The 72,089-nt window shown below is 44.7% G+C and overlaps 3 protein-coding genes across 4 annotated transcripts in view; all 3 read right to left on the bottom strand.

The window, feature by feature from the left end:
• Positions 1 to 6,468: 6,468 nt before the first annotated feature.
• LOC146177031 (uncharacterized) lies at positions 6,469 to 11,569 on the bottom strand. The gene is made up of 3 exons (XM_084581076.1): positions 11,471 to 11,569; positions 10,445 to 10,740; positions 6,469 to 6,793 (listed from the first exon to the last, which is right to left on the bottom strand). Exons 1-3 carry the CDS (start codon positions 11,553 to 11,555, stop codon positions 6,548 to 6,550), a joined length of 627 nt encoding a protein of 208 aa, XP_084437202.1. The 5' UTR covers positions 11,556 to 11,569; the 3' UTR covers positions 6,469 to 6,547.
• Positions 11,570 to 24,830: 13,261 nt separating this feature from the next.
• LOC146177030 (uncharacterized) lies at positions 24,831 to 51,319 on the bottom strand. Its single transcript, XM_084583064.1, has 3 exons — positions 51,184 to 51,319; positions 28,598 to 28,884; positions 24,831 to 25,160 (listed from the first exon to the last, which is right to left on the bottom strand). The coding sequence occupies exons 1-3, from the start codon at positions 51,266 to 51,268 to the stop codon at positions 24,921 to 24,923; spliced, it is 612 nt and encodes a 203-aa protein (XP_084439190.1). The 5' UTR covers positions 51,269 to 51,319; the 3' UTR covers positions 24,831 to 24,920.
• An 11,863-nt stretch (positions 51,320 to 63,182) lies between these two features.
• The window catches only part of LOC146177029 (uncharacterized), a 15,062-nt gene continuing 6,155 nt past the window's right edge, over positions 63,183 to 72,089 (bottom strand). For both annotated transcript variants that reach the window (XM_084583062.1, XM_084583063.1), the window contains exons 3-4: positions 66,526 to 66,812; positions 63,183 to 63,640 (exon numbers count right to left, since the gene is read on the bottom strand). In XM_084583062.1, the coding sequence (XP_084439188.1) occupies positions 63,389 to 63,640; positions 66,526 to 66,812 (539 nt within the window). In that variant the 3' untranslated portion in view covers positions 63,183 to 63,388. The remainder of the gene's footprint in view (positions 63,641 to 66,525; positions 66,813 to 72,089) is intronic.

The following is a 72,089-nucleotide window of genomic DNA, read 5'->3' as shown; positions in this document are numbered from 1 at the left end:
TCTGTATCGTGAATCGACCTTTGTCTATGAGCGCGTTGGAGGCCTTTGTTGAAATTAAATTCGTTATTATATCCGAGCTTATTTTTACAGCCCTACTCTCTTCTACAAGCCGGAAGCAGAGTTACGTTCCCTCTATTTTGCTCCTATCAGGTTTGCGGGATGATTGCTCGTTGAAATAGTCTATTCAGGGCAGCAGCTGTTCCTTTGAGCATATATCCGCAAAGGGGAAGGTTGAATTGTGAAGCGCAAAAACTTCGTTTTTCATCTCACCGCCGGTGTTCGCAACTACTGAGCACGCAGAGAGATATATGAATACGGTGACATATAAAGCAGAAGCAGATATATTGTCATTTAGCGCGTTAGATATTCGGCTGAGGTGATGGTGCAGCGGATCATAACGGTCATTTTTCAAAAAAGTCCTTGCTGGAAGCAGAGCACCCGCCCTCAGCCGATGCCTTACAACATCCGGAATTGCTTTACAGTTATCCTCAAAGAGTTTCTACCGACAATATCGCTGTTAATAGAAGCTTCAGCAGTGAAGCTGCATGGTGCTCCTCGTGACTACACGCCGCCAATTTACAAGTAACCACGCATGAGTTATATATGAGGGGCCCCGGATCACCGTTCCCTCTGTTATGATTCTTGTGAAACGAGGCACTCTACAGGGCGTGCTCGTATCCTCCGCATAGGCCTGTGTGCTTTTGCCGTAATGACCCCTGCCCTCGGAATGGCGAACGGTAAGATGAGATCGTCTTTCACCTCTTCAGTCTCATCCAAGTCGGACATATCAAGGAGATGGTGCAGAGAAGGGGCAACGCCACTTGCTATAGAAGATGACGGTGAGCGACACTTGAGATAGGAGAAGACGGGGAAGAAGTGAGCCTGTGCTGACTAAGGCTCATGCTAGCACCACTGGCGGGCGTTGTTCATCGGTTCCAGATAACCTTCTGATTAACAGTTCGTTGCAATATCTTCTAAGAACATGCGCACGTTCTATTTCTGACGCTATCTGCAAGAGTATTGCACAGCCTCTGCTCGCTCCCTGCGGTCAGCACTTGAGAAAGTGGCCTTTAAGTAACGGCAGAAACCTTCCCAGGATGGAATTGAAGCCTCACGGTTCTCGAAACATGTCCGCTCCAACTCTTCAAGAGCGAAATAAACGTTGATCAGCTTGCGTTCATTGATTCAGCCGTTCTAAAGAGGGACACGCTCAAAGGTCTGCAGCCAGTCCTCGACATCCTCGAAAAGTTCGCCAAGAAAATACGGTGTTGTTCACGGCTGATTGCACGAGATCTGCACTGAGAGCTTGCTCTCAGACGTCAAGGAGCTGGTTCAATGGACGTCCGAGGCTGCGTCGTCCTGGTACCGGCCGGAAGGGGTCGGAATTCAGGGCGCCCTCCATGCAAGCGGTGACCAAAGCGCTAGTGGACCAGAGTAAGCTCCAGGGTGAGAGGTAGCCTACGCTGGATTGGGGTCGCACCCAGCACGCCCACCATATTTGTAACAAAATGTTACAAAGAAGGAAATCAGGAGCCGAGGAACTACAGCGGCTAGTCAAGCGAACACGATCCGGTGAACAGCCTCACCTCTTGCTCGTCTTTCCCTATAGCACGCGTCAGTCTCGTCATCTTCTATGGTATGTGGCACCATACATACTATCATGAAGGCTGAGCGGCTGAAGTGTCACCGGTAGCTCCCTCGTGCATTCATTTCAGATATTGGACCTTCATGAAAGTTTGTATATTGACGCCTAAGTAAGGCCCTGGATGCTTTCATTGGTGATACAGTAGATGGAGGAAAAGCAAAAAATATTCGCTATATTATACGGCCCTCTTAGTGAAACCGATGCGCCGCGATAAATTTCTGCTACATCTGAAGTAGTGGGACCAGGCTTCGATCTCTTGTTTTTGCATTAACTTGTATCAATGGTATTTCCTATTTTGGAATACCCTTAACTGAAAAGAAGACAAGTTTGCTTTGTCATTGTGTATTGAAAATTATAAAAGTCAACCAGGGGCACAATATTCTGCTGTGCCTCGGTCAGTATTCCTAGGTGATATGCAACATTGATGCAGCAGTGATGTTCAGCTTGAACGAAGGAATCCTAAGGGGCCCCTATGACTATCACATCTTGCACTTTAAGGCGAAGCTTTGGCGTCCCCAAATATTGACAGTTTTGGCCACGTTTAGAAAACGTTATCCAGTAGAGTAACACGGTATAAAGACAGAGAAATGCCAGAATAATTGTATTTGAACTGCGACTTAAGCGTTCAGTAACCCAGCGCTAATAAATACTTTGTGCCTTAAAACCGTCGAGAAGTAGCGCGATGATTTGCGCCGCTGTGTTCTGTTTTTCTCAACATTCTCCGATTGTCAGTAACTGTGGTCAAACGGAAGTCGCGTGAACAGCACTCGTATTCGTCTTTATTAAAATTGACTAGATTGGCTGATAGCTGACGCTGCTCTACGCAAAGGCAGAGAGAAATATTTCATTGTGTTCAACCATAGGAGTGGGCGTAATTTTAGCCAAGCTAATTAACGGGCTGGGTCCAAGAAGCAAGGATACGTTGCTAAAGGTTTTGGAAACATACATCACAAGAAACAATATTCCGGTCAGCTGGTCACTGAGCAGGATGAATTTTATCTATAAAAGAAAAGGAGATAGGAAGAACTCAAAATAATTTATACTGATTATGATAAAGACAGTTACACACAGTCTAGTAATGTAGGCAGTGAAAATGAAAATGCAGGCACCGATAGAAACTAGAAAGTAATATTGTACTGGGCGAACTGCCGAACGGGTTCAGGAATGGTTGGCTCCAAGATGATAGCATTTTATAAAAAGCCTGTGAGTAGAAATAGCCAGCGCGGAAAACAGACCGCTGTATTCAGCTCTTCTGGACATAGGCGGTGCTTACGACAACGTAAACAGGGAACTTCTGTGGAACGTACTCGAATCTGAAGGCATCGGTAAAGTATTATGAATTACTAAAGAAAATATACGGAGATAATAAAGTTGAGATTGCATGGGAGTGGTTATAAGTGCACCTGCTGTCAAGGTATGCAAAGGGCTAAGACAAAGGGTGCACGCTTTCACCGCTGTTCATGATTTATATGAAGAATACAGGCTGACCAACACCCTAGCGTTTGCCGCATACGGCATGTTGCCAGGGCTTGAAACGCGTAGATATGTCTAATGACATCGGAGACAGTGTGAAGGTTGTCTTTGGCGATTAAGAAATTGTACGCGTCCGCCGCGATACCCTTGAAAATGTGGTGGCGTCTGTATTCCTAAATTTGTGGTGTAAATTTCAGCGGATAATTGAGCTATTTTAGCAATCATCTGCTCAGCCCGCTTTTGCTGGGAACGGAGTCGCCACAGCGCTGCTTTAACTTTGTGGCAAACCTTTCAGAAGTCGTCAAGTTATCCTCGTCGTTCTCAAACTAGATCATTGCGTATGAATTAGAAAGAAATCATTGATTGGTAGGTTGACATGATAACAGCGGTTGTAATGACTATTTTATATTGAGTTATATATTTCTTGACATCCTCACCCTCTTCTCCTGCAAACGACCAGGGTTTCTGATAAGGCTGAGACGGAACAGGGCTAGCGGGGACAGGAATATCGCCCGCCTGGCTTTCAGCGTCGTGGCGTGCACGGTTGGAGCCGGCTGCGTGCTCTATGATGATCAGAAGCGGTTGCAGTCCAGGAAGGCGGTGACTACGGCGGAGCTCCAGTTGCTCTTGCAGCACCGCTGGTAGTGGAAAAGGTGTGGAACCGAGCAGGTTCCACCAATTTGTTACGAACAAACGACAGAGGGGTGTTTAATTACAGTACCGATGAGAGCCGGGCAAGCTGAGGCCTACTAGCTCCAGACCACCACCACTTCTTTCTTCTCTACTAGCAATCAATACCTCATTGTGTTCAGTAATATTGTAATATGACACGAGCCGGCAAGAAAGCAACCATGCTTTGGATATCTCGTGTAAGGTAGTGGAATGGATGCAGAAAAATGCTTCAGGATTAATCTACGCAGACTATTGGTCTCATAGCCAATAGCCAGGGAGATTTATAAGCATTAGATAGTATACTGTGAACGCGATGGATATGCAGTCGGCTTTACCGTTAGGGCAATTAAGTTGCGTCAAACGGTAACCAACGATATCAGAGATTAAAAGCTTGAAAATTAAGAGAGTGAGATACCAATATTGGCACAGTATAAAAATCTCGGATTTAGATAAACAACAGACAGTTATTAATGAAAAAACAAACAAAAAATCCACCAGTGCGAAGGGGAAAATGGATGGCGCGGTAAGAAGCACAGTACAGTATGGGGCACAACAGATATGAAATACATAAAAGTATTTGGAAAGGAATTAGGGCACCGGGCTTACCTCCGGGAACGTGGTTTTGTTCTTAAGGGCAGAAGTTTAGTCGTGGTTAGAAATAAGTCAAAGATATGTTTGAAGGTTAGGACTTCGAGCCCATGGCAAAACAACAAACGAAGCAATAAAGGAAGACATTCGTCGGGCCTATTTCGAGGCACGAGAGGCTCAGAGCGACATATTATACGATCAACACCTCAGAAAAATTAAGGACAATAATTGGGCAGGTAAACATTAAAATAGTTATCAAAAGGGCATTGACTCACAGTAGCGAAAAATGACCAGAAAACTATCCAGTAACCCTGTAGGAAAGAAGGACGGAGAAATAAAGGACAATAAACGCTGGTAAAGAACACAGAGCAGGTAAGAACACATATATAGAAAATTAAAAACTCGGATTAAGAAGAAAAGCATTTATGACAACTGAAGAGGCAGCTGCCTTCTCTTTGTAGGTAGATCAGGATATCTTAGAACCCGAATCTAAAGAAGGAAGTTTCATTAAGAAGATGAAACTTATGCTATGCGCAGTAGAGGTCGAGAAACAATTGAACACCTTATACTGGAGTGTGGCAGTATCTATCCAGATATTGATGCGGACATATTCCCTCTAGCCGAAGCCCTGGGGTTCAGAGGTAACAAATGAAGCGGGAATGAAGCGACGATAGAGGTTCGCAAGAGACGTTTAGAAGATTGGTGGATAAATAGCAGGGAGCTGACGCATGGAAGATAAATCGAAATTAAACAAGGGTAGTTCAAGACAACCTATACCTGAAATTTATTAATATTGAAAGGTTATCTAAGTGAAAAGCACAAAAAGGTTTAGAATGTTGATGACTATCACCACTCTCTTTCAAACGGGACGCTCTTAACATGCGTCCATCCGTCTTTCTACCCGTCCGTCCGCCCGTCCGTCCGTCCGTCCGTCCGTCCGTCCATCCATCCATCCATCCATCCATCCATCCATCCATCCATCCATCCATCCATCCATCCATCCATCCATCCATCCATCCATCCATCCATCCATCCGTCCGTCCGTCCGTCCGTCCGTCCGTCTTCTACTTTGTGTTTAACTATCTTTCCCCTAAATAGATTACATTACTAATCTCTGTGATTATCCAAGTAAACATTAAAAATAAAGACATGAAGTACCATCCCCAACGCTTTCCTTGGCCTCGCCGACTGTTGGCTTCTTTCCTTCATGTATTAAAACGGGCACCCTCATTTCCCATTATATATATATATATATATATATATATATATATATATTGTTTTTATTGTTATGTTGTTATTATAATATACTGTTTATATTGTATATTGGTGAAACATTAGGCTTTCTTTTTGTGACTCGAATTTGTGTTGGTGTGAAATCGAATTACGAAACTAAAGTCGTTCTCAGGGTAAATAATATAATTTCCTGGAAAAGCTATTTAATGCCCTATTAGATACCTTTGGTGCAGGTGTATGGCAAAACCTACTGGAGGGAATGAAGGGCGAGGAAAATTTCCCCACTTTACTCAAGTGTAATTTACGTAGGCAAAAATGTCTGCTATAGGAAGGCAAAAGATGGTGATAGGAAAAAGGTATGAGTCTCTCATTTTACTTTGCTTGCTAAAAGGTTAGTAAAATGCAATAAATGTTATAGTACATCTTTCCAGGAGCGCATCCAATATAGGTTTTTGGGTAGTTGAGCCATTTGTTACGTGCATTGCGTGCTCTGCTATTTCTTGGTAATTCTACAACAAAGGTTTCACTACGCTTTGAAACTCAGCTTTAGAACCGAGAGGAATTTTTATCCAGTCATCTAAATAGGTCCCAAAATGCAGTGTAAGACAACTGTGGGGTAAAAAACCATGTACTAGCGTGCACAGGTGGTTGACATCTGTGCAAATTTAGCTTGAGGTCCAGATGTGCACACATACCACCTCTTTTTTTTGTCATCGCAGTTTTAGCTTAAGTACCTACAGAAAAATGTGAAAGACAAAAAACTTTGTATGAGCCTCAGGACTAAGACTATAGCTCACAGAGAGGAAAAGCCGCCATTTTTTGTCAGTCTAGTTGAATACACACAACAGTATTTCAGGAACAAAGTTTTATTTTCTAAAACTGTTTAAGCGTTCGAGGTCTACATGTCACAGGTAATATCGTAATTTAGACATTTTCCTAATGACGACCTGAGGCGAGATATCGGCCATCCAGGCGGAAAATGACATTCCAGATCTTCTCCACATGGTACTGCATCAAGAATCCGACGTGGCTAACAATTGAACGAAGACCTTCAGGAGCTCCGGTCAAGTACAGCTCGGCGTCTTCAATCCTGTCAGCATGGATCTTGGACAGTTCTATGTGAGGTGCATCCCCGGGTGCCGAAAGGACTCTGAAGATCAACCGTAGCTGCCTGGCTTTTGCCTTGGGAAGAAAAGAAGAGGCAAAGTGAACTCATGATAGTATAGATTTGTAACCGACTTTTTCTAATTGACGAAGAAAAGTACGAGTAGACCTATATTGCTGTCATCACAAGTGAAGAAGAATGTTTGATTAAAATGCATTCAAAACCCACCCGTCAAGAACTGAGGTGAATCACTTATCATAGAAGCTTCTTTCTGATACCATTTCTCATCATGCAATACAGGTTTACCGAAAATATAATTCCAAAGTTCCTTGCGTATTTTGCGCTTATAGGGCATGTCTATTGCTATGAATTATGATACCTGATGAAGGAGTGCTTTTCTCCTTTTCTGACAGAGACTGAATATTTAGGTTACAGGTTAAGTCTGTGCATTCTTTACTATTATTTGTTTCGTAATCAAGCTGCTGTGGATGCTTCAGACTTCTATAAAAATTATCAATTTCATGCACACAATATGTCACTGGCTATGTATAACGATATATTGGGAAGTCTAAGACATCAACATTATTGCGCGCATTTGAAAATATTTCATACCCAGCCGCAGCGTGAAGAAAGGAATGGTTACCGAGAAAGAAGTGGTAGAGACAAGGAGAAACATAAGCAGGACAAATGTTCCTTGAGGCGGGGATTGCGTTCATGGCTAATTGGAAAGGACGAATTGGCGTTGAGAACAAATGTGGCAGATTTAATTTAATATACCAGTTAGGTCCATGTAAAGCAAGTAAAGCACCACGGACTGAGACCTGCCGGGCTGTCTGGGAACAAAATACAGGAAGTCGACAGGCTTTCACGCAACTTTTAGCTGTCTGAGGAATTTCCCAGAGCTACTCATAACACGATCATAGCAGAGAACTGATAGCTGCGGAACGTCACCACTGGCTCATGACCTAAATAGTGTGCGGTAGGCTTAGCGACAAAACATCTGAAACTAAACTAGTTTCGAAGCAGAATCTCTCAATTAGTATCAATAAAAAGTTCAGGGTGTCGGAGTAGCTGCTATAGCTGCATTGACCCAGTTGCAGAGGCGACGTAGCGGTGTATATAGGGAGCTAGCACGAAGCGCTGCATGCTGGGTAATCCACCATGATGTTGTCGCTCGCAGCAGACGACGCACACGCTAGCAGACGACACGACGCACTCGCCGCATCTGCAACACAGCCGAGTCTGCATTGTCGCGTCACGATCGCAAACGATACTGCCTTGATGGTGAAGTACGCTCTAGTGGGCTGTGAAAATCAAAACAACGCGTGGAAACTAAAGACCGGACAGGCCGACTGCATGCATTTCAGACTTCCAAGAATACGCCTGCGCGAGTGCGAGAAGACAAAGCAGCTTGACGCCGGTGCGAATGGTTCGCACGAATTAACAGACGCGAGATTGACGTTAATCCGGACAAGTACCATATTTGTTTACGCCGTGTCATTTGCGTGAAACGATCAGCGAGATACGATCTAGTTTGATAGTACTTCACCAATGCGTTCGTAGTACTGCGCTTTGCAGGGCATAGGTGCCTGCTGCGACGTGCCTACGTAGGTTTTTTTCTTTTTTCTCAGTACTCGAACCTCGAATATGCTTGAAAATTAGAAACGGCTGATAAAGCTAAGCATATTTCAATTTGCGCGCGCCCATTTTTAGGTCGTCCTTCAAAACTTTTCGACGATTGCAATCTCTACCGGACTGCATCGGTGCACCTGAGTAAAAAACCCCGCGTCAAAGGGATTATAGTGACAAGCGTAAAAACAAAAACAGCAAAAAGCTTGTATCTCTTTAAGTCTGTTTTCAGGATGACGGTGTCAGCAGTAACAGGTTCCATACATGGCTTCCATCTACTTGTAAGAACTTTGTGTCCTTCTACAGATTTCCTGGGCTTTAGTTGCTGCCGAGTAACGAAACTAGTCTTCAGGGCTAAAACTTTGTGAATGTCGGCAATGTCGACGAGCGACAATAAGTCTATAGGTCAGTCGTCCGCGCGTAGCGGAAACGGGTCAACTTTATACTGCTCCTTTTCATGATGGCGCACCCGATCTCTTAGGCACAGCTTTGAAGCGTACGTTTCCGAGGACTCCGCCGACGTTTTTCACGCACTTAGCGGCAGCGAACGAAAAACAGCGTGTTTACTATGTGGAAGGTAGAAAACGGTAGCCATTATGTCATTTCCCTGCAGCCTGAGAGCAGTGCGTTGTCTGCTGCGAGCGGCAACGGCGACACCATCATGGCGGATTACCAAGCATGCATCGCTTCGTGCAAGCTCCCAATAGGCAACGCCACCATACACAGCTGATGCTGTTCAGCATGATTAGCACCCACTGTTTGACGCTGAAGCAAGCCCCGGAGGTTCGGAGTAGTGTGTAAGTCTTACTGCCAAAAGTGGAATGGATATAGAGCTACAACAATTCATGATTGTCAGCGCATTTAACAGGGCGGTTAAGGATACAATTAATCACAGTATCTTGAAATGTTATAAAGATTGAAGTGCGGGCTATTTGTATGTTCATGTTAGATGAAAACAGGGCGAAGGATGAGGACAAAGATAGAAGAGCACATATAGATGACAACAAAAATTATGGGGACACTTAAGGTTCTTCTTTAAGAGGAGTGTCACACGATAGTGCAGGCCACTATTCCATATATAAAGCCCCGCTTTATTTCAGCCGTATGAACGTGCTTTTACGGCCTATGAGTAGATTGCCTGTCTGAGCGTCCAAGAGCATTGGAATGTTTATTCTTGCTTATACTCCCAACCTAAAGTGAGCAACCCGAATCGGCAGCTTCTCTGAACATTCAGACTGTCAAGTGGTATCGTTAAGCCACACAATCCACCGAAGAAAGAGTGCCCGGTTATGCCAGCTACCTGCCACAGGCTACCACCTGCCAGCCCTATGCCTGTGATTTTTTTGCACACAACACCAAAACCGGATTTTCTTACTACCATGGTCTTTAACTCTTTCTTGTAAAAGTTCTAAAGTATTTAAAGCATAAATAACGCGTGCAGAAGATTCCAAAAGTCTTGCATATATGAATGTTGAATTTGTCGTTGAATTTCGTCATCAGTAAGCAACGATGCTTGCAGCTAGATCGCGGTACTTGACGCCGCTCTCCCAAACAGTGCAGCACAAGTGCCGCGCGCTGGTTCAAACGGGACGCAAAGAGCGTCTATAAATTTATGCCACCACATAACGTCGAAAAATACTCAACTAAAGAAGGAACGGAGTGGAGGCTGCCAGAGGTTATTTCCAGTGTCCTGTCCGGACTCGTGCATCAGTTTTGGACAATATGTGACCTAAAAGATTACTTCTACTTTCTCTCGTCTCTTCTTTCATTACACAATAATGTGGTATATTTCAAAAGAAGTGGCCATTTCGCTTGCCCGTTTTTATTGTCTCAACACAAATTTACAAACACCTAGAAAATTACGATGTACTTTGTACTATATAACGGTGTAAAATGCGATCGAATGGCATTGTTCTATACTAAAGGCCAGATCGTTTTCATCTAAACAACAAAATGTTGTTAAATAGTTAGGACGTCGGAACACGCTCAAGAATCCATAAATTTGATAGTGAAAACTATCATTGCTGGGTTTAGGTTACGCACAACGTGGATGTCCAATGAACGGTCTATAATTGAAAGTGAAGCCTTAGAATACTCACCTTTGTTCCCAATATTCCGGACACTCCAGTGCAGCTCTTCCAATTCATTTCGGCAACCAGGGGTTCATGGGCGAAAGCAGTTACCAATACAAAACTTTCCTTTTCACTGCAATAGGGGTAGTAAGGCTTGAACGTCCACAACGTGCCAAGCCCCGTAAGCACTGCCGGTTCGATGTCCACGCCCATCACACTATCCTCCACAAAAATGGAAGGAAGGGTGATGTTGTTTGACATCGTCCGCAGGTAGGTCTTTATGCTGTCGGTCAAGTCGACGTCTGGGGTGCCCGGGCATAGTCCTGCAATAAAAGTTTGACTTTTCTGTTAGACATACGCTTGAGAGAAGAATAGAGAATATCCCCTGCCTACGCACCCCCTCTCCTAAACGGCGTTAAAAAACTGAACTCCTGGGGTCCATTTCTTTGAATAAAATTCTTTCTCACTATGAGAGAACACATTGGCGTCCCCGGCCTGCATGAACGGCCGAGGTGCTTTTCAACAATTAAAAAAAAAAGGAAAAATTTTTATCGCACAGAGTTGTGTAGATTTAAGATTACCCAGACAGCAGCTCATTCAATACATCTCCTTTTTCATTTTTTTTTGTTACGTGTATGCAGCCGGCAGCAATTTTTCCCCGCCTTCAGAGGGCGGCTTTTAATGTGGGGTGAAAAATTTGTCCCAGAGCAGTTGTTCGATATGCATGGTTGTAAATGACGTGAAATCGACAAGTTTGTTCAAAATGTTATCCTAAACGTATAAAACCCTACAAATAATAAAAGAGCACTTTTTGTGATGCTATCTTTATAGCTTTGCATACAGGTCGGCTCAGACGTTTACAGCTACAAAATTATTTCAAGCGTCAGTTATTCAGTTTGTCGCACTGCTATTCAAAGTGTGGTAGTTTCGTGCAGCACCACTAGAAGCTTTGACCTTCTCCCAATAATATCATCAATTAATCTGAAGAACCTAAGCCATGGAGGAGCAGTAATATAATATACTCAAAAGCGTCCATTCGGTAGAGATACTGACCTGCTGAGAGAGTAAACGTGCTCTCCTGAGCGGAACCGATATGCAGCAAGACGAGCGCCATGAAAATGGATATTAGGGTGGCCATTTCGGGAAGCTGAGTAGGCAACCTCTGTTCAAAAAAGACTGAAGAAAGCGACAAGTAATCCAACATTAGGGACGGAAGCAGCTCCATATAATTGCGCGATAAGCAACGAGTAATTGGCGAGAAAAGTAAAAAGGAAGTATTCCTTGTTCAGAGAAAAACTTTGACTTTCCGCGACAATTGCTCGTCGGACACAGTGACGGATGCCCTTTGTTGGTCGATCCGAAATAATGCCTTAAGATTGAAAACAAACTGTTTAATATTTCTCTCATAAGGATCAGTCCTTAAGTCAGCGCAAAATGTGTGGCACAAGAGAGGCAACTTTTGCTTTTGCTCGCCCAAATGCCACCCATTCTTGAGAAAAAATCGTTAATTCACTGGACCATGAAGAAAATGTTGTTTTGTACCATATTTATTTATATATTTATACAAAATGCTTGCTTAGCCTGAAGGCATTATATATGCAGGGGGTGGGGTAGATAAATGTATTCATGAGGATGAAAAGGGAAATAAGAAATGAAGAAAATAGCGCAACAGTGGGAGAAGAAATTGCAGAAATTAACAAGCATAAAATAACGAACGCACCACGTAAGCTGCTACACATCTGTCGCCAAAGTTCAAAACATTGCAGAGTGGCAACCAATTTTCGTTCGACATTGATTCCATTCGCTGACAGTTTAGGGAAAAATCAATAATGAAATACGTTGGTCCTACAATTAAATGCCTTCACTTCGAGGCAATCCTCGCACATATTATACTAATAATCAGGAGGCCAAGCATAACATTTCCTATGTGGTACAACAATGCCGAAACACTGCAGGTGGAAGTTAACGCACTAATATTTCTCCACGGCCTGCGAATGACTTCTACGACCGAAATTCGCCCGCTGTTGTCTGAGTATGTCATTAATAAAGTCATAGTATATACAAATACCAGTGCATTCCTTGGTTGTACCTACAAGCGTAGGCAACAATTGCAGTCAAGTCCAACAGGCTTACCTGAACTGGTTTTGCAATGGAACTTCAGAGACGAGTGGCTGCCGAGGGTGTCTTGATGTCAGCTGGCTCCGCACGCCTTTTAAAGACCTTACCGCTGACTCGGCTCTTCTCACTGTGCTAATCATTGCACCTAAAAAAATACGTGGTTAGATTAACTGGGATGACGTCTGTGATACATGAAAATGGACACCAAGATGTGCAATACTATTTTCGTAGCTATCCTTGGCAGATAGCTTGGTAGCTATTCCTTTCCTGATATGATAAACCAAAGCCGTTGTACTTGGCCGCAGTATGCTCGCCTTTTCAACCCCCGCTATGGAAATAGCGCTAAGTTGATTCGTCCTTGGGTTAGTCCTTGCATCCGCCTGCCTCAAACAGCTTGGCTTAGTAGGTCAGTAACACGAGCGCAGTCGTGATAACAAATATCTCTCGTCTGGACTAGAGCTTGCGACGGTGGCGGTTCTCTACTGCAACGCACAATTCGCAGCAAATACTACGTAAGGGGTGAAACGTGTTTGTACATGCGCAGTTACTACTTGTATATAAGACGAAAAGGCGTCAGCGGAAAGTAGTTTTGTCAGAAAACTTGCTTGTTCTTAGCCGAGGCAGGCACATTCATTCAGCTTGCTTAAAGACGAGCTTTATATTTTTGGCAGGGTTTATATGGTGACGGGTGCATGCACGGTGACGGGTGCGGGAACACCCAGCGCCTGTTGTACTTCCTCACGGATGATATCGGAAACTGTGGCAACCTGTGGCTGTGGAGGAATCCGCAGGTATTTGGCCACCTCTTCCCGGACTATCGCCCGGATCGTATCACGCAGCGATTCTGACGAAAACTGTCCGGCTTCACCTGCACTCGCGGCGTTCATAGACACTGTAGTGCGCTGGTATTGCCGGGCGCGCATGTCAAGTGCCTTCTCGATGGTAGACGCCTCACTTATGAATTCGGCGACAGTTGTTGGTGGACTTCGCACCAGGCCTGCAAATAACTGCTCTTTAACACCTTGCATCAAAAAGCGCACTTTTTTTCTCTTCCGACATGGTTGGGTCCGCGCGTCGAAAGAGTCGCTTCATCTCTTCGGCGTAGGCCGTAACAGTTTCATTCGGATGTTGTATACGGCTATTTAAAAGCAATTGCGCTTTTTCCTTGCGAAGCGTGTTGGTAAACATACGCAAGAATTCTGCCTTGAATGTATCCCACGTTCGGAGTCCGGCTTCTTGATTTTCGAACCATGTCCGCGCAGAATCCTCCAGTGCGAAGTAGACATGGCGAAGCTTCGAGTCAGCGTTCCAGGCGTTGAAGGCAGCCACCCGGTCGAACTGCTCCAGCCAGTCTTCAGCATCCTCATGTGGCAGGCCGTGGAAATGTGGTGGATCCCGCTGGTGGTTGAGCAGGACAGGAGTTGTCAATACCGGGGGATTCATCGCGCTGAGAGAAACGCTCCTTGTTGGTCTGTGGTCAGGGAGAGGACCACACTCGGGAGGCAGACCTTGCAGTCGGCGGCTGCTCTGGTGTACTGGGGTCTCCACCTTAGGGGTGCGTCCTGGGCTTGTAGGGGGCGTCCGGCTCATGAAAATCGTACCCCGCACCTCCACCAGATGTCGCGTAAACGGCGACCTTTACAGTTGCGTCCGAGGTCCAAAGCGTGGCAAAGGTTCTACGAACAGCGTCAGAGTTCAGGCTCGAGGTTAGCACACTTCTTCCTCTCACACTTCTGCGCTTCTTTGTCGTCAACGCATGCTACAATATAATGTGACCGGTTAATATGTATGCTGATTATTATAAGCGGGATAATACAGTGAAAGGTTCAGCTGGGAGCATTCAATAAACAAATAAATAAAATAAATGACTTCAAACTTTTCCGCTGCCTGAAATAGTAATGTTCAAGAGAGCAGCCAATGCATGTCCCCGGAAGCAGATTATCAAGGAGAGCAAGAAAAAGAAAGGGAGTAACGCTGTCGCTTCAAAACCTTGACGTCCAAACGTTAGCTTGCAACAGAGTTTTTTTTCTGTCCAATCTCTTTTCAGCTTCTTATTATCCCAAACAATACTTAAAATAATCTACGCTTCCAAAACAATATGCCACGCTTTAACCACATATACGGCTTATGTGAGTGAGTGGTATTTGAGCATAGCATAAAATATTGTGTCTGTTCGAAAGCGGGAGCTGAAGGTAAATCTCTTATTTTTCCCAAGAAATGCGTCACTAATAACAAAAAGCAATTATTTTAATATTTGAAGCGTAACTATTTTGTTCATAGCCCCGCGCCATAGCCAGCACTGCAAATTTGTGAAACAGTTCATTCACTGTGTGTTATCCCGATTGCCAGAGTCTACCTACACTGTGATGCGATGCAGACTGCGTTCACTGAGAGTGCACCTTGTTTGAGATCAGAACATTGTGATCGGTTGAATCAGGGCAGGTACGATATGTCTTTAATGTGCTTTTAGAAACTACTATAATGATATGAAGAACATTGGAATAAAAATACCTTTATTTAACATGATCAAGGATATGTTAAAGGATGTTAGAGGCTTATCCATCAAGCCATGGACTGGCTTGACAGAGGGACGCACCCCTACTTAAAGGATAAGCGACAGCAACAGAGCACGAGTGGAACAAAAAGAAAAACATAACAATTTCAAATGAATTAGTCATAGCTAAGCATTAGCAGAAAAATATACCTTGCAAGAAAAATACAAAAGGGATAACTTAAAACATTGACGTATAGACACGCAATAAGTACAGAACACATTGATGAAAGTTTAAAGGAAGTAAAAACAATGAAAATTACTTCAAATTTCATAACGCGATTAAGATGAATCTTAATTATAAGCTGGGATTTTTTACGGCTGTAGTTTGTACGAAGCGATGGTGCATACCATTCACGCTTTTTACATGTTGAATAATTAACGCTTTTGGAGTGTTCATTATCTTGGAGAGGTCTTCTAGTGATATATTTCTTTATGAGGCGAAAAGTGGTTGAGTGTGAGCCTTAAGCGAGATTTTGGCAATGATAGGAACGTCTGTATTTTCTGCAACTTTTATGTGTTTGACCATGGTGTAGTGCCCCACATCAACTGACTGTAGGAAACGTTTCATAGAAATAGTACTTTATAAATTATAAGCATGACACTACGAGGTAATGGAAAACAAAATTTGCATAACGTGCCTGCGCCGCTCTACACGTTTCTGGCAACATTATGGATCTGCAAGTCCCGAGACAAGTACCAGTCGAGCAGGACTCCTAGACATTTTACTTAAGAAGGTATTTCAATGCGTTTGGAACCTTGTTTAGGTATGGGTAATGTAAGGAGAGGTTTCTTTATGGTCTAAAAAACGCGGGTTTAGTTTTAACCGCGTTGATTTTTAACGAGGATTCTGAGCTCCATGCAACTAATGTGTGCAAGGCTTCATGAGCTTTAAATGTCAATTTGCACAACGTATTAGCCGTAAAAGATGCTCATATTATCTGCATTCATAAAATATTTAGCGCTACTCTTAAAAGGACACTGCGTCACTTTTTGCATACATCGACCTTTCAGCAGAAAATCCCTGCTTGTAACGCTGAAAACGCCAATATGCGATTCTAATTAGGCAGATAAATGCAGAATAGCCTTTTTTCGGCGCAAATACTCAGCCCGCACGACGGGGCTCACCGCGGGTCGCGCCATCGCCTGTGGTTGGCCGAGACTTCTCCTGACGACATTTTGATATTCTGTTAAAACAGTGCTAGAAAAACGGACAGATAACAAGACAAACAGGGATTTCTATCTGTCCTTGTTTATAGCGCTCTTTTAATATATTGTCCAACCAACTCGCCTAACAATCTGCTTTGACATTTTGAGGAGTGGGCAAGCTGACGTTTCCGCTCTGTCGTTGCGCTGCTTGCTGATCGCAACTCTCTGCGGCTTCGTGAAAATCATTATGGCACGCTGTTTCCACTCGAATGACCATCGTGTTCTCACCTCATGTTTTCGTACCAGACGCGCCCACAATAGATGCAGCACTTTTTTTGTGGGGAGCGCATGCTTTGCTTGAAATCTTGGAGTAGTTAGAGTAAGATATTTTGAAAAGTAGTTTGTGTGTTATTATCAATAATACATACATGGTCGTCAGCGAAACGTCGGCGCGCATGTTCGTGGGAAGGGCAGCGAACAATGTACTAGCCGACTAACTCCGCCTTAGGACTTCCGCTCTGCCATGAAAGTTATTGGTGAAGAAAAACGGGCCCAAGGTGCGGTGTACCTAATCGTGCTTTTTGTGCCAGGCTTCATACCTTGGGGAAACGAAGACGTTTATTGAAAGGGTCAAGCAGTACACAGCTGCCACCAACCAAATGAATAGTAAGCGAAGCGTTGTTGCCGAGCTCTGCTATGCATCCGCGGTGTTGTTTTAACCTTTATGCTGGAGACCATGTCAAACATGCGCAGAATGTCGCTTGAGTCATGGGGCATTTAGCAGACGTAGGAACTACTACCTTTTATCGTACGTTCACAATATAGGTTTAGTGAATTGACATTTGACGTATGTTGACAGACAAGCTTAAGGGCCACTTCACCGATCCCTTAATGAGAAAGCCATGTTTTGAAAGGTGTTTTCCTTCAAGAGCCCCGTCGGTTTCAATTCTAGTTTCTTTTGCATCCACAATCAAGATAGAACTAGGTAAAATGACGAAGCAGCAACGGGTGCAAAATCACGAAGCTATCCATGAACAACTTCGATGATCGCTTGCTTGGACGCATCAAAATATACCTCGTTCAGTACGCTCTATACCCGAATGTGAGCATACTCAGCTGAGCGGTACACGCCGTGTCTTCTAATAACGCGCTCCCGTAGGGGTTCCACGAACACATCAAGCACGTGCACTACTGGAAAGGGTCTCGCAAAACCATCACAACCAAGCTGCGACACAACGATGGGCTGCTAATCATCTGCTCGTTCGAAAAAGGATCATCAGCGTGTGCGGCTGATGAGTTGTCTGATGTTTAGCAAAGAAGCAGTTGCGCGTAGCTTTGCTAAAACAAAAACGAGACATACAAGTACAGCCACGCGCCGATAATGTGTACCCAACCCATCGCGAGGTTGCAATGAACGCTGAACGCGACGGGTCACATAGAAATGAGACCTGAATATTCAGAAAATAAGGATATAATGCATGAAGTTCAAGCCATACCTCCCTCTTCTTCCTTCAATAAACGCGGTTACTGGCACGACACTATTGTGCGAGGAAATTGAAGGAACCGCGTAATGGTTGAGCCATGGATGTTTGACAAAGACCTATAGAAATCGCATTAGAAACAAACTGTATGTAGTCGCAGTCACAAAATTGCTTCGAGTAGCATTTTTCCTTTCTTAGACTTGCATTTATTTATCTTCTCATCAGCGTCCCATTGCACCGCGAGATTCTGACTTTGGAAGAAACGACGGAAGACGACCTCGTCGCGGCCACAGCTACTCGTGCATCCGAAAGCATGCAGAGCGGTGTTGTTTCGGTTGCACAAAAATAAGTTGACATGTTTTGTACGTACGCAACGCGTACAAGACAAGGGGCACCGCACGCCGAAATCTCCTGGGCTGGGTCTTAATGACTCCGGATCCTCTAAGGGACGTCGCAATGGACAGAGAAGCGAGGTTTTTCTCTCTCCTTTCCTCCTATGCAGCAGTCGCGCTGGACGGGAGATTTGAATTTCGTGTTTTAGTCGGCGATTTGGCAAGTGTTTTAGCATAATAGAAAAAAATAACATCACAAACATTGGCAACAAATGATTTCTTCAAACATATTTGAAAAACGCCGCAATGTCATTTTAATGTAAAAGGCTAAACAGTGTTGGCCCAAGAATACTGTTTGTAGTACACTATATTATATGGATTCTAGGGCGATAAATAGTTTTGAATTACACCAGTTGTTAGCGGGGCTGTAAATAAGCCTTGATCAGCTGCAGGAAATTCCTGCGAGTACCATAAGTCTTAAATTTCAGGATTAGATTCTTATGATTTATGAAATCAAAAGCTTTTCAGAAATCTACAAAAACACCTAGGGTGAATTTATTTCTACAAAAGATTGTAAAACAATTCCCTTCATAGTTAGCAGCACCGATTTGGTGGATTTCCCTTTGATAAAACCAAACTGCGGATCAGATAGAACTTTCCGTTTGTTGATAAAGCTATTGATGCGATCCTGCGGAGCTTTTCAAAACATTTTGAGGAAACTGTCAGGATATATTTATAAAAAAGGTTGGTAGTTAGAGAGGTTATCCTCGTCACCACCTTTAAATACTAATGTAATTTTAGCAACCTGTTGACTTTTGGGGAAGTTCCTGAGGAAAATGACAGGTTTATAATATGTTCTCGTATTTGTGCTAGTATGTTCGGTGTGTAATTTCCAGAGTTATTTGAAGGCTATCGGTGTCTTTACTTCTACTGTTTTTCATAGTCTATAGTACCGAGAGAAAGCCTCTGGTGGTAACATGCAAGGATAACAAATGCGCTTTCGCTAACCTTTCGACTTATAATGTTTAAACATTGGCTTTAATATGCACTTGCTGCAACAGATACTGAAAATTTATTTTAAAAATCTTCCAGTTTACAATCCGTCGGTGAGCGCCATCTACTGTTATCGCATTTAATACAGGCTTCTGCTTTAAGTTCAGCACAGTGTTTATTTTCTTTCAGAGAATATCGGAGTGATTTATTACCTCAAAATTAAATACGTTACTCATATAATTTCGTTTGGTTCACCACTTTATGCGGTTTGCTTTATCTCTCGCACCCTTTAACTTATCTATATCCACTGAACCTTGAGTTTTCAAAAAGCGCTTAAAGAGTATGTGTTTTATTCCTATCGCTTTTAAGCATTTCCCTGTGATGCACGGTTGCGCGCCTTTAAAGCTCGCGTCTTTGTCTTGGATGGAAAGCGCTAAAAATAAAGCTGTTTATATCTGAAAATAAAAATGCTGTATGCTCCACCTGCAACATTTGCCCCATAGACGCTGCTCCAGTTTATATGTATATTCCTGTAGCTCGCTCTGTTTAATGTCTTGATTCTTGAATAAGCATAGAATCCAGCGTTCTCGCTGGTTTACTATGGATGGCTGAGAGTTTCGGAAACAAATAATCTAGAGATGATTACTAAGATAGATCAGCTACCAGTGCACCGAATGCTGTCGTCTCATCACATGCATTAGTGATGAAAGTGTCCATTAGCGTTGCAGTTGCACTCCTAATGCTTGTTGGTTGCCTTATAACAGTAATAAATAATACTCTGGACTTTATTATAATATCTACTTTACGCTCGAGAGGTCACAATTGGAGTAAGTTGATGTTTAACTTCCCACCCAAAGTAAGTGCCTATTGATGATCATTTACCCCTGCTGAAATACTTGTCCATAAGGGAGAGATATTTGCAACAGTTGCCTTTCGATGACCGGTATGACGATAAAAAGTGAGGAATTGGATTGAACAGTGAGCACTTTCTTGGTCATCGGGTATAACGCAAAAACTGTCAAGTAATTCGCATTTTAAATATGTTCTGGCCAGTATCGCAACTCCCTGCTGTAAGGCACAGATCCGATGCCAAGAGAAACTAGAGGAATATGTAGGCATTACTGAGCAACAATGCATAGTAGTGGTCACTATTGTTGCTTGTTTAGTTTATACCGGGTATTATATAACTGTTTACATAATTTTATTATAAACCATGTAAAAGATATGCCGATGCGGTCTGTGTAGGATGATTGTACTCAAGGCGGACCATATGTACGTGATAAAGCTTAGTGTTTATAGGTATAATTTACTAAATCTAGGTTATGATTTTTTAATTTTGAAACTTTCACAATACCGGCTATAATAATCATAGGCTGACTTCATTCTTTGGCTTGGAACCTACCCTCTTGTGCCCTCTGCAAAACTTTCATCTACAAAGAAATAATGGTTTCATTTCTTCTTCAAACACAGGAGGTTTCAGGCTCCCTTTTGCTTCCCCGAAATAAAAGCATGGTCTGCTTTCCAGCAGGTCTGCATACAGCTGATAGTTCTGTCTTAAATACCATAATGCGCTTCATCTACTCAGTTTACCAGCTTCTGTTGAGAGAGAAACAAAAACTTGTACTGTCAAGTTCAGGCATTTTTGTATTTTCTCAAAGGTCAGGTTCATAACAAGCTGTCATAACAAGCTGCACAACTTGGTAGAGCCTAGAATCTGTTTGATTATTCCTTTGCAGTTCGTAATTGCGCCCTTCGTAGCACCCACGCATAAGCTGTACCAGGAGTGGCTATTTCCACAGCCTAGACGTGAATGAACTATTCTACCATTCAAGTCACTTTTGTTGAACATAGTCTGATGTGAGGAAACAGACACAACATTGGATCGCATCTATTGCAGTATATATCGGCAAACGATGGTCCCAACGGACATAATTTCTAAAACAAAACAACGCTTAACCTTCAAATCACATTGACAGCTTCGGTTTTGGGTTTTGCCGATCTTGAATCGGACGCCAGCAGACCATTCTGTGAAGGAATTTGTCCAGAAGTTGACGCACTAGTTTATGTTATTTTTTTTAGTGCGCCTGCAATTGCGCCTTTTCGACACGTTGGAACAGTAACGAAGCGGTCGGAGACACGCTTCTGAGAAAACTCGTAGTGGGCGCCAGAAGTTGTTTCCACAGCATACCGTCACATCATATATACCGAGTGTCGTCTAAAGCCTGGGGCAATAGTCCTTTAATCTGTCGCGTTGGCTGGATTCGGAAGAGAAACCAAATTTATCGTATCAGGACACAACTGAGTTGTGCATATTGGGGAGGCTTGCGTCGCCATAGGCGTCCCCTCCGCAAAAAAAGAATGAACGTTTACAGGGGAAACACTGCACTCCTTTTCCTGGAATCGCGCGCATTTTTAAGTGCAAGAGGGGCATTCAGATTCAAGGCCTCTCGTTTTGACATTTTTACAAAACAAGGTTGAAATCGCCTAAGGAGTGGATTTGTAACAATTGCGCTCACGTCAGCCGCTGCGTCATTTTTTTTTTAGAATAGCCTTAGGCAACGGGGTACCTACGCCAAGCTTTAGCGTTCTTACTTTAAACATGAATTGCGCACGAAGGCTAAAGAAACAAAACTCTAATTTAGAAACATGAAAGCGCAGCACAACTGTATTTCATAGCGAAAAAGTGGTAGAACCGCATGAAACACTACGGTTCATAGAGAATTCTCATGTAACATAATTTGACTTCCAGTATTCTCGCACATAGCAGCATGTGTGAAACAACGAGGTCGTCAGCGGTGATTACGGCCGCACTCGCAACGTTTCCGAGATTTTGCAGGCTTGACGCTTTAGGCAAGCTCCGTCTTAAAGAGTGCTAAAGGCGCGCCACAGAAAAAAATATTTGCCACTCTTCCTAATATGGCATGGTCGCAGCACTTTCAGACTTCGTATCGCAGCTTTTAACCAAAATATTTATGGCAGAAGCCGGGGTTCATACCACAGAATTGGAAGTAATGCTGAGACAAATGCGCCCTTTATTTTTTCTCTAGCTAGCGTATTATTCCGCAAAGAGTCCTTAATAAAACACCCCATTTAGCTCACGTGGGCCTTTTCGCAAGTAAAAGGAATTACACTACCCGGCTAGGGCATTCATACTCACACCGTACATGACAGCATACACTTTGAATTTCGATCGAAAGTCAATGTCATTTGTGTGAAATATCTTCTTGGTCTCTCTTGCATGGAGACGCGCGCAAGCAAGTAACCATTGGAGAGTATATTATGTATATGCTACACGACCTAAGAAAATTCGATTTCTAATCTACAAGATCTTGCTTGCAAATCATGTTAGAAATTTGAATCTTGCGATTCGGTGCCGAGAGTTTAATTTTCGCATTTGAGAATCATAAGTATTGTAAACACCGAACCGTCCTGTATGATACAAGCAACGGGAGCGGACATTGTAAATAGCTTTACAGAAATAACCACTCGACCAGTCATAGTTATACATTCGATCAAGACACTGTAAAAGACAATAAATAGTACCTTCTGTGCCTCACGCCTCCACTTTCTAAGCAGTTCATAATTGTTCCAGTTGAAAAACATGTGCAGTGTATACGATGCACGGCTTCTTCTTTTACGTTTGGCTAGGTCTGAAGCATGCTTGCAGACAGAAGTGGTCATAGTTGTCATATCGTTGCTTACAAGAACGCGCATAATTGTTTCCTAAATGAGGAATGATTAAACAAACCAGAAAAGCTGGTGTTAGGATAACAATATAGCAAGATATCTGGACCGCGGAAATATTCGTGCAGAAATGTTACAACAGATTGCGATTTCCGGCGAAGTAAGTAACGTAAAATCTCCACTAAACACTAACGTGTGCCGCGCTGTTTATATGTCCAAAATTTTAAAAAAGCCTAACATGACACCGCCTTAAGTGATTGAGTGGCAGCTGTGCAAAAAGGTACTTAGTGGCCAAGTAGAAATTAGTCTGGCCTTGATAAGAGCTCAGCTTGAAAAGCGGGACTGAAGCTAATTGTGTTCGCATGTTGCCATGTTTGAAACTATGTGTTAAATCGGAGCTTGTGTCGAAGGCATATTGAATGTGCTTAACGTTCGATTAAAGTATTGAACAGAGAGTCCGCCCTTTTTCGTCATTTGGTTTCTTGCGTCAGTCGAAATATCCTTTCCCAAATTAACAAATACCCTACTGCTGTGCTCAAAAGCACAGTGCAAAAGTTTCAAACTGAATCTGTAGAAATGGTGGTAGAGTTTTGTCCATGATAGATGGGGTTTGCAAACTCGAATTTGTGGACACCATATATAGTTATTGCAACTCTATGGAGACGACTATTTAAACGCCGTTTACATGGCTTGCAGAGGAAATATTGACGATTACACTAACCAAGATTCACATATCATTTCCACACTATACCTTAGAAGAGAAAATAATAATGTAGTGAAAACATGAACTGCATAACAGGGGTTATATATATCGGAGGGATGCCGACAGCCATCATTCTCTGTAGCACGCTGTCGACGGTAGCACTCTTCAGGCATATCCGGGGTGCCATTTGTGTTATATCTATTTAAAGTCGTTTTTAGAGCAGACCAGGGAAAATTGTACAATGAATGCATGTGCAGTTTATAGACATAGATGAACCTATAGGCTGCATTAGTTTGAAAATAATAAAGCTATCTGCCGTTATAATGTCATGGCATAATCACGAAACGTACTGTAGTCGTTGGAGCCAGCTACTATGCTAGAAGCAGTGAGACAACAGACCATTCGCCACTGCCTGCCCAAAGCTGAGTTTCAAATAAAATATATATTTTTTAACTTAACTGCGAATTATGCCATAATTACTCCCGTCCAAGTGCTAAAATATACGGAAATATGGAACTATTTTATAGTCATCACCGGATGTACACAGTCTCTTCAGATATTATTTTAAGAAAATTTAAGTATAAACGCAAATTTTGGCTACAGTTTTGAGTCTGGATAGAAATTTAAGATAATATGCGAGTCACTGGTGTTTTTCCTCACTAATGACCATTGGTATGCATGTGGGCATTCTTGACACAAACGGCAGTAGGGCACGTGCAAGTGTTGTCGAACCTTAAAATGAACAAAGTGTGAACTTGAAGAATATCATCAAAATATGGTTCTTTTCTTTGAAATTTAATGAGAATCGAAGCAGTGTATGCGACCTGTAAGTAGATGGCACAGCTAGGAGCACTGCTTTTCAGCGTTCTGCATGTGGGTTAACATTGAATGCTTCAGAGATGTTGAAAAATTACGCAGTCTATTTGCAGCTAAAAGTACCATGCATAGATAAGTCAAAACGCATACTTATTGTGATGTCTGCTGTGGGTAGGAAACAGTTGCGAATTTCGGGAAGATTGAACACTGTTACAACATTGCAACATTGCACACTGCTCAAAAAGAATAATATGGTGGGATAGTTATTTTTTTATAGCACACTCTTCGCTTAATAGCTCTTTGCGATATTCATACAATTGTTGCTCTAATGCAAACATGGTATAAAAAGTTGAAAGTCTAAGACAGAACATGATTTCTGTCTTTCAGGGTAAGGTTTTATGAAAAAAACGCGCCCATCAGACGCAGATGATTTTGGTCCTCTGCTCAACCGCAAGTGCAATGCAGTATAATTTTACTGATTACCATGGAAATCGGAATGCACAGTATAGTGTAGGTATTGAGCAAGCTTAGAGAGAAAAGGGAAAGGACAAGGATACATGACCATAAATACAAAGGCAACGCCACAGTGATTTCAAAAAATTCTTTTTAGCCTTGTCAACGCGTTCATCGATACCAGAATAGCATCTGCAGTGGTTTTGGCTTATTAAATGCTGTTCTAAAAATTGAGGAAGTACGGGATGTCCACTCTAATGAATCGCCTCCAGAAAAGCTCAATGTGCGGCATGGCCACAACGCTGATGACGTCCACGAATTCACGCAATCCACTTGGCGCTCCTTCAATGAACAGTCGCGCTTCTTCGAGGCTGTCCCCTCCCAGGTTGTACAGAATAACTCTTGACGGTTCCTCTGGTGTTGGCTTTGAAATAAAGTGCAGCCGCAGCTTTTCAGCAGCAATCTCGAAAAAACAACGAAAACGTGTGCGTGAGTAAGAAGCCTGACTGATAGCCTACAAATCAGAGTAAAACAAAGATAGATCAGAGACGCTTCGTCACAATATTTGCCTGGCGTCGGGAGACAAGCTGGCTTTAATATTTTAAGCTTGTAAACAAAGACCGCTTTTCATCAGTGGCTGAAGAACTCACAGTAACAGCTAAAGTACGTTCTACGATACGAGTGGTTTTTCTACGCTGTTAAAACCCAACGTCAGTACCCAAAATTTCCCTCTGCTTGTGTGGCGAAGGTACCAAAGCACGGTGACGTGTATTTCGGTACTACTGTAATACCCCTTGATGATCAAGTGTGAGGTTACATTTGGTTCGTACGCAATGATGCAGTAATACGAGAATGGACGGGCCAGGTACTGCTTAAATTTGAACAGAGGTGCCTTTCTAAGCACATGAGTAAAATTAAGGCATTAGAACCCATTTTTTTTTTATATCGGGGCTAGACCCCTTTATCCACAATGACACCTTTCCTATAGTTCCAACCCAGTCGAACATGAAGCTGACATGGCAGCTTATCACAATTCCATACAAACTGAACCTTATTTGGTTATTGCAGTGCTTGATTCTTTATGTGCGTCATATTTTAGGGCAGACAGCAAAAACAAAATTTATTCGCCAGACATAGGCTTAAGATCTGTCAAATCAAATCAACGGAAATGTGTTTTATAAGTACTATTTATAAAACATCAATTGAATTCAGTGAGGAAGCTCATATTACACGTTTATCCATGTAATATGGTCCCTATTGCAAATATATATGGCACACTAAACGTACGTTATAGCGACTGCAAGCTGCCCGGCAAGCTTTAAGTATTGCTTACAAATATGGAACCAGCAAGGCATACGCAGGGCATAAAAGAAGATCTCCAGCTGAGTATGTGTTAAGCATTACGAACCAACGTGTGCAGCAATTCACGCCATTGAGCTTAGAGCAACATCGGCTACGTTTTACTAGGCAAATATTTTGCTTCATATGGCAACATTGCTTTCATTGGCTGAGACTGAACCAATGTTACGTAAAGCTGAAATGATTGTTCATAAACCACTTATATCCTTCTGAACAATAGATCTCCCATTTGTCAACGACATCCGAGGAATGGGGGAGTAGGAGATGCGCGAAGAGGATCTCGCTCACAGCCCTGCTGCTCTCACGTGCGCCATGAGAGCACAGTCTGTTGTTGCTCATTCACTGTGGACACGGAGAGACGATATGACTCTATTTCGGTGTCAGTTATCAGTTGATTTACTTTTAACGCGTATCAGCACTCACGCGCCGAGTGTTTGTGAAGAATATATGTGTGAGGGGTGAAATATCAACCGTCAGACGAAGAAGGAGAACACGTTCTGAGAAAGAAGAAAGAAGAGAAAAATGTGAAGGTTGGCTCGAGGAGCGCGAAGCACGAAGAACAGGCGAGCAGGGAACTCGATCTGGTGTCCACGGAGCTCGGAATGGTGCGTCTTCTGCCAGGCCTGACCCGGGGATCCAGACCTGGGGCCTGCCGGCCCGATCCTGTCCTGTTCCTCCTGCTCTCCCAGGTGATCGGACCCGGGACCATCACAACTTCAGCTCATCGCCGCTGCTGTAACGGCAGCTTTTCACTGGCACGAGCGTTCGGCGCCGTGCTGGACCCATATATGTCGGGGAGACCTGACGCATCGGCCGTATTACGAAAACCCGAGGCCTCAAGCCTCCACTGGGCCCCGTACGGTGGCCTAGCTAGCCTTTCGCTAGGCCTGCCGAGGCCCTATTTCAGCGACCTTATAAGGCTTGACCAACCGGAGCATCTACACCAACTTGACTTTCCTTCCTACCCAACGAACTGGCAACTGTCTTTTCTCAGAGCAAAGACAGTTGCTTTTTCCCCACTCACACACATGTTGTTCACAGTGTTGTCTAGGCGATGAAGTGAGGTTGGTGTTTATTCGAGGCCAATCGCTTCAGCGCCCCTCCTAACAATGGTGCGGCTATAAGCTTTAGTGCCCAAGACTAAAGGAGGTATCTGATCCAACAATGGCTTTCACAGACTTCGGTTAGATCTATTAAGCTTATTCGCATTCGCATGAAGAAGACGAAGGTATGAAGAAAACGTTTGGGCGTTTTGCCCTTCTTTGCCAAAAGATGCGAAATAAAATGCAGAGGAAAAGTAATACAGAACACTTTAGCTCCACTTTCAAGTCATTTCGCAATAGCGTTCAGCGACTAAGCTGCCACCTTATCCACCTACCAGTAGTAGTCCACAACTTAGGTCTAACATGCCGGCATTCGACCCTACTGAAAGCTTGAGTGTTATCCCACCTTCCCATCTGAAAGGAGCAAAACGAGTTGGTAGTTCCCCTAACTTTCTGGTATTATGTGCTTTCGGTAGCAAGCACAAACCCTTGAAGAATCAGTGTCCGGCTATGTCAGCTGCCGGCTAGCAACTGCATTGGTAATGGCGCTGACTTTTTTCTAGAATGCCGACGCTAGCACCGACGTTTTTTGCGTAGCGTATACCCTTTAATGGAAGAGATGAAATGTGGACTTTACTTCTCCTCACTAAGATTACATTTTCATGGTGTACCGTTCACAGGCCCTGTTTTGCCAAATGTACAAACGCAACCCACTTGTGTTTACTTTGGGAGGTTGTAATTCTATTTGAGCAACTCGAGATCAACGGCAGATTCTTGAAGGTAATTCATGTATTCGCCCGATGGCCATTTTTATATGCCGCGCATTGCATATAGGCACGAATAAATCTGATCATTAAGATTTTATCTTGCGCTCACACAAAAGGCATCAAGGCTAGAGTGAAGTTTGAATTCTGGTGAGTATTCAAATGAAAAGACTTTGGCCACTGTTATCCCGCCTGCTCAAGACATATACAAGACATTCTGCGAGAGTGGTCTGCGTCCTTTCATACGACACAGCGATAGTAGAATAGACGTAAGCACCAATGTCACTTAACGCTATTTTAATTTCATTTTTAACTTGTCCAATGAGAGTAAAATAATTTAAGGCATTAGTGGTGGTGAGGAGGCCGCTTAAACAGCACTGCGGGTAAGCTGTGGGAGCAGTATAAGTTCCTCGGCGATGAAAAACTAGGCCACTTAGAGTTGTCTGATCCTTGAAACGTAAAAAGAAAAGTGCGGCTTTTTGTTTTTCCTTTCTATAGGCCTGGCCTTTTTGCGGTACTCCACCGACATGATAGTTTGAGCCGCAAAAATAGTGCGCTATGAATACTAGAAGCGGTGCTCGTCGCAGCGTTGCTCTTCGCTGTTACACTGGCAGCAACAATCTCTCTGCGGAAGGCATTTATTCAACTCCTGACACAGCGAGGTATTGCTACGTATTTAAATTCGATATTTTTCTCTCTAGCAATGGTGTTAGCGTTAAAAAAGGACTGCATACCTTGGTTCCCAGTCTTCCTCTACTGCCAGTGCAGCTCTTCCAATTCACGCTCAGGATCAAGGGTTCGTCGGCGAACACAGTCGTTTCAATGAATGTCTGATTGTCGACGCAGAATGTGTTGTAGGGTCGGTAGGCCCACAGGCTCCCAAGCCCGGTCAACGTCGGCCGGGAAATTCTGAAGCCCATGATTTCCTTGGTCTGGTAAGGTGGCTCGGTTATGTTATTTGGCATCTTCCGCAGGTAAGCGTTGATGCTTTCGGTGTAGTCAACATCGGAGGCACAAGGAACTAGACAGGTAAAAAACAAGCGCATGTAAACATCGCTCGACACCTTGCCCAGCTTGCCTTCTATCATCGTAGAGACGATCACTATTGCAGGAAATAATGTACAGTGGATACGATGAAAACTCAGACGATCAATAATACATTGGAAGGCGTATTTGTTGGGCGGATAAAGTATGTAGCCAGTTTATTTATTTAGAAAGACAACGATGCAGCTATCTTAAACGAATTTCTACAGCAATATTTTTTATTTTGAACTTGATTGAATAGAGTTTTACTCTAATGATAGGTGCACGAAGGAAGTATTTGCGACATGAATATCATATCTGGGCATAGACAAAAAGCTACCGAATTATTTTCAATCCTAACTTACTTTGGCAAGTCCGAACGGTAGCTAGTGTTTACTTTATTCAGATTTGTCTAAAGCTGATTAGTCGCGTTATGGCAGAATAATTTTTCCAGAAGCAGTTCTGATAAGTGGGTCACGTATTTTGCGGTTCGAAATCACGTTCTGGGAGCAGAGCAATTTATTAGTGTTATCGTAGATAAAGAGGCTATTGTCCGGATTCTCATTTTGCGAGCCTAAAATCTGTTTGCTATAAGGTCATTTGATTCTTAGCATTTAAGACTACAAAAGTGACATTCGCCAGTTCTTGTGTGAAAAATTGCGCTTGCTGGCAATTGTGAATATAGGTTTTCTTTTTGAAGTATCTTTCTCTATAAACATTTTTGATGACGTAAGCGGTCTATGAAATTTTAGCGAAGTAAGAAGGCCTTCAAAGAAAAAAAAATAAATCATACTTTAAACAAGGTGCAATAAGAAATAATGTTTTGGAATACTTAGTTCGTTCGTGCTCCTAATAAATGGAAATATTGTTACAAGACAACGAGGACGAAGTGTTTCCTGCCCTTGCCTCGCGGAATGATGAGACGACGAAGTGGGTCTGATTCCGTGGTGCTGCGGGCTGCTATGCCAGTTCTAACTGTGTTGTGAATTTACTGTAAAGATAACTACTTTTTACGTAACAAATTTGTGGAGGTGCGGCCGTTGATCCCTGCGTCTGCATCCGCACGATGGAACTCTGCAGCGGACACCTCATTTCCTGCACGACGAACCCTCAGGATGCCGTCCCTGCACCAACGAGTTCCATACCATCGGTCAACCTCACCCACCTGCGTGGTTCTGTTTGCTTTAATGATACCGACACTGCGGACGTGGAAGAATGGACACGCAAGTACGAACGTGTCAGTACTTATAATTACTGGGACCCCACCCTCTGCTTGGCAATGTTCTTTTCTACCTCGAGGACCCCTACCTAGCCTAGCACATGACCCATAAAGATCAACTGACAAGCTAGGATACTTGTAAAGAGAAGCTTCGTTGCTCGTCAGCATACCACAAAGAAAACACTGGAGACTCATCTCCACACATCTACCGAACCATTTGTGGCCTAAATTTAGGATGTGCTCGTCTTTTGCCACAAAAAGAATCCCAAAATATCGAAGTCCGATAAGATTGGTCATGTCTTCAAGAATATCGCTGAAAATGCATTCAATTTGTTGTGTACAAAGACTGCCACACAGTAATAAAATCATAAGAGATTGCCGCCGTTTTGAAGACGCCAAAACGCAGTCGCATCGCACCGTCCTTTGGCCGCCTTCCTAATACTGCTCCGACATCGTCGTGGCAAGATTTTCCGCCCCAACGCCAGCTAACATCAACCGAAAATGTTATTCGTATCGTCCGCCGCGAACTCGAGGCCGCCTCTCCCGGTATCCTACCGCCAAATTTCCGCCACGGCTGCTTCCCGGACGCTCCCCTAATTCAGGCCGTTGTCTGTCAAGAGCTCTCCACCTTAGGCCTCAACTCCGTTGCTGCCGTCATGCCAGCCGCTCCCGTCGACGCTCGCGTCCTTTATCCTGCTCGACCTGCTTACGACACCGCCTTTCGCACAGTTTATCCTGACCAGCCTGCCTATTTCGCCACGCTTCGACGTCCAGATGTCCGGCGCACATCTGATAACCGGCCTTTTTGTTTTGATTGCTCGCCAGTATCATCATTTTTGCGCCGATATTTTCGTCGCAATTTGATCACCTCACCCGTATTCTCAGTGAATTCTCTACAGCCGGCATCGAGCTAAATTGTTCACAATGCCAGTTTGGTCGCCGCCAAATCACCGTTCTTGGACACATGGTTGTTGCCTCCGGAGTACGACTTGATCCGGCTAAAATTCAAGCCATGAACTTTTCATGTCCCCAGTATTCGGAGGATATGTGCAGCATTGTTGGCCTCTGCTCTTTCTTTCGCCGCTTTATCAAAGATTTTCCCCGTATCGCTCATCCTCTCACCGGCCTACTAAAGACCGACACCGCATTCACGCTGCGCGCTTTATATATAGCTTACTGATGTCTTCCCCCTTCTTCGCTCATTTCGATCCCTCAGTTTCCACTAAATTTCGAACAAACGCTTGCGGACATGGGAGCCGCCTTCTCTCCTACGCCGAATGCGATTACTGAGCGCGAGTGTCTCGCACTCGTATGAGAGCTGTCGCTAAATTTCGACCTTACTTATTCGGCCGTTTTTTTCTCACTTGTCACTGATCATCACGCACTTTTTTGACTCTCATCCCAGGGTGATCCATCCTGCCGTCTTGGTCGCTGGGCCCTACACCTTCAAGAATACTCCTACATCGTGGTGTTCAAGTCTGGCCGCCTTTATCAAGATGGTGATTGTTTAACTATCGTGTTAGAGCTCGGGATCTCGGTGACACAGAGGGTATTCCGTGCATCTTCTACCTCTCCAATCTCACGAACAAAGGAAAGGAACAGCTAAACAATCCATCTTTAAGATCCAGTATTGAAGGACTGACATCTGTAAGATCAGATTCTTCTCTGCCGCTTTTTGTTGTGCAGGATGGTGCCCTCTACAGCCGTAATTTTTGTAATGACGGTTATTCCTTTATATTGGTAATTCCCTACCAGCTTCGTTGCTATGCTATTAAAGAACTGCACTACCTGCCTATAGCTGGCCACCTTGTATGCATGTCTCGCCTGATCACCATGACTAAGAGCTCGCGCTGCCATGTGTGACATTTGCTTACAATTCTTCTAGCGCGACACGTCAGGTTATTCACCCCTCTGCCTGGCCCTTGACAGGAGTCGCGCTTTTCCTTTAGACACGCTGGTCCCGCCTGCTGGCCGCCCCATAACCAACACGCATGTGACGTCGTTGTTCAAAGTGCTGAGGCGCTCCAAGTAGCCCGTAGAAGGCTCCTCCCCTCGCAGACTTCTCAGAAGTATGCTTACATTTGGCGACTTCGTTACGTATTTTATGACCCTGCGTGCTTTGTGCTTCTATGGTCTCCTGCACTCCACGTTCGCCTCTTGAAGAAACATTTGCCTCCTTACAGTGGCCCTTTTCATGTGGTGCACCAAGTCACCGATTTGACTATGAACTTTCCCTTTTGTGCCCGCGTCCGCCTTCTCGCGCCCCGCTACTGACCTTGTCCATGTTTCCCGCCTGAAGCCCTACGACCTCATGCCTTGTTTGCCAGTTTAACGCAGGGACGGCGCTTAAAGCACTGGGGGTCATGTTACAAGGTGACGAGAACGAAACGTTTCCTGCCCTTGCCTCGCAGAAGGTAGAGAACTACGAAATGGGACTGGTTACGTGGCGCTGCTCGTTGCTATGCCAGTTATAACTGTGCTGTAAATATACTGTATACACAACTAGTCTTCACGTAACAATATACATGAATCCCTAGCAGTTTCTCGGGGAACAAAAACGTAAAATTAATTGGCACGATAGGAAATCTTTAGGATTGACCTAGATAATGGTTAGGCTGGAATACTTTTCTAATGTTTTCGCAGGTTGGCACAGTTAATGTTAAAAAGCTCGAAGCTTGTTAAACATAGCGGTGTTTAAGATCATATGCTCCAAAAGCTGCAAAAAGTACCAGCTTCCTTATACTCAGGCCTGCATTGTTAACGAACAGCTATCACAGATAAAAACACTTCAAATGGCTGATACTTCGCATTACCACTTATATTAACGTCCAGAAAACTATATGATCGGACATGTTATTTTGCCAAGTTCATGATCAGTGACAGCGGCAGGCACAGTATAAATGTTGCTTCAATTACAGTCCTATTCTATTTGTTATCAAAAGCGATCAGCTTTCGCAACGCATGCTTTGCACGGTATAGCATCACTTGAACGCCATTTTGCCCACTGCCAGCTGTGCTGAAGTGGCCTGTAACATTCGAAACTCAGCTGGCTGTGCTCTTTAAGTGACAAAAATGTGGCTATCGTGACCTGCCAATCACGTCGACATGCGTTCCGACCGGCCGTGAATACTACAGAGCACAAGCTTTCGAACCTATCGGCCAGCACATATAGAACTCGGTGACTGCCGCCAGACGTCGCAGCTGCAATGTGGAGCGTCCTTCGGACCCCTCCAGACAAGTGTAATCGAGTCTATATAAGTTCTACTGACTAATATTCGAAAGTTTCAGTTGAAGATTTTTGCGGCCAGCGGAGCGGGTGAGCACTGACGCCACTGCGCATATGCAGAGTGCTGAGACGGCCAGTGAGTATACGGGGCAATACTTATGCTCGCTTCGAAGGCCTCTCTAGCGGAGCCATACATAGCATGTGAGCGTGCACAAGCGTGCTCAGGCACGTCTGGGATATCGAAGCAAAGGACCCCGATCTTATCCATTCGGGCCGACGACATATCCGCCGAGCTATAACTCCTTTCTAACACTACGCTCCACTGTGTATCCGCTGGCCCTACAAAAGTGCAGTAATGTCTGTATTATGCTCCGCATACACACATGTGCCCTTCACGAAGCTAAGGTTAGACTGTGTGCTGCACATATGAATGCAAAAGTATCAGAACAGTAATATTTTCTTCGGTATATCAGTTCAGGGATCGACACGCTCACTGATATCAGCAAAAAATCGGTTTGAAACTTATTGTTTTTAATTCTGCTTGAAGCGAAGGCACAATTCATCTTGCATTTCACAGCATAATTATTATCGTGCAATAAATGGTTTGCAATTACTTATACGAGGCGATACACCCAATAAAATTAATTTTTGGCACGCTTCTCACTCTCAATTTACATTTGTTGATCTTTCTATGGACAAAATTTCAATACTTGAGTCGTTAGTGTGATAAGATATAAGGCCATCTAGGCACTCATGCGCGTTTATTAAACGGACTTGCTTACATGTTGCAGTACTATAGGATTTCAGCATAAAGTGTTGTAAATATAAGGGGTTCGAAGTGGATGAACTACGATTCCAAATAGAAAATTTCGAAAGTAGTTCAATTTGTTTCTTCTATTTTAAATTTTGGTGTCATATTAAAATAATTCTCATTGTTATTTATGTTTCAGGCTAATGCCTTCTTTACCTTTGTTTGGTTGCCACACCTTTTCAGTGCGCCACGGACAGCATTCAGTGCACTTTGCGTTGAAGGTATGAAAAAAATATTTTGAGCCAGTAAATTATGGTTACTCTCATGACAGAAGATCAGTCATTCATTTGTGGTTTCGTATTGCGGAGAACACTCGTGAATAAAATAATCAACCTCCTTTTACTACAGGCAGACCTTGTTTCCCAAAGGCCGCGAATATTCACCTCTAGTATATGAACCTACTCAACGTACAAATTGTTTTAAAGCATCGGGAATGTACGTTCTCTGTGGCCATCTGTAATTGTCGACTGCTGACTTATACAACTGGCCTCAGGCCGAATATGCGAACAATAATACTGCGCGGTCAAGTACGTCTTTTGCAGCGAGGTCGAATTTTGTATTGCCAGCCACTGCTGCTGGTTATAGGTGTTTTCTCAATTCTCCCACTTATTAGCAAAACATCGTGTTGAATAAATGGTACGGGGTTTGTCTGCATAATGAGCTTTGTCAAGCGTTTTTGGCTGCGGGCCTTCTATTTCCGATATAGCCCTGAATATCAAGAATAAGTAAAATATTGCAGTCGCAATCTGGGTGTCACAAAAATAGACAAAATTGTATAAACCTGTTTCTTTCGACAAGTTTGAAACAATTATTAACTACAGCAACCTGATTGTTTCGACTACAGTAATAAGGTTAACTTTAAAAGAGTAGGTATTATGCATGTCTAACGACCACCCTATGTCTATGGTATTGTATTTTAAGCCACAATATTTATAGGCAAATAAGCAAATAAATACTCCAGAGAATAAAGTGCGTAAAATTTGCAATACAATTTCATTTATGAATACAGCTCAGGGTATAACGGAGAGAAATATTTAAAGGCAATATCACACGCGGCATCTTGCCTCGTATTCGATTTAAAATTCTTTTCTGCAACAAAATTTCTATTCTCACAGCTTCAAAAAATGCCTAAGTAAAAAAATCACATATTGGTCTTGAAAAATTCTTTGCGGAAAGACGCTTTGCACAATTGCCGACACACTCTCTCACTTCACCCTTTTTCACAAGAATTGGCGGTGATTGCGTTCATAGTCGGGGCGTTTGTCATGGAACAATTCCAGCGATGACCTTCAGTAAGTTGAGATGCGTCGGTAAAAAATTCACAGCTGGTGTAAAGGATATATATATATATATATATATATATATATATATATATATATATATATATATATATATATATATATATTGTCACGCTAATGACGACGATGAGGGATAGTGATGGTGAGACAGAAGAAGTAGACGAAGCGTTGGTGCCTGGGGCTAGTAGGCTTCACCTTATCCCACTGCCATATCACTGTAAATAAACACCCCTTTGCTATTTCATCGTAACAACTTGGTGGAAGGTGCTCCGTTCGATCCCCAAGTACGGCGCAGCAAGAACCACTGGAGTTTCGACGTAGTCGCCGCCTTGCTGGACTGCCACCGCTTCCAAACATCATGGACCACAGCGATTCTAACCGCGCCGGCCGCGACGCTGCAAGCCAGGCTGGTGACAGGTCTGCCCCCTCCAGCTCTATTCCCTGCCAGCCTTACCGGGAACCACGACCGTTTGCAGGAGAGGAAGGTGAGGACGTTGAGAAGTGGCTACTTCATTATGAATGAGTTAGTCGGTACAACCGGTGGGACCCTATCACCATGCTCACAAATGTCGTCTTCTTTCTAACTCACACGGCGATGACATGGTTCGAGAATAACGAGGACAATTTGACAACTTGGGAACGGTTTGCCACCGAGATCAAACAGCGTTTTGGTGACTCTGTACCGAGCAAAAAACGGGCTGAGCAGACCCTTGCCCAAAGAGCTCAGTTGCCGGATGAAACTTGTACCACTTATACAGAAGAGATCCTCCGATTGTGCAGATGTGTCAATTACAACATGCCCGAAGAAGACAAAGTCGGCCACATTTTGAAGGGTATCGCGGCTGACGTGTACAACTTTTTAATCGCCAAAGACAGCCTTGAAACCGTCTCCGATGTCATTAAACACATCCGCGCTTTTCAAGCTCTGAAAACGCGTCGTATTGTGCCAAAATTTGGGCGGCTGGCCAACGTGCCTACCGTGGCCAGCCTTGATGACCACGCCCAACTAGATCTTCCGTCGACGATCCGGCAAATCGTGCGGGAAGAACTCCTGCGGCTCAACCCACTTCCCCTGCACGAATCTGCTGAGGTCTCTGTCCAGAGGGTATCTAGACGGCCGGCTTCACCACCACAAGCGATTACCGTTCAGCCTTTCCCACAAGCTCCTGAAGTTGCAGCTTCCATTGACTATCCTCCTATGCATTTCGCCAACCGGAATGCGTCGGTGCCTGACGCCCCAAGGTATGACGTCGCCTCAAGTGCCCATAGATCTTCCATTCGATCTACCAGGATTCCTGAGCAGTATGAGCATTCAGACAGACCTACGACGCACCCAGCTGTTCCCTGCTCTTATTCGCAACAGCATTTTCTACCTTCTCCGCCGATATGCTACCGCTGCGGCGTCGAAGGTCACATCGCCAGATACTGCCGCAGTAGGTTCCCACCTCGCTATAACCGTCCGGCGCTTCCAACAGTACCCAACAATCGGCAATACAATCCCGTTTTTCAACAATCAAATACTCATCGTGGGTATTACCGCAACATCCATAACCAGAATATCCGCGACCACTCCCCTGCATCTGATAGAAGTGTTACTCCACCACCCGCCTTCCGTGCGCGTCGTTCTCCATCACCACGACGGCGCCCCATGTCGCCTCAGCATCCTCAGCAGGAAAACTAACCAGCGCGACCAATGGGGGTGAGGCCGCTGGAAATGTGCTGTGTGCCAACATCCCTCCAACTATAATGCTCAAAAACAAAATTCGTGTGTTTATTGATGGTGTGTATACATTAGCTTTGGTGGATACGGGTGCGACTGTGTCTGTGATGAGTAATCAGTTTAGGCGCTTGTTGGGACGCAAAGTGATGTTTGAATATGACCGTGCTTCAACGTTTTGTGGTGTGAGTGGAGAGGCGTTGCGGCCACTGGGTGTGTGTAGTGCGCAAGTGTCTGTGGGTGGTGCAATTTTTCAAGCCGAATTCGTAGTCTTACCCCACTCTACGCATGACATCATTTTAGGAATGGACTTCTTGAAGTTTTGTGGCGTTACCGTGGACTGCCGAAGTCAAGAGGTTCATTTTGATGGCTCGCATCTGCCGACACTTTTTGAAAGTGGCCGTGATGAAGAAACAGTTTTTAGTATTACCGAAGACACAGTAGTTCCACCCTTGTCTGCCATGTTCGTCCCCGTGTCCGTTCCACTTCTTGAGAAGGTTTCATTCCAGGCCATCGTGCACCCAGTTCACCCAGCATGCCTGAAGAAAAATGTAATTATCCCTCACTGTATGATATCCGTGCATCATGGTAGTGCCTCGTTATGGACCATCAACCCATCGTCCGAGCCCGCAGTTTTACCAACGGGATTGAAGCTTGCCTCCTGTGGACCCGATGCGCCCCACGTCGTTGCTTTGGTCACAGATGCTACGAGTGCCACCGTACCTTTGCCTGCTGATGAAACTTCAAGAGGACCGGGGTTCAAATCCCGGTGCCGCGCAATTCTCCACCGGATGACAAAAAAAAAAAAAAATCCGCGTGTCGATGGAATTGCATATACAGGTTTGGGATGCGACCTGATGCCGGTGAACACCTCCGGCAACGCACACCCTCACCAGAACAGGAGTTGGCCACCCTGGTGCAGTAATTGGCCACAACCTCCTATGATAAGCTCCATAAAACCTCGGCCCTCAGTCACCAGCGGCTGCGGAACAACTGACCACGGCGGCGGTCAGACCTGTGACGCAGCAGGGGGTGCTAAGAAAGCCTGGCTCCGCTGGACAGGCCGCCATTGGAAACTGACCCTGGCAACGTTTAATGCTAGAACCCTAGCTAGTGAAGCTAGTTTAGCAGTGCTGTTAGAGGAACTAGAGGGCATGAAATGGGATGTCATAGGGCTTAGTGAGGTTAGGAGGCCGAATGAGGCATATACTGTACTGAAGGATGGGCATGTAATGTGTTATCGAGGTTTACCAGAGAGGCGACAACTAGGAGTAGGTTTCCTTGTCAATAAGTATATTGCGGGTAATATAGATGAATTCTATAGTATTAATGAGAGGGTTGCAGGCATCGTAATTAGGCTTAATAAGCGGTATAAACTGAAGGTTGTACAGGCCTATGCACCTACATGTAGTTATGATGACCAGGCAGTTGAAAGCTTCTATGAAGATGTAGAATCGTCAATGCGAAAAGTAAAGACGCAGTATACTGTACTAATGGGTGACTTCAATGCCAAGGTAGGGAAAAAACAGGCAGGAGGCAAGGCAGTAGGTGACTATGGCATTGGTTCTAGGAATAGCAGGGGGGAGTTACTAGTTGAGTTTGCAGAGCTCAATAACTTACGAATCATGAATACCTTCTTTAGCAAACGGAAGAACCGAAAATGGACATGGAAAAGTCCTAACGGAGAGACTAAAAATGAAATCGACTTCATAATGTGTTCAACCCCCGCCATTGTGCAGGATGTAGAGGTAATCGGGAAAGTTCGATGTAGTGACCACAGGATGGTGAGGTCCCGAATTAGCCTAAATCTGAAGAAGGAACGCAATAGATTAGTAAGAAAGAAACCCATCAACGAATTAGCGGTGAGGGGGAGGGCAGAAGAGTTCAGGATCTCGCTACAGAATAGGTATTCAGCTCTAACTGAGGATGGCGACATTACCCTAGAGGCAAGGAACAATAATTTCAGAGATATCATTACTGAGTGTGCGGTAGAAGTAGGCGGTAGGATAGTTAGAGAGGATACCGGTAAGCTGTCTAAGGAGACGAAAGATTTGATTAAGAAACGGCAGAGTATGAAAGCTTCCAATCCAACAGACCAGATCGAATTGGCCGAGATATCAAAGCTAATCAATAAGCGCAAAGTGGCCGATATAAGGAAGTATAACATGGAGAAAATTGAGCATGCTGTAAAGAACGGGGGAAGCCTTAAAGCGGTAAAGAAGAAATTGGGCATAGGCAAAAACCAGATGTATGCGATAAAGGACAAGGCGGGCAACGTCATCACTAATATGGACAAGATAGTCAAAGTAGCCGAGGAGTTCTATACAGATCTCTACAGCAGCCAAAGTAGTCAGGACCGTAATGAGATTGGCGGTAGGGAAAAACAGTCAGACGTTCCACCAGTGACGAAGGACGAGGTCAAGAAAGCACTAGAAACTATGAAAAGGGGGAAATCAGCTGGAGAGGATCAGATAACTACAGATTTGCTGAAGGACGGGGGGGATATCGTGCTAGAAAAACTGGCCACCCTATATACGCAGTGCCTGGTGTCATCGACGGTACCGGAAGCATGGAAGAATGCAAACATTATCCTCATTCACAAGAAAGGGGACTCTAAGGACCTTAAAAATTACAGACCAATCAGCTTACTGTCTGTTACGTATAAGGTATTTACTAAGGTAATCGCTAATAGAATCAGGACAACCTTAGACTGCAATCAAGCAAAGGATCAAGCAGGGTTTCGGAAACGGTACTCTACTATCGATCATATCCATACCATCAATCAGGTGATAGAAAAATGCGCGGAATATAACCAGCCCTTATACATAGCATTCATTGATTACGAAAAAGCATTTGACTCAGTTGAAACCTCGGCGGTGATGCAGGCATTGCGAAATCAGGGGGTAGACGAGCCGTACGTGAAAGTGCTGGAAGATATATATAGTGGCTGCACAGCAACCATAGTTCTGCATAAAGAAAGTAACAAAATTCCCATAAAGAAAGGTGTTAGGCAAGGAGACACAATCTCCCCAGTACTATTCACAGCTTGTTTAGAGGAAGTATTCAGAGACTTGGAATGGGAGCAGTTAGGGATAAGGCTAGATGGAGAATACCTCAGTAATCTGCGATTTGCTGATGACATTGCCTTGCTAAGCAACTCGGGAGGTGAACTGCAAATAATTATTGATGACCTAGACAGGAAAAGTAGAAAGGTAGGCTTGAAAATCAATATGCAGAAGACTAAGGTAATGTTCAACAGCCTCGGGAAGGAACAGGAGTTTACATTAGGTAGCGAAATACTGGAAGTAGTAGGCGAATATATCTACTTAGGACAGGTAGTAACCGCAGATCCGGACCATGAAAAGGAAATAACAAGAAGAATAAGATTGGGATGGAGCGCATTTGGCAAGCACTCGCAGATTATGACTAGCAGCTTACCGGTATCGCTCAAGAGGAAAGTATACAACAGTTGCATCTTGCCTGTACTCACCTATGGGGCTGAAACGTGGAGGCTAACCAAGAGAGTTCTACTTAAGTTGAGGACAACCCAGAGGGCAATGGAACGAAAAATGGTAGGGGTAACATTAAGAGATAGAAAGCGTGCAGAGTGGGTCAGAGAAATAACTCAAGTTAACGACATTCTAGTGGAAATTAAGAAGAAGAAATGGACATGGGCAGGACATGTAGTGCGAAGAGAGGATAACCGATGGTCGCTGAGGGTAACAAACTGGATTCCAAGGGAAGGAAAGCGTAGCAGGGGGCGGCAGAAAGTTAGGTGGGCGGATGAGATTAAGAAGTTCGCAGGGGTCAAGTGGATGCAGCTAGCACAGAACCGGGTTAAGTGGAGAGATATGGGAGAGGCCTTCGCCCTGCAGTGGGTATAATCAGGCTGATGATGATGATGATGAAACTTCAATCTCCCGCATGATCAGCACCGATCTCAGCTCACCTCAACGCCGTACTCTTGTGGATATTCTTCTACCTTTTTCGCCTATGTTTGACTTTTCTGAAACAGATGGACCAACCTCTCGCCCTACACATCGGACCCATCATAGCATCGACACTGGTTCGGCTCGTCCCATTCGTCAAAAGCCATATCGCGTGTCCCCATCTGAGCGCAAAGTCATTCATGAGCAAGTGGAGGACATGCTACAGAAAAAGGTGATACAGGAGTCATCTAGCCCCTGGGCTGCCCCTGTTATTCTTGTACCCAAGAAAGACGGTTCGTGGCGATTCTGCGTCGATTATCGGCGTTTAAATTCTGTTACGAAAAAGGACGTCTATCCTCTTCCTCGCATAGACGATGCCCTCGACTGCCTCTCTGGTGCGTCCTATTTTTCTTGTCTTGATCTCAGATCTGGCTACTGGCAAATTCCAATGGACCCTGCGGATAAGAAAAAAACAGCCTTCGTAACGCCAGATGGCCTTTATGAGTTTAATGTTATGCCATTCGGGCTGTGTAATGCGCCAGCTACTTTCGAACGCTTTATGGACACAGTTTTGCGCGGCTTAAAATGGGACATTTGTCTTTGCTATCTGGACGATGTCGTGATATTTGGGAAATCCTTCCAAGAACACAATGACCGTCTAGTACGTGTCTTGCGCCGATGTGGCAGTGATTCGTTCCGCCATCGGACAACAATAAGTCCGCCTTGCGCGGCAACAGCCCATTATGTGGCCCTTTTTTTTTTTTTTTTTCACATCGGCGCAACTATTTGGGCCGTGACCCCTTTTCCCAAGCATTTCACCCCAGAAGAGCCGAGCACCAGGCCGGGGGAAAGCTTGTACCCATTTAAAAACCGGTGGGTACCCGGCGGCACCAGGGATCGAACCCGGTACCTCCCGAATGGCTTCTTTCCTTCATATATATATATATATATATATATATATATATATATACAAGCAGATCAATTAAGGGGAAATGAGGGTGCTCGTTATAATACATGAAGGAAAGAAGCCAACAGTCGGCGAGGCCAAGGAAAGCGTTGGGGATGGTACTTTGAAGTCTTTTTTTTTAGTGTTTACTTGGATAATCACAGAAATTAGTAATGTAATCTGTTTAGGGGAAAGATAATTAAATACAAAGTTGAAGAAAAAACAACGTGCCGATGGTGGGAACCGAACCCACGACCTCCGAATATCGCGTCCGGTGCTCTACCAACTGAGCTACATCGGCCGCTGTCCCCCCTGCTACTTGCTTGGGTATTTATGTTGTCTGTATACGAACCTTGAGAGTGTTCACCAGCGCCACCCTCAGCCAAAGCGGCGGACGTGGAACGTCCTTTGTTACCGCCAGCGTCACGTAGAACGTGATCAAGAGCGAGGGCGAAAGCTGTGCTAGAACCCTCTTACGCTACCTATGGCTTCAAGACTGCCAGAACCGAGACCCCCGTAAGCTACAAGCACATCAATTAGGGGGAAATGAGGGTGCTCGTTATAATACACGAAGGAAAGAAGCCAACATTCGGCGAGGCCAAGGAAAGCGTTGGGGCTGGTACTTTATGTCTTTTTTTTTAATGTTTACTTGGATAATCACAGAAATTAGTAATGTAATCTGTTTAGGGGAAAGATAATTAAATACAAAGTAGAAGAAAAAACAACGTGCCGATGGTGGGAACCGAACCCACGACCTCCGAATATCGCGTCCGGTGCTCTACCAACTGAGCTACATCGGCCGCTGTCCCCCCTGCTACTTGCTTGGGTATTTATGTTGTCTTTATACGAACCTTGAGAGTGTTCACCAGCGCCACCCTCAGCCAAAGCGGCGGACGTGGAACGTCCTTTGTTACCGCCAGCGTCACGTAGAACGTGATCAAGAGCGAGGGCGAAAGCTGTGCTAGAACCCTCTTACGCTACCTATGGCTTCAAGACTGCCAGAACCGAGACCCCCGTAAGCTACAAGCAGATCAATTAAGGGGAAATGAGGGTGCTCCTTATAATACATGAAGGAAAGTTTCCTTTTACCTCTTTGTGATACCGTCTTGTGTGACGTCCCTCCCGGTCTGCAAAACTCCTTGTCACCAATGACACAGACATTCCTCCCTTTTCTGCTGCCCTCGCTCCAATCTCCTGTGAAAGCACTACCGCTTCGACTGTCTTCTTAACACCTTCCGACGCCGCTTCACGCCATCCCTGCCTCCTGCTTCCATTTGCTGTTCTCAAGTTCGAAGATGGCCTTTGTGCAATGTACGTCTCAAATCCATTTTCGTGCCCGTCCATCCTATTACGCGGCGAGTGTCTCGGTCGTATTGAAGAACTTGATCCCGCGCTTGTAAATACTCTTTCTGTCACGCCTACTTCATTAGACCTTAATGTTCTCAGCTCTTGCGATATAGTGACCAACTTCTTCGTTCTTGAGAGCGGCAGCACTCGACGCATGTCAGTGGCTACGGGCTATGACCATGAAGATTACCACTCTATATATATATACATATATATATATATATATATATATATATATATATATATATATATATATATATATATATATTGTCACGTAGCCGTTTAGGCCCGTAACCAGAAGGTTGGTATTAATTGGGGGGTTGACCTAGAAGGCACAGAAGAGTAGGTCCAGAGAGCACTGAGAGACAGCAGCCGACTTCAGCTTCTTCTCAAAACGCCACGAGACGACTTCTTCCAGTCCGTGCACGAGACTCTCGATGAGCTGCCGCCTAGCGGCTGCTGTTGCACACGCTACATTACCCCCCTCTCTAAAAAAATAAATGCGAGTTTGATGAATTCAAAAGCAGAAAGAAAAAAAAATAAAGCAAGAAACATGCGGTAGGCGGTGCGCTAATTTTCTCGCGAAAAGTACGGTTTCATGCGCACGACATGAGCAACCTCGGATTTCTGCTGACGACGAGTAGAAGAAAAGCCGTCCGGAAGCACTTCGTAAGTCACGTCGCTCAGCTGACGGAGCACTTTGTATGGGCCAAAGTACTGTTTCAGAAGTTTTTCGGATAGTCCCCGACGTCGAATCGGAGTCCAGAGCAACACCCTGTCGCCGGTTCGAAAGTCACTACACGGTGGCGGTGATCGTACCGCTGGGCGTCTCGACCTTGCTGGTTCCGGATGCGTGCCCTCGCCAGCTGTCGCGCTTGTTCTGCGCGTTGAGTGAACTCCTCGGCGCCAACTTCGAGGTCACGGCCGTCGTGGGGCAACATGGCTTCGAGCATTGTCGAAACTTCACGGCCATACAATAAGGAGAAAGGCGTCATTTGCGTTGTTTCCTGCTGCGCCGTGTTGTACGCGAATGTGACGTACGGGAGGACGTCATCCCAAGACCGATGTTCAACATCCACGTACATGGACATCATGTCGGCGAGAGTTTTGTTCAGACGTTCTGTCAAGCCATTAGTTTGTGGATGGTTGGCTGTTGACCTGCGATGGGTAGTGCCGCTTAGCTGCATGACAGATTCCAGTAGCTTGGCAGTGAAAGCAGTGCCTCGGTCCGTTATTATAACTCTCGGGGCGCCGTGCCTGAGGACTATGCGTTCGATGAAAAATTTCGCTGCCTCGATTGCCGTACCACGCTGGAGGGCCTTCGTTTCAGCGTAACGCGTAAGGTAATCTGTAGCGACAATTATCCACCTGTTGCCGGAATCAGAAATTGGAAAAGGACCCAACAAATCCATGCCAACTTGTTCGAATGGGTATCTTGGCACTTGAACAGGATGTAGTAAACCGGCCGGTTTCACAGGCGGTGTTTTTCGTCGCTGGCAATCATGGCATGTTCTCACGTAATGGCGTACTGCGGCCGCAAGGTTTGGCCAATAATAACTCTTCTTAATTCGGGCCAGAGTTCGAGCATACCCCAGGTGACCCGCGGTGGGCTCGTCATGACATGCCTGTAAGATTTCTTCGCGAAGAGACTCTGGTACGACGAGGAGATAATCTCTTCCCGTCGGAGCGAAGTTGATCTTGTATAAAACATTGTTTCGCATGCAAAACGACGAATGCGTTCTGGCGAAGAGACGGGGAATTTCTGTAGTGCGCTCTTCTAGAAAATCAATAAGTGGTGCGAGAGCCGGATCATTACGTTGCTGCTGCGAAACAGTGAGCGCGTCGACGGCTGCGATAAGGGGAAAGTCTGGTTCTTCGTCTTCCCGCGCAGCCTCGACAGGTGAACGGGACAAGCAGTCAGCGTCGTTGTGCTGACGTCCAGACTTATACACGATGGTCATGTCGAACTCCTGGAGCCGTAAGCTCCATCGTGAAAGGCGTCCGGAGGGGTCTCGCAAGTTTGTTAACCAGCACAGAGAGTGGTGGTCACTCACAACCCGAAAGTGCCGGCCATAAAGATAGGGTCGAAATTTCATCACCGCCCATACAACGGCCAGACATTCTTTTTCGGTGGTTGAATAGTTTGATTCGGCACGGGACAAAGTCCGGCTTGCGTATGCGATAACTCGCTCGGCACCGTCTTGCCACTGGACGAGTACAGCGCCTAGACCCACGTTGCTGGCATCTGTGTGGACCAGAGTCTCGGCATTCGCATCGAAATGGGCAAGTACAGGTGTTGTCTGCAAGCGGTGCCGTAACTCGTCGAATGCCTTTTGCTGTTCGTCCGTCCAGGTGAAGGTGACATCATCCCGGGTGAGACGTGTCAACGGAGCGGCAATGCGTGAAAAGTTTTCAATAAATCTGCGGTAATAGGCGCAGAGGCCCAAGAAACGGCGGACTGTCTTCTTGTTACATGGAGTAGGGAATTTGGTGACGGCAGCTGTTTTAGCGGGATCGGGACGAACTCCTCTATGGCTGACGACGTGGCCCAAGAACATGAGCTCTTCATAGCCAAAGTGACACTTTTGTGGTTTTAACGTGAGGCCGGCAGATCTGATAGCCCGTAGTACAGCGGAGAGACGTTGGAGGTGTTCCTCGAACGTTGGTGAAAACACAACAACGTCGTCCAGGTAGACTAGACACATCTGCCATTTAAGACCAGATAGAACTGCGTCCATCATTCGCTGAAATGTCGCTGGAGCGGAGCACAATCCGAAAGGTAGGACTTTGAATTCATAAAGTCCATCGGGCGTGACAAACGCTGTCTTCTCGCGATCACGTTCATCGACTTCGATCTGCCAGTAACCGCTCTTGAGGTCAAGCGATGAAAAGTAGCGCGCGTGGCGCAACCGGTCTAATGAGCCATCAATGCGTGGCAGCGGGTAGACGTCTTTTTTTGTGACCTGATTGAGCTTACGGTAGTCCACACAGAACCTTAAACTTGCGTCTTTCTTCTTAACGAGGACAACAGGCGAAGCCCAGGGACTCCTCGATGGCTGGATGACACCGTCATTTAACATCTCGTTGACCTGTTGAGCAATGACTTCGCGTTCCCGCGGTGACACTCGGTAGGGGTTCTGTCTGACTGGTCGGGTGCGGTCGTCGGTTATTATGCGGTGCTTGGTCAAGGGCGTCTGCTTAACCGCGGAGGCGGATGAGAAGCAGTCTTGAAACTGAAAGAGTAGCCCAACGAGTCTGTCCTTCTCTGCCGGTGATAGAGCGGGATTCACATCAGGGTTGAAGTTGGGCGTTTGGCTGGCAGACGTGTTGGTCTCAAGAACAAAGCAACCGTGGGCTGCTTTTGCGACACCTTCAAAGTAAGCTACCGTGGTGCCTTTAGCGATGCGTTGCCGTTCGTTCCCGAAGTTCGTAATCAGTACGTGAGCTAGACCATTAGTCAGATGAACTATACCGCGTGCAACACAGACTCCATGATGTAACAGAAGCTCTATGTTCTGTTCGGCAACACCGGCAGCACAGGACTGATCGTCGCACCTGACTGCGACGAGAGCAGACGAACGCGGCGGCATGAATACATCCGCGTCAACGATGCGTAAAGGTGCGTGGCGTCTTTCTGAGTCAGCGGTCATCGTTTCAGGCGTCGAAAACGTTACAGTACGGCGAGGAACATTAATAATCGCCCCATACTCACGTAAAAAGTCCATGCCGAGTATGAGATCCTTGCAGCAGTGTGGCAGGATAACAAAAACGGCTACAAAGGCTGAATCGGCGATGGTTACTCGGGCAGTGCATCGTCCGATCGGCGTCATAAGGTGACCGCCAGCAGTACGAATTTGCGGCCCCAGCCATTCAGTTTTCACCTTAGAGAGCCGATCTGCGAAATTTTTGCTTATTATTGAGAAGTCTGCTCCGGTGTCTACCAAAGCTGTTACTGGGTGTCCGTCGACGAGAACGGAAAGGTCGGCGCTAACAACTTGATCGGCTTGAGGTTGATTGGGAGTTTCGGATTCATGTGGCGGAGGCGGTATCCTGGTCACAGCAGCGGACTGAGTCGTCACGGGGGGGTCTTCGGGATATCGGTTCCGTTCGTCAGCAACCTGCCCCCCTGAGGTCGCCGCCTTCAGTTTCCCCGGTGTGGGCTTGGCGACCGGCGCCTCGGCGCATCATTAAAATCACGGCGGCTAGGTGACGAGTAGCGCGCGGGAGAAGACTGTGTACGGCTGCTTGAAGAGGTTGCACGGGTTGCGAGGTATTCCTCGATTTCTGGAGGGCGTTCGCCGACCCGGGGACGCGGGGAATCCCGAGAAAAACCCCGAAGACCGAGCTCACGGTATGGACAACGACGGTACAAGTGGCCGGGTTCTCCACAGTGGTAGCACAGCGGCCGTTGGCGAGGAGTGCGCCAGACGTCTGCCTTCCGAACCGGTGGCTGCATGACGGGGCTCTGCTGGGACGGTGGCTGCTAGGAAGGCTGGTAGTATAGTGGCTGAGGAGCGGACGGCTGTATGACGAGGCTCTGCTGGTATGGCGGCTGGAAGGACGGTTGGTAGAACGGTGGCTGCAAAGTGGGTGGCGGTTCTGCTTCGAATCGAAGCTGTTGCGCAGGAGGCACTGCAGGCCGACGAAGAGCCGCTGCGTAGTTCATAGAACGTGGCTCCGACGGTGACTCAGGCGGGGACAATGTCTGACGTATTTCTTCCCGCACGGCTTCGGTGACAGCCACGGCAGTCGGGTTAGGTGATCCAAGGTTGAACTTGAGGAGCTCCTCGCGAACTACCTCGCGGATCAGCTCACGCAGAGAGTGATCGTCAGTGGATCCGTTCAATATGGCCACACTGCTGAAGGGCTGACCACAGGCAGACTCCGTGCGCCGGTATCTTTGCTGCAGGGCTCGCTCAATGAGGGTAGCTTCATTGATGAAGTCCGCGACGGTTTGAGGTGGACTCCGAACCAGACCAGCGAAGAGGGGTTCTTTTACGCCCTGCATCAGGTGGCGCAACTTCGCTGATTCCGTCATGTCGGGATCAGCCCGTCGGCAAAGACGCGTCACGTCCTCAGCGAACATGGCCACGCTCTCGTTTGGTAGTTGCATACGAGCTTCTAGGAGGCGGCGTGCGCAATCACGGCGGTCATGGCTGGAAAAAGTGTCCCGCAGCTGCTGGCGAAAGGAATCCCAGCTTTGAAGACTGGCTTCCCTATTCTCATACCATGTTTTTGCGCAGTCCTCAAGGGCGAAATACACATTGTGCAGCTTCTGAGCAGGGCTCCACTGATTGAATTGCGCCACTCGCTCGAACTGGTCGATCCAGTCGTCGACATCTTCCCCAGTAGCGCCATGGAAACTGGGGGGCGTACGAGGCTGCTGAAGCAGCAACTGGTGCTGACTTGCCTGTGCCATTACAGAAGTCTCGAACTGCTGATCAGCTGGCGTCGGTTCAGGTAGAGGAGTGAACTCCGGCGCCAGACCTCGGAGTAGACGGCTGCAACGATGAACGGGTGTCGACACGAGCGGAAGCCGGTTGGGACTCGATGAGCGGCTGCGAGAGGCCCGAGACATGTAATTCAAGGCCTCACCTCCACCAGTGTCACGTAGCCGTTTAGGCCCGTAACCAGAAGGTTGGTATTAATAGGGGGGTTGACCTAGAAGGCACAGAAGAGTAGGTCCAGAGAGCACTGAGAGACAGCAGCCGACTTCAGCTTCTTCTCAAAACGCCACGAGACGACTTCTTCCAGTGCGTGCACGAGACTCTCGATGAGCTGCCGCCTAGCGGCTGCTGTTGCACACGCTACATTATATATATATATATATATATATATATATATATATATATATATATATATATATTTATATATATATAATCCGCCTGACTATACCCACTGCAGGGCGAAGGCCTCTCGCACATTTCTCCACTTAACCTGGTTCTGTGCTAGCTGCATCCACTTGACCCCTGCAAACTTCTTAACCTCACCCGCCCACCTAACGTTCTGCCACCCCCTGTTACGCTTTCCGCCCCTTGGAATCCAGTTTCTTACCCTAAAAGACCATCGGCTATCCTGTCTTCGCACTACATGTCCTGTCCATGCCCATTTCTTCTTCTTAATTTCCACTAGAATGCCGGTAACTTGAGTTATTTCTCTGACCCGCTCTGCACGCTTCCTAACTCTTAATGTTACCCCTATCATTTTTTCATTCCATAGCACCTCTCACATTATATATATATCAACCGCTATGTTGTAAACGGACGTGCTACTAGAAAGCACATATAACTTTAGAGAAAACCTTGTTTATGATGACAGAAATAAATTTGTCGTGTACATGATGTCGTCACAAGCATTTTTCGCACGCACTGCTTAAAGTTGAAATTGCACCAACGCTTACGGCTGTTGGCAATTTTTAGGACATAAAGTTTGTATGCTGCCTTCAAAGTCATTTTGTATTTCCAAAGAATGGTGCTCAAAGTCTCAAAGTGTTATTCTGAATGCTCTGCACTGTATGGCGCGTGCTCCTGCTCAAGAATTTGTGTTATTTTTTCAGGACCTGAAGTGGCCTTATTGGATGCAGTCTTAGTACTCATGTTTGCACTGGTTCCTTAAGTTGTAATCCACATTAGCCGTAGTACCAGCATAGACCGAAAAAAGGCGCACTTGAGCGAAGCTTTCCAGCCACTGATCCAGTGGATCGTAATACCTGCTGATGAAGATTAGCAATGACATAGCCCTTTGCCAATGCATTCTGCAATCATTACCATCATTTTTACTTGTTACTAGAGCCATCCTTTATATTTAAGGGTAACATATTTCAAACGCAGGCAGAGCAGCTAGATATGTAGGAAATTGGCTTTTTGATGGAGTATCATCGCTGTTATCACACAGTGCAATCGAGGAGAAAGAATAAATTTCCTCTAAGCTCCAAAGCCTAAAAAAATACGATGCCATGAGCTTCGACCGAAAGCCTCTTACGCCAGCATTAGTGGATGCAGATGTGCCTTTTAGTTGCCCCTTTTTTCTTTAGATATAATTGCAGCACAGTGTCTTTTTTGTTTTTGCTGCTTTTATTTACGGGAAACTGATCTTTTTCATATCTATCACGGAGTACCGTTCACCTTCAAAATAAAACTTCGCACATGCACATCGATTATACGTGCTTTCAGCATCAAAATTCTCCAGCTACGTGCAACAGTGTCTTGGCATATAGCAGTTAAATGGGACCTCTGAGATGGCTGCTTTCTCACTGTTGCTGTGAGCCTGTCTCAGCCACGTATAATGTCGCAGTGTTAACGATAGACCTGCTCATCTGAGAATGTCTGCCGTTTGTTTAAGAGGGCACCAAAGTCCCTCAGCGGGGCAGGGTTGACGAAGTGGAGTAGTAGGCCTGCTGTAAAGGACCAGAATACGTTAAAGGACATGATTTCTATGAAGGACTAACAATTATAAAACAATTTTAGGAGCTATTGTTTTTTTTTAATCTTTGGCGTTGGAAGTTCTGTATTTATTAGTAATTCGCACTGTGTAGATCGATTGAAGGATTTTCTGCACTATAGCGTTGTTCCTTCAGAAAATATAGAAGGATGGAGATTCTGCTTTAAAATAGGTTTCAGGTCAGGTCACGTTAATACAAGGCTAACAATACCATCGCTACGTGGTGCATCATTTCCATCATGACGACCACCAACGCCAGTTCAGTTTGTATAGAACTTACCTCTTCCATCTTTCTAACGTACAACAAAGAAAGCAAAGTTACAGCTTAGTTGTGCAAGCTGTACTCTCGTAACATTTCACTCACATTTCACCATTCTTGAATAGTCATTCATTGCACTGCTGACGCTGACCGTGGCTAGAAGAAGCATTACCAAGGCTGATTTTCCCATTATGAATAAATAATGCTCAGCTCTGGGCCTGTGCAGTGTTCACGATTGTCTAGAAGTAGACAGAAAACATGAATGGTCACTTTTACGAGAATAGCAAGGCCAGCTTGAACAAGTAAAACAAGTAAAATGAGATATAATTCAATAATAATTATTTGACCCACGCTTCAGATATCTGTAGCACAAAATAAATTATTTTCTACGCACCACAATGAGGTGCGTGAACTGTATTTCTGTAAATAAAAAAAAACTCTTCGCAACCCGTACCAAAGGTAGCATCATAATAAATCGTCAGTGACGAGCTTTGTATTAGAGCTCGTTGGCTCCGAGGCAAGATTAGTTAACAAATGCTCTTCGAGCGGGACCAAAGTGCCCTTTCAATTTAGGTACCTTTAGGCAAAAATTTCGCCGCAGATGCTACGGCTGGGACATTGTAATGAATTGGACAACAAATGTTTTAAAGACAAACCAATGAGTCCGGCTAAAATACAATAAAATGCACTTCGCTTACCTTCCTTTATAAGAGTCCTAGTTGGGCTTGCGTTTCGCGGAGCTCTGCGATATATAATGTCGGCCCTGCCTGCCGATCACCGACTATAAGAAGGCAAAGTCTTACCCGACCAAGAAGCAAGCGAAGCCTAGGCCACCGTCAGTGACGTCCAGCGAAAACAGGAAAATATGTTTACTTCGAAGACTCAACACTTGCGATGACGGGGGCGCTGCCGAGCCAATTAGGGGCTCGAACTCGGTCTTGAACGATATCTTGCGCTGACGCCAGGAAACACGAACGATGAAACATTTCGTGCATTGACATCCGGGGGACCGGCAACTCCAAGATTGGGGTCGACCTTGACGAGCTGTTTGGTCGTCCTTCGACGACATCATAAAAGAGACCGCACTCGGGCATCCGCTCACAGACTGTTATGTGGCGCGCTTGTTATAAGCAGCCTTTGCTCTCTATTTTTATCTCGAGGAAAGGAAGAAAGCTTGAAAATGGACAGGCTCGTTTCGTAAGCAACGACGGATATACCACACATGAAATACTGTGAAGCCAAAGGAAGCATTGAAGTATGGTCTCATGCTACATCATAACATTGAGTATTTCATGGTTCTCAGCGAACGACATAGATGACAGAATAGGCGTAAATGGCCAAACTACTAACTGCTTCCTTTATTATTCTTCTTCTAAATATGTTTGACCCTCATTGGCTTTATTAATGGAGAGGCGGCATTTTGTCCAACGATTCTAGCTCGCACTCAAACACAAGCCTATATACTGACTTATACTTGCTCATTATTTTTTGCATGTGGTTGTCAATATCGAATAAAGTAAGCAATGGTTTAAAGTTTTTCTCTACAAATGTTCTTGAAAATGTAGAGAAAGAGAAGCGCGCCACGTCCTGAAGCCGAAGCTGGTGTCTAAGCACGTCGCATGAGGCGCTCATTAGCCCCCGCAACAATAATACTTGTCTCCGCTCAGTGCAAAAATATTCTGCTGGTAAAAACAAGAAATGCATGCACGGTCTAACAAGGGGAACTAAACTCTGTAAGCCAAGCGATCTAGTTTGCTGCCATTATTTGTTAGATACGCAGTAGCAGGTTTTATAACTGGGAACAAAGTCCTGCAGCACTGCCACAATTGTCCTATTGCTAGATTTAGCACGGCTTGAACAAAAAAGGCTCTTTTTACCTCGGGTGTATTGTTTACTTCACGCTCTAGTAGGCTAGTCACGGCACCCAGACATCCTGTGCTTAGTTTAGCTGTGAACATTGTTAAAAGAAGGAATATCATGTGGGGAGAACATAATGCTTGCTTTTCGTGAAATACGTCTGGAAGCAGTGTGACTTTTCACAGAAGCTAAGAGGGGTTGTTTAATTTGCTGCCAGTTCCGGAGCTGCTGGTGTGTCAAGTGCATGGAAAACAGCGCAACAGACGAACACCGACGCAGAGAACTACAGGACGAGCGCTCGTCCTGAGGTTCCCTGCTTCGGAGTTCGTCTGTTGTGCTGTTATTCATTCAATATGCTTCACCAACTCGGCAGTTTGGTTATAGTAGTGTAGGAAGGATGAAGACAAAAGGGCGGGTACCATGAATTCTATAAACACAGTAAACTGGATGGACCGTCATGTATGCTATGTATGCGAAGACGAAAATAAAACAATTTTCGGGCCAGTTGACGTGCATATAATTTACACACTTGAAAACAAGCTTATCGTACAGGGGTTTAAAGGCAACTGTATTGAGCGATGTACTCGCGAAAGCGGTTAGCTCACTCTAAGATGACGTTCGCTATAAAGTAGTCTCTGACTAAAAATATGACACCGCTGCGCAACTTTACACGCTGCTGAAAGTTTAAAACACCTTCACTTTAAAACAATTGCTTTTTTCATGCTTTCTGATTACACCTAAGTGGGAAATATGGGTTCGTTTGATGAGGTTCTCCCTAAAACTTTGACAGAGGGAACTGAGTATTTTGGCAACATCTCAACGATTGGGCGAGAGTCTTGATTTTAGGCCATTGAACTGTTTGTTCTCATTGCGATGCGATAGCCAAGCAAATGTTGTTTTGCCCTCTTTATTGAGTTACTTGTTGCCAAGCAAGAGTATAAATATTTTTAGTCAGAGCGCCAATACTATCTCTGTCAACACGCAGCCCTTGCTCTAAATTGAAGAGTGTCTATGTGCTTACACTTATACGGCCGGTACCTACTTCTGAGTTGAGGTTGTGCTGATATGCCTCTATAAAAAGAAGTTCTTACATGCGGTCATATTTACTGGCGCAGTTGCCTACGGCATTTCGCCATAATCAGGAAATGTAGTTACGATTTTGCTAAGGTGTGAAATACACGGATTCTCCGTGCATCCAGTTCTCTGGAGGCGCTGGGTTGGCCTCATTATTATTAATGCGGTAGAGTGAAGTGTGAAACATTGTAGCACACTAAGGAGAACACGGATGCGAGACTCATTGGAACTAAAGCAGCAAAATAAAGCAACGACTTGTTATAATTTTTATAGTAAAGTGATTCGACGTGCCTTTGGAACATACAGTCGCTGATTGGAGACATGGCGCTTACTGTGCTTCCTCTGTGCTTGAAGCAACAGCGCATTCGAAGATGTTGATGTAAACCAGTCTCATAGCTCGATGTCACAGATCATCTCGCTACGCAGTGCATAATAACGGCCCTAGAAAAATAAAACGGATCTCAAGGGAAGTCACAGTGGTTTCCTAAGGACGATTTCTGAGGAGGCGGGAGATCAGGCATCAAATTCGGATCACTAGGCAAAACAAGGAGAAGGTCCCAGCCTAAAGCTAAGCAAACAAGTACTCGAAAAAGCATCTCAGCAATCCCGATGGATTGTTTTCCTCGCAGAACATGTGCATAATCATGTTTTTGGAAGCACGGCAGTTTTGTAAGCATGTTGAATATATTCCTGTCGATTTCTTTGTCCACAATCTTCGTTCATGAAAATCACTCATTTCGAGAGTGTGTATCTTGAACAAAAACGATGTCGTATCGAATTATCTGACTCTTATGAGCAGCATAGCGCCATCGGTTCCCTCAGTTGCCTGAAGTGCACTGCATATCAATTTGCGCTCGGACACAGCAATTGTTTCTTGTTTTTAATTCCTCCAATGCGAAAAACATTTTAGAAAAGGACAAAGGAACTTGCGTGGATCTGTAAGGACGACGTGTAGAATTGGCATTTGAATGGCTGCATTGTCAGTTCATGACTAAGTATTCAGGTTTGTTTTCAGTGGAAGTATTTACTTGCACTCTCAACTGTCTTTACTTCTGAGTTGTGATGTGAGACCATAATCAGAATTTACACCGACAGCTACGCTGCCTTGCTTCACGCTTGGAGAAGTACACACACACACACACACAGACACACACACACACACACACACACACACACACACACACACACACACACACACACACACACACACACACACACACACACACACACACACACACACACACACACACACACACACACACACACACACACACGCGCGCGCACGCACACACACACACACACACACACGCACGCACGCACACACACACACACACACACACGCGCGCGCACACACACACACACACACACATACACGCAAGCACAAGTAAAAACAACAAGTACTTTATATATAATTTCGGGAGTGAAGACAGCTTGCAATTATGAACCTTAAAATTTGACGGCCGTAATTTGAGCGAAGGGAAAGTACATAAAATTCGCGCCTTTTACGTGTTCAGTAATAAACGATTTTTGCGAGTAAGTAGCTGAATTATCTTAAAGTATACTATGATTATTATGATTTCTTTGCATCTTTCATATATGTTTTAATGACCAAAATTTCAGATCTTTTACTTGCGTAATAATGATGAAAATGGGGTTGAATATGAGCATTAAACGGGGCGTTAGCAATAATAACAGCCTTTTGTACGTTCTGCAACCATTTTGCGAAGGTTTGGCCTAGTTGGTTGTTGCATCGCTGGAACGCGCATAGCGTAAGCCGGTCTTCATAGAACATAGACGGACGCTCGGGATAGAAAACCGTTTAATAGTTCCCCAGAAAGCTTATAGAGCGTGACCGGTCGAGGATGAGGGGAGGAGGGAATGGATGAGACTTGCGCTTAGCGTTCAGTGACCAGTTTAGGTTGAGGAGAGAAGGGATCGAGGGAACGCGTGAGACATAGACTTGGCGCTCGCCAAAGGGATAAGGCAGAACGTTTACAAAATTTCTCTTCCCTTAATAAAAACGTCGCTGTAGTGGCGGTACATCGCATGGTGGCTGTGCCGATGCAGTTTCTTCTTCGTGCTAGTGATGTGGACAACCTTTTCCTTACGGTGTTGACGAATTCGACAGTGATGTAGCCACTGGAGGTGGGGTATCTGCTCGAGTGACCACGCGGTCCACTTCTTTTTTGTGAGAGACCGCCGATGACCATTTCGCTTGCACAGCTTTGTCTTCCATTGGGTTGGGATCCTGCGCACATAGAGGACTTGCGTGTCGAAGGCGCACCTAGTCGAGGTGATGCCTGACCGGTCCGGCTGATGTCTGTACGGCGACCATTGGTGACCATCCAGTAGAACGTGGCTGTCCTATGTATCCATTTTTCTCCTACGCCAAAGTTACGTGCATACACTGCAGCTACAGGTAGAAGTGGTGACCTTTCATTTGACTGCGAGACTGAATCTGTAACCAGAGGTGAGAAGCATGTGTCGAAAAAAGAGCGCTGACGATAACCAAGAAGTGTATCCGAAGGAGACTTGCCCGAACTATTTGGTGTCTATCTATAATTAAAAACGCAGGCTGGAAATGCTGGTATCTAATCATCCGGCCCCAAATATCTTGAGGCCACATTTTATTGTTCTGACCCCACTTTCAGCCAATGCATTCGATTGCGGGTGAAACACAACCGTTCTAAAAAGCGTTATACCTTTTTAATGAAATTAGCGAATCCATAACTGATGAATTGAGTTCCATTGTGACAGAACAGAGTTATTGGAATGCCAAACCTGCTAAATATCTCGTGAGAGCAAATTCAGTGTAGTTGTACCATTAACTTGCATAATAGGGACTGCCTCAATCCCCTTGCTGTGCGCATCCAAAACAACGAGAAACATACTTCCCGTAATTCGCCCTGCGAAATCAATATGCATCCTGGACCAAGGTTCACTTGCAGTGGGCCAGCTCTCATGCGGCGCTGCGGCTGGCATCGGCAAATTTTTCGCACAGTTCCGACAGAATACTGCTAGTCGTTCCATATCGCGGTCCAACCCTTGACACCAAAATGATGTTCTGCCAACTCTTTTATGGCTGCAGATATCTGGTGTATTTTATACAGTGGGTGAAAAATACAGAAAAAGTGTTTCTTTCGGCACTATTATGCGCTGCTTCCAGTAGACCACTGCGCGGGACCTTGCCTTTTATCGAAAAACCTTGTCCTTGACCTTCGAATCTTGTCTTTTATCGGAAACTTGGATAATACTACCATCATCTCTACATCTTGCAATCGACGACCAACCATTCTTTGTGAACTGTGCAACGCTTTTCAGTTGCCGCTCATTTGCAGTTAATTGCGTTAGTTCATCAACTAACACTATTCTGTCTTTGAATACTGCTAGAGCAAGAATGTTATCAGGGGGATTGCCTTATTGCAGCTCTATAGTAGGTTGTGACAGTCGACTCAGGGAGTCGGCATGCAAATTTGCTTACACGGCGAGTACTGGAGCTTGTAACGGAAACCTGCAAGGAACACAGACCAATGTTGCATGGCAGCGGCTGCCAGAGAAGGGGTTGGTCATCTGCTCTCAGCCATCCGAGCAGAGGCTGGTGGTCGGTATTGTCAACTCTCGGCCTAGGAGAAAATCCCGGAACATTGTTATGCCAGATACAAGGGCAAGGGCTTAGTGTTCGTGTTGAGAGCAATTACTTTCAGCCTTCGTTAAGATTTGCGATGGATCCCTATGGGCTTGTTCACCTTGTCATATTTGTGGAATAGCATGGCGCCAATGACATGTTGTGAACCGCCACAGCCGGATTGATATGGGTAAGTATCCCTGCCTGACGAAGGCCTTGCTTAGCTTGCATAATTGCTGCCTCCTGCTGTTTCCCAAATCAATTGTGTGTTCTTTTCTAGCGGCTTCAACATAAGTGCAATAACGGATGATACGTTCGGCATGAACTTTTCGTAAAATATTATGCCCAAACATGATTGCAGCTCCCTTTTTGTGGACAAGGAGCTTGCATGATTGCTTACATACGTTGCTCTGTAAGATGTAAACTCGCACGGTCAATTCGGTGACCTTGGTAGGAAACCGATGCCTGGCCAAATTTACATTTTTCTTGTCTCAAATTAACCCCATGTTCTCGGAGATGCTGACACAAGCCTTAGTGCATCGTATCGCCATGTTTCTCCAATATCAGAATATCGTCGACGTGCTCACCATTCAAATCCCAATGAAAGCTTCGGTTTACGGCTTTGCGGATCTTTAATCGGACACCAGCGCACCATTATGCGACAGAATAAGTTCATAGGTAGACGCACTAGTTCACGTTCTTTTTTGGTGTGCCCTAAAATTGCGTTTTTCTTAAAATCGGGGGAGGGACGACTCTACTGGAAACCCATTCCTTGTTAGACGAAATCGTAGTTGTAGGCAGCTGTTTCTACCATATATTATTACAGAATACACCCAGTGTTGTCTACAGGACTTGAATCGGCCGCGATGACGGAGTGCTGAAGAGAAAACGAAACTAGTGCATCAAGACACTGCTTGGCTGTCACTTTTGTGCAGGCTATCAATATAGTCGTCCCCTCTGCAGAAGAGAAGAGGCGCTTGCAGGGGAAACATTGAATTCATTTCCTTATAATAGAGAACATCTTGAACGGCGAGAGGGACATTAATTTTCAAATAGTTTTTTACATTTTAGTGCAATAAGGCTGATATCGCCTAAGGACTGGCTTTTTAGAAATTGCGGTAGTGGTAATCGCTGCGTTTTCTTTTTTTTTTCAAAGGCTAACAGAACGTCTTACATATTCCAACTTTAGCGTTTCTACTTTAAGCTGTGGTGGCGCATGTAGGCTGAACGAACATAACTGTTTTAGAAATATGTAACGTAGCATAACTCGATTTTACTGCGACAAAGAGGCAGGAGAGCACCCAACAACCAGGGCCCATTAAGAATTCTCAAGCAGCATTGTTTGACTTTTAGTCTCTTCGCATATGCAGCTTTGTGAAAGTCTCGTCACGTTTAAGAGATTTTCAGCCTTCAGACTCTAGGCAAATTCGTCCTTGCGATGTGAAACTTCTTACCAACGAATGTTTCAGAAAACCCAGTGATGGGCTGGCTGGTTTGTTGTCCGTATTCTTCAAAGCGCAAAAAAAGACGCAAACATAGAAAGTAGGCCACATAACTTGCACAAGACTGGCACCGAAATTTGATCTTCTTTCGTTGCGTAGTGTAGCAGGAATTCAGCACCCTTTTTTTCTTTTGTAAGCTTATTATTGTGAAACGTCTTATCGAGGAATGTTTTAAGCAAACTCGGCGGTGGGCTAGGCGGTTTCTTGTTCGCAATCTTCAAAGTGCAAAAAACACGCAAACATAGAAAGAAAGCCACATAGCTCGCAGAAGATTGGCACCTAACTTTGATCTTCTTTCGTCGCTCACTTCAGCAATATACTTATCATAAATAAGACCTGCGCAGTTAAATGTCGCAAAGTAATACCCCGTCATAGAAACCGCGTGAGATATTGAGCTTCGTCTTAAGGACTGCGAACGGCATACCAGTGGAAAACAGTTTCATACTCTTCCAATATGCAAAGCTCGGAACACTTTCGAGCCTCCGTATCGCAGTTTTTTCCCAATAATGTTACGGCACGATACCGTGGTTGATACCATATGCATTGGATATACAATGCTGAGAAAAATACGACCCTTCTATTATCTTTATTTATCTGCAATCGCGGGCGTCGTTAATACTGCACCCTGTTTAGCCCATGTTGGCCTTTCCACAAGTAAAGGGAATCGCATACAGGACCCATATAGGGCATTCATAGTCACACCATTCATGACAGCATACACTTTGAATTTTGATCGAACTTCAGTGTCGGTTGCGTGAAACATCATCCAGGTCTCTCTTGCATGGAGACACGCACAAGTTGGTAATTCAAGCAAAGAGATTTATATATATATGGTAGAGAATGTATGAAAATGAGATTTTTTACATACAGGAGATTGCTTCTCCATCATGCTAGAAATGTGAATTCTGCGATTAGGTGCCGAGAATTTTAATTTCGCATTGTACAATCATACGTGTTGAAAAACCGAATGGTTCTATAAGTTATAGTAACGAGAGTGGACATTGTAATTAGCTATAATCAATAACCCCTTGACCAGTCACGGTTACGCATTCAATCTAGACATTATAAAAGACGATAAATTAGACATTATGCCCTCACGCTCCCGCTTTCTAAGCAGTTTATAGTCGTTACAGTTAGAAAAACTCTGTTGTATATACGATGCCCGCCTTCTTCTTTAATGGCTGGCTAGGTTGAAAAAATGCCTGAAGACAGAAGTTGCAATATTTCGTAAAACAATTGCACTGAAACCAGTTGCAAATAGAAAAAGCGCGATAGGTGTCTTAGAGTCTCTTGTAATAGCGCGCATAATTATTTCCTGCCAAAGCAATAATTAAAAAAACCTGTAAAGCTCGTATTAAGATGACAAAAATATCAAGATATCCAGACCACTGCAATGTTCCTGGTGAAACGTTACAGCTGTTTGCGATTTTAGGCAAAGTCACAAAAGCCTAAATCTCCAGCAAACACTGACGTGTGCCGCGCTGTTTATGTATCCGAAATTGTAAACAAGTATAACTTAGGTGAATGAGTGGAAGCTGTGCAAAAAGGTACTTGATGTACGAATATAAATGAGTCTGGCCTTGATAAGAGCACAGCTTGGAAAGAAGGACGGAAGCTTATAGTCTTTACATGTAGCAATGCGCGAAACAATGTGCAAAATTTGAGCTCGTATCGAGATCATTTTGATGTGCTTCACGTTCTATTGAAAATATTGTTACGTGGCGGCAAGCTATGACAACAGGAAAACACAGGACGGAGTGAAGATGCTCGATGGTCGTGAGATGACGTTTTATGAATCTGTGTGCGGGCTTAGCGCGCGCGCTCCTGCTGGCGGCACTGCCCTCTTTCTCCTCCTTTGTCCGTAACATGACTCGGGGCCACCGACCGATCATCCCGATCGTAGAAGAGGAAGTTTACCGATGATGATTCCATGGCATGATGATGGGCGTGTCTGGATGCTTGAAGATGAGGAAGAAGTAAGAATAGAACGGTTTGCTGGTACGATGTCTGATGCGTGGGTAATCCACCTCCCCTGGAGCTGTCAACCATCCGTCACCAGAGTCGATGGGACCGATGGCTCGAAGTCACGTCGGGCAGCTTCGGTGGGGGTTGCGTGTTCGTGTTCCTTCGGGTCATTTGGGTCCTTCTTCTAGGCTTTGATTGGTCTGTCTGTTCTCCTTGACTTCAGGTCCGGGCTGGGGGCTGGGCGGTGGTAATTGGCCATGTCTGGGCTTGAAGGGCTGGGGCGAAGCTGCTCGGCGATGTCCCTGGGCCCTCGGTCCATGGTCCCGGCTTACAGATGGCGTCGTCGATGCTCCAAAGCGAGGATGGGGATGACGTACCCCGCACCTCTAACCAAACGTTATGTGGCGGCAAGCGATGACAACAGGAGAACAGAGGACAGAGAGAAGATGCTCGATGGTCGTGAGATGACGTTTTATGAATCTCTGTGCGGGCCTAGCGCGCGCGCTCCTGCCCGCGCCACTGCCCTCTTCTTCCTCCTTCGTCCGGAACGATATTTAAGGCAAAGTCCACTCTTTTTCGCCATTGGTTTTCTCGTGTCGATCGGAAATTTTTTCCCGAATCAACAAATACCTGGCTGTGGCGCCTAAAAATGTAAGCAAGATTTTAAAACTGAATTTTTACAAATTGTGGTGGAGTTTTCTCTATCATAGACGTAGTTTGCAAACTCCGACTTTGCGGAAACAATACATGGATATTGCAACTCTCTGGGGCGTCTGCTGACACACCGTTTAGGTGGCTTGCAGTAGAAATATTGACGATAACACTACCTAATATGCACGTATCATTTTCAGACTATAACTGAAATGAGAGTAGAATAAAATAGTCAATAAATCAACTGCATTAAACGGGCCACATATATCGGAGGTATGCAGACCGCAATCCTTTTTTGTAGCACGCTGTCGACGGTAGCACGCTTCAACTATAGCTGGGGCTCCATCTGCGTCATTTATATTTACACTCGTTTTCAGAGCAGACCAAGGAAAATTGTACAATGGATGTAGTTGCAGTTTATAGACATTGAGGGGCCTATAGGCTGCATTATATATAAATAATAAAGATATCTGCCGTTATAATGCCATGGAATATCCTCAAATGTTATTCAGTCGTCCGAGCCAGCTACTCTGACAGAAGAAATGAGACAACAGACCTGTCGCCTCTGGCTGCCCAAAGCGGAGCTTCCACTAAAATATCACTTTTGGACTAAACTGCGAATGATCCCTCATTACTGCCTTCCAAGAGCTAAAATATACTGGAATATGGAATTATACTTATAGTCATCACCGGGAGTACACAGTGTCTTCAAATATTATCTCCAGGAAATTAAACAATAAACGCAAATTTTGGAATATATTTTTGCTTTTTGGTAGATAGCTTAGTGTAACTGGTGTTTTACCACATTAGGAACCATTGGTATGCGATGTGCGACATATTTTATACCAATGGCAGTAGGGCACGTCCAAGTATTATCTAACATTAAACAGAACAAATAGTGCGCTTTAAGGATGTCATCAAAATATGATTCCTTTCATTGAAATTTCACGAGCATTGAAGCTGAGTATGCGACCTGTAAGTAGATGGTACAGTTAGGGAGCATTGCTTTTCAGCATTCTGCATGTGGGTGAACATTTAATGCTTCAGAAATATTGAAATTTTACGCTGTCTCTTTGAAACTAAGAACCCCATGCACAGATCAGTCACAACGCATACTTATTGTGAGGGCTGCTGTGTGTAGAAAACAGAAGCGAATTTCGCGAACATTGCGCACTGTTGCGATGTTGCAGCATTTCACACTGCTCAAAAATATTATTAGGGTGGAATAGGTAATATTTTTACTGCACACCCTTCGCTTAATAAGTCGTAGCAATATTAATACAAATGCTGCTCTGATGTCAACATTGTGTAAAAGGATGAAAGTCTATGATAAAATATGATTGCTGGTTTCAGGCTATGGTTCTGTAAAAAAAAAACAAAAAACGCGCCCACCAGATCTGGATGATTGTGGTCTATTGGGCAAACGCAAGTGAAATGCAGTATGCTTTTATTGATTACTATGAACATCAGAATGCACAGTATAGTATACGTATTTAACAAGCCTTGAGAGAAAAGGAGAGGACAATTATACATGAATATAAATAGAAAGCCAACGCCACAGCGATTTATAAAAACTGTTTTAGCCTTGCAACGCGATTATCGATACCAGAAGAGCATCTGCAGTGGTTCCGGCGTATTAAATAATTTTCAAGGTACTGAGCAAGTTCAGGACGCCCACTCTAATGAATCGCCTCCAAAAGAGTTCAATGTGCGGCATGGCCACAACGCTAATGACGTCCACAAATTTACGGAATGCACTTGGCGCGCCTTCGATGAATAGTCGCGCTTCTTCGAGGCTCTCCCCTCCGAGGTTGTACAGAATAACTCTTGTGGGTTCCTCTGGTGTTGGCTTTGACACAAAGTACAGCCGCAGCTTTTCAGCAGCAATCTGGAAAAAACAACGAAAACGTATGCGTGAGTAAGAAGCCTGACTGATAGCCTAGAATTCAGAGTAAATCAAAGATATATGAGTGAGATAGCCTAGAATTCAGAGTAAATCAAAGATATATGAGTGACCCTTTGTCACAATATATTGCTAGGCGTCTGGAGACAAGCCGGATGATATATGCGATGCTTGTACACGAAGACCAGTTTTCACCAGCGGCTGTAGAACTCACAGTAGCAGCTAAAGTACGTTCTACGATACGAGGGGTTTTTCTACACCGTTAAAACCCAATGTCAGTACCCACACTTTTCCTCTGTTTGTGTGGTGAAGGTGCAAAAGCACCGCGACGTGTATTTGAGTAATACTGTAATACCCTTGATGATCAATTGAGAGGTTACATTTCGTTCGTACGCAATGATGATTTAATACGAGAATGGACCGGGCAGTTACTGTAGAAATAGGAATACAGGGGCCTTTACAAGCACATGGGTAAAATAGGGCATTAGAAAACATTTGGTTGATGGCGGGACTAAAACCCTTTAGCCACAATAACACCTTTACTATAGCTCTATACAAGTCGAAAATGAAGTTAACCTAGCAGCTTGTTTCAATTGCATTCAAACTGAACCTCGTTTGGTCGATGCAGTGCTTGATCCTTTATGTGCGGCCAATTTTTGTGCATCGAGCCAAAGCAAGTTTACTCGGGCCAGGCATGGGCTTCTTATCTGTTTACCGGTGAACGTGAATGGAAATGTGTCGTGTAGTTATTATTTATAGAACACCTTTTGAATTCAGTGAAGAAGCTCATATTACGCAAAATTATCCACGTATTCTGTTGCAAATATAAATGGGACACTGGGCGTACTTTACAACGCTGCAAGCTGCCCGGCAAGCTTTAAGTATTGCTTACAATTGTGGGACCAGCAAGACATACGCAGGGCAGGACAAAAGATGTCCAGCTAAGTGTGATAAGCATTACCAATCAACATGTGCAGCAATCCACGCTACTGATCGTAGAGCAGCATCGGCTACGTTTAATTTGGCAAATATGTTGCCTCATATTGTAACACTGCTTTGTTTAGCTGATATTGAACCGACCTTACGAGAAGCTAAAATGATTGGTCATAAATCACTTATATCCTCCTGAGTAATGGCTCATACCCTTCAGAACGAGATCCGACGAATGAGGAGAAAAGTATATGCACGAATAGGATCTAGTTCACAGCCCTGCTGCGCGGACGCGCGCCATTAATGCATGCAGTCTGTTGTTGCTGTTTCACTGTGGACACTCAGAGAAGATAAGACCCTATTTCGGATTCAGTGATCAGTGTATTTACCTCTTGAAGCGTAACAGCCCTAACGCGCCGAGTGTTGTCGAGGCAATGAGGTGAGGTTCGTGTTTTTTTTAGGACAATCGCTTCGACGCCCCTCATAACAATAGTGCAACTATAACCTTCAGTGCCCAAGAATAAACGAGGTATCTTATTCAACGATTGCTTCTATAGACTTTGGTTACATTTATGAAGCTTATTTGAAGTCACGTGGTACGCAAAGTATGAAGAAAACGTTCGGGCGTTTTGCCCTTCTTTGCTAAAAGGGCGAAATAAAATCTAGAGAAAAAAATAATGGAAGACACTTTAGTTCCGCTATCAAGTCATGTCATGGTAGCGCTGAGCGATTAAGCTGCCACCTCATTCACCTATCAGTAGTAGTCCACAACTTAGGTCTAGCATGCTGGCATTCGACAATACTGTAAGGTTGAGTGTTATTCCACCTTCCCACCTGAAAGGAGCAAAACGAGTTGGTAGTTCCTCATAACTCTCTGGTATTATGCGCTTTCGGTAGCGAGCACAAGCCCTTGAAGAATCAGTGTCCGGCCATGTCAGCTGCCAGCTAGTAACTACAAGGGTAATTTCGCTGATTGTTTTCTAGAATGCCGACGATCGCATCGACGTTTTTTGTGTAGCGTATACCCTTTAATGCAAGAGATGAAATGAGGACATTATTTCTACTCACAGACATTACATTTCCACGATTTAACGTGCACAGGCCCAGTTGTGATAAATGTGCAAACGCAACCCACTTGTGTTTACTTTGGGAGGTTGTAATTCAGTTTGAGCAACTCAAGACCAACGGCAAATTCTTGAGGGTAATTAATGTATTCGTCTCATGGCCATTTTTATATCCCGCGCATTGCATATAGGCACAAATAAATCTCATCGCTAAGCTTTTACCTTGCGCTCACACACAAGGGATTAATTCTAGAGTGAAGCATGGATTCTAGTAAGCATTGAAATGAAAAGACTTTGGCCACTGTTAGCCCGCCCGCGCAAGACATATACATGACATTCTGTGAGATCGGTCTGCGTCCTTACATACGACACAGCGATAGTAGAATAGACGTAAACACCAATGTCACTTAACCTTATTTTAATCTTATCGTTTAAACTTGTCCAATGAGAGTAAAATAATTTAAGGCATTAGTGGTGGTGAGGAGGCCGCTTAAACAGCGCTGCGAATAAGCTGTGGGAGCAGTATAAGTTCCTCGGCGATGAAAAACTAGGCCACTCGGAGTTGTCTGATGCTGGAAACATATAAAGAAAAGTGCACCTTTTTGTTTTCCCTTTCTATGGGCCTGGCCGTTTTACGGTACTCCACCGACATGCTAATTTGAACCGCCAAAAATAGAGGCCGCTACGAATACATGAAGCCGCGCTCGTCGCAGCGTTGCTCTTTTCTTATTCCACTGTTTCGTGTTACACTGGCGGCAACAATCTCTCTGCGGGAGACATTTAGTCAACTCCTGACAGAGAGTGGTATTGCTACGTCATTAAATTCGATGTTTTCCTCTCGAGCAATGGACGTAGCGCTAAATACAAAATGCATACCTTGGTTCCCAGGCTTCCTCTACTGCCAGTGCAGCTGCTCCAATTCACGCTCAGGGTCAAGGGTTCGTCGGCGAACACAGTTGTTTCAAGGAATGTCTCATTGTCGACACAGAATGTGTTGTAGGGTCGGTAGGCCCACAGGCTCCCAAGCCCGGTCATCGCCGGCATGGAAATTCTGAAGCCCATGATTTCCTCGGTCAGGTAAGGTGGCTCGGATACGTCATTTGGCATCTTCCGCAGGAAAGCGTTGATGCTTTCGGTGTAGTCGACATCGGAGGCACAAGGAACTAGACAGGTAAAAAACAAGCACACGTAAACAGCACTCGAAACCTTATCCAGCTTGCCTTCTTATCATCGTGGAGACGATCACTATTGCAGGAAATAATGTACAGTGGATACGATGAAAACTCAGACGATCAATAATACATTGGAAGGCGTATTTGTTGGGCGGATAAAGTATGTAGCCAGTTTATTTATTTAGAAAGACAACGATGCAGCTATCTTAAACGAATTTCTACAGCAATATTTTTTATTTTGAACTTGATTGAATAGAGTTTTACTCTAATGATAGGTGCACGAAGGAAGTATTTGCGACATGAATATCATATCTGGGCATAGACAAAAAGCTACCGAATTATTTTCAATCTTTACTGACTTTGGCAAGTCCAAATGGTTGTTAGTGTTTATTTTATTCAAATTTGTTTAAAGCTGATTAGCCGCTTTAAAGCGAAACACTTTTTCTAGCAGCAGTTTCTAAAAGTAGGTCCCGCATTTTGCGGTCAGATCGATATCACGTTCTGGTAGCTGGGAAATTTATTAGAATAATCGTAGTTATGGAGGCTATATTCTGGATTCTCCTCTTGCGCGCCTAAAATTTGTTTGCTTTAAAGTTATTTGATTCTTAGCATTTAGGCCTTTAGGATTACAAAAGTGACATTCGCGAATTCTTGTGTGAAAAATTGCACTTGTTGGCAATTCTGAATATAGGTCTTTCTTCTTGAAGTATTTTTCTGTATAAAAATTTTTGATGGCGTAAGCGCTCTTTGGAATATTAGCGAAGTAAGAAGGGCCTCAAATAAAAAAATTTAAATCGTGCGTTAATCAAGATGCAATAAGAGATAATGATTTAGAATACTTCATTTATGCAGTTCGTTCATCATTTTAATAAATGAAAATATTGTTACAAGACAACGAGGATGAAGTGTTTCCTGCCCTTGCCTCGCGGGATGCAGAGACGACGAAGTGGGTCTGGTTCCGTGGTGCTGCTGGCTGCTATGCCAGTTATAATTCTGTTGTGAATTTACTTTAATTATAACCACTCTTCACGTAACGTATTTGTGGAGGTGCGGCCGTTGATCCCGGCGTCTGCATCCGCACGATGGAACTCTGCAGCGGACACCTGATTTCCTGCCCGATGTACCCTCAGGATACCGTCCGCGAACCGACGGGTTGCTTACCATCGGTCAACCTCACCCACTTGCTTGATTCTGTTTGTTTTATTGATTCCCAAACTACGGACGTGGAAGAATGGACACTTAAGCACGAACGTGTCGGTACATATAATCGCTGGGACCCCACCCTCTGCTTGCCAATGTTGTTTTGCCAAGTCAGATAAAGTTGGTCATGTCTTGAAGGGTATCGCTGACGATGCATTGAATTTATTGTGTACAAAGACTGCCACACAATAATACAATCATAAGAGATTGCCGCCGTTTTGAAGACGCCAAAAAGCCGTCGCATAGCACCGTCCTTTGGACGCCTTCCTGATACTACTTCATAATACTAATACTTTATATCGTGACCTGCCAATCATGTCAGCATGCGTTCCGACCGGCCGTGAATACCGCAGAGCACAAGCTTGTGAAGCTATCGGCCAAAACATATAAAACTCGCTAACTGCCGCCAGACGTCGCAGTTGCAATGCGGAGCGTCCTTCGGACCACTCCAGACAAGTGTAATCGAGTCTATATAAGTTCTACCGCCTAATATTAGAAAGTTTCAGTTGAAGATTTTCACGGCCAGCGGAGCGGATGTGCAGAGACGCCACTGCGCATATGCAGAGTGCGGAGACGGCCAGTGAGTATACGGGGCAATTTTTATGCTCGCTTGGAAGGCCTCTCTAGCGGAGCCATACACAGCGTGTGAGCGTCCACAAGCGCGCTCAGGCACGTCTGGGATATCGAAGCAAACCACCCCGATCTTATCCCTTCGGCCCGACGACATATCCGGCGAGCTATAACTCCTTTCTAACACTACGCTCCACTAGCGGATACGCTGGCCCTACAAAAGTGTAGTAATGTCTGTATTATGCTCCGCATACGCACATGTGCCCTTCACGAAGCTAAGGTTAGAGGGTGCGCTGCTCACCTCAATGCAAAAGTACCCCCCCAAGAGTCATATTAAATTCAGTAAATCATTTGAGGGTAGGAACGTTCACTTAAATCAGCAAAAAATCGGTTTGAACCTTTTTTTTATTTCTGCTTTACGCGAAGGCACAGTTCATCTTGCATTTCACAGCATAATAATTCTCGCGCAATAAGTTATTTGCAATTACTTATACGAGGCGATACACCCAATAAAATTAATTTTTAGCACGCTTCTCACCTTCAATTCACGATAGTTCATCTTCATGGGCAACGTTTCAATACTTGAAACGTTAGTGTGATAAAATATAAGGCCATCTAGGCACTCATGCGCGTTTATTAAACGGACTTGCTTACATGTTCCAGTACTATAGGATTTCAGCATAAAGTGTTGTAAACATAAGTGGTTCGAAGTGGATGAACTGCGATTCCAATAGGAAATTTCGAAAGTACTTCAATTTGTTTCTTCTATTTTTCAACTCTGCCTTCGGATTACAATAATTCTCTTTGTTATGACTACGGCTAATACCTTCTTTACCTTGCTTTGGTTGCCACACCTTTCAGTGCTCCACGGACAGCATTCATTGCGCTTTACGTTGAATGTATGAAAAAAATATATATTTAGCTAGTAAATTATGGTTACTCTCATGACAGAAGATCAAGCATTCATTTGTCATTTCTTATTATGAAGAATCCTGGTCAATAAAATAATCAACCTCCTTTTACTGCAGGCAGACCTTGTTTCCTAAAGGCCGCGAATCTTCACCTACTGAACGTACAAATTATTTTAAAGCGTCGGGAATGTACGTTCTCTGCAGCCTTCTTTATTTTTCGACTGATGACTTGCACAAACTGGCCCCAGGCTAAATATGCCAACAATAATACTGCACGCTGTCAGGTACGTTTTCTGCAGCGAAATCGTGTTTGGTATTGCCAGCGTACTGCTGCTGGTTATAGATTTCTTCTCAATTCTCCTATTTATTTGCAAAACAACGTGTTGATTAAATGGTATGGGGTTTGTCTGCATATGAGCTTTCTCAAGCGGTTTTGGCGGCAGGGCCTCAATTTCCGATATAGCCCTGAATATCAAGAATGAGCAAAATATTGAAGGCTCAATATGGGTGTCACAATATAGACAAAATTGTTTAAACCTGTTTCGTTTAAACAACCTGATTGTTTCGACCACAGTAATAATAAGGTTTATTTTTAAACAGTAAGTATTTTGCGTGTCTGACGACAACCCTATGGCTATGGTATTGTATTTCAAACCACAATATTTATAAGTAAATAAGAAAATAAATATTTTCGCGAAAAAATTGCGACAAATTTGTAATTCCATATATTTTATGAAATCAATTCAGGAGATAACGGAGAAATATTTTAAGACAGTATCACACGGGGCATCTTGCCTCGCAACTGATTTAAAATTTTTTTCTGCAACCAAATTTCTATTCGTCAGAGCTTCAAAAATGCCTAAGTAATAAAGACATCTTGGTCCTGAAGAATATTTAGCGGAAAGGCAATCGTCAACACACTCTCTCACTTCACCCTTTTTCAGAAGAATAGGCGGTGATTTCTTTCGTTGTCGGGGGCATTTGGCATGGAACAATTCCAGCGATGACATCGAGTAAGTTGAGATGCGTCGGTAAAAAAATTCCCAATTGGTGCATGTAAAGGAGAGATGAGCCGTCATATCTATATATATATATATATATATATATATATATATATTATATATATATATATATATATATATATATATATATATATATATATATATATATATATATATATATATATATTGTGAGCCTTCCGTGGGTGTTCTTTAATTTGTACATGCCATGATCTTCCTCTTTCATTTGTACATACCATCATCATCGCCGCGTGGCGCCGGCACGCGCCTGGGTTTTGTCACCGGATTAAAACGCTAGACAAGGCATCGCTGGCCTTGCCGTCTCAACCAAGCCTTCTTTCACAAGTGGTGGAGGTCGAATTCGATCCCCTTGCTGCCTCTCGCTGGAGCTACGTTCCGGTCGCCGTTTGGCAACTACCACCATAATCATATCCACCGAGAGCAATCCCGACCCGGCCGGACAATCTACCTCAGCTGCACCGATGCCTCCGACTCTGCCCACACGTCAAAGCGACCCACCGCTGTTCGCTGGTCGTCGTGACGAAGACGTGGATGACTGGCTTGACACATATGAATGCTGCAGTGCCTATAACCGGTGGGACGATGCTTTAAAATTCCTCAACGTTTCGTTATATCTAATTGAGGTCGCCAGAAACTGGTTCATTAATCGCGAACCCCACACTACTAACTGGACCACTTTCGAACAGCAATACTTTGCCCACCCGGCAGTTCGGACAGAGATCGCGAGAAACAAGCTCGCTTCCCGCCTTCAAGGTCCCGATGAATCATATGCGTCTTACATAGAGGCTGTTCTTGCCCTTTGTCGGCGCATTAGCCCCACCATGACGGAACCTGAACGTGTGCACCACGTCTTAAAAGAGATCAATGCTATGGCATATCACACCTTAGTTACCCAGAATCATTCAAGTGTTGATTCAATTATTACGACCTGTCAACGCCCCGACCAGCTGCAGTCCTCTCGATTACAGCCCGGCTTCGCTACTGGTCCGACCTCTGCTGACCTTGATCTGCGGGCAATGATTCGAGCAATCATTCGCGAGGAGCTTCAAGTCCTCAATCCGTTCTGTCGACATGGCTGCTACCATTCTTCCGCACCTCCTAATGACGCCGTTCACCGTAACATGATTAAAGAAGAGTTAGCTACCATCAGCCGCCCTATGACATCCGAACCTTCTGCAAACCGCCCAGCGCCGACCTACGCGCACGGCGCTGCATCCTCCCCTTCTTTGGTTCCCCCGCCTCAACCAGCACCAACATACAATCACCTCAATGCAATGGCGATGGCTCAACCTACACAACCCAATTACGCACCTTGGCGTCCCCCCCGACCAGTCTGCTATTACTGTGGTATTAGAGGACATATATCCCGCTTCTGTCGTCGCCGCCTTCAGAACGAGCGCCGTGGTTACAACACCTTCAAATATGACATGCCTTCAACCTCATATTATCAACGCCGGTCTATTCCAAGCCCACCTCGACGATCCTCCCCATCTCCAGTATCTTCCTCTGAGCCTCGTGGGAACCATGTATCCCGACGCCGGTCCACA

The sequence above is a fragment of the Amblyomma maculatum genome, chromosome 10 (assembly GCF_055883805.1).
Source record: "Amblyomma maculatum isolate TAMU_Amacu chromosome 10, ASM5588380v1, whole genome shotgun sequence".
Taxonomy (NCBI): domain Eukaryota; kingdom Metazoa; phylum Arthropoda; class Arachnida; order Ixodida; family Ixodidae; genus Amblyomma; species Amblyomma maculatum.
The sequence above is the reverse complement of the archived record's forward strand: the minus strand, read 5'-3'. Positions and strand labels throughout refer to the sequence as shown.

Bases quoted from the DNA above. Each gene is read 5' to 3' on its own strand.
- LOC146177031 (XM_084581076.1), bottom strand. From the start codon at position 11,555: ATGGCCACCCTAATATCCATTTTCATGGCGCTCGTCTTGCTGCATATC. The intron at 10,741-11,470 runs GTCAGTATCTCT...CTTTTATTGCAG, and splicing joins CACGTTTACTCTCTCAGCAG to GACTATGCCCGGGCACCCCA. The intron at 6,794-10,444 runs GTGAGTATTCTA...TTTCTTCCCAAG, and splicing joins CCGGAATATTGGGAACAAAG to GCAAAAGCCAGGCAGCTACG.
- LOC146177030 (XM_084583064.1), bottom strand. From the start codon at position 51,268: ATGGGAAAATCAGCCTTGGTAATGCTTCTTCTAGCCACGGTCAGCGTC. The intron at 28,885-51,183 runs GTGAGTGAAATG...TTACCTGTCTAG, and splicing joins CTATTCAAGAATGGTGAAAT to TTCCTTGTGCCTCCGATGTT. The intron at 25,161-28,597 runs GTATGCAGTCCT...TGTTTTTTCGAG, and splicing joins GAGGAAGACTGGGAACCAAG to ATTGCTGCTGAAAAGCTGCG.